This window comes from Diabrotica undecimpunctata, chromosome 6 (genome assembly GCF_040954645.1).
Source record: "Diabrotica undecimpunctata isolate CICGRU chromosome 6, icDiaUnde3, whole genome shotgun sequence".
Lineage (NCBI taxonomy): Eukaryota > Metazoa > Arthropoda > Insecta > Coleoptera > Chrysomelidae > Diabrotica > Diabrotica undecimpunctata.
This window is the reverse complement of record NC_092808.1, coordinates 74,149,768-74,221,856: the sequence shown is the minus strand read 5'-3', so window position 1 is coordinate 74,221,856 and position 72,089 is coordinate 74,149,768. Positions and strand designations below refer to the sequence as shown.

The window sequence follows — 72,089 nt, the reverse complement described above, 5'->3', positions numbered from 1 at the left end:
TCTCTGGGTGATATCTGGAGTCCGTTGAGTATTCACCGTGTTGATTTCAAAACGTTCAGTATTTGATCTTTCGGCATCTTCCGGCATTTCGTTTTCGTGGTTTGTTAGAAGAATTTCTGGAATATCGTTTTCATCTTGCGGTGTTTCATTGTTTTCATTATTTAAATTCTCTAGTGACAGATTCTCGTTCTCACTTGGCTCTGGAATTGAAACTATGTCCCGTATCTTTTTCCACACATTGTATAAATCCAATGTTGACTCTTGCCCATTCCATGCCTCTTTAGAGTTTTGTGCTTTCATAGCATTCAGTGTTTTAGGACTAATGTTACTTTCTAAAATATTTAAACATATTTTTATATCATTAGCCGAATTTCGATTGTTTTCAGGAAGATTTTCTTCTTTATTAACCCTCTGTCTACAAATTATCTTTGAATAATCCACGTTATTTGGATTAAAAGGAAAGAGGCCACAAACGCGAAATCCATTTTTAATAATAGCTGGAGAAATAGATTCATTCAGAATATTTTGTAGGAGAGTAGCCACGTGATGTCTCATTAACGGCTGGTTTTCGTTTTCTGCCAACCATTTTCTGACATGCGATTTCCATTGACATTTCAATGGGTAAAAAACAGAAAGAGGTTGTAATACATGCGTTGCATTTGGATAAAATGCAACTAAAATGATTTGCTTTTCACGCAAAAAAATACTCAAATGTAATGTCAAATGAGATTTGTGCCCATCCACAAAAAATATAACGGGTCGTTCTATATTATTTTCTGTCAACCATGGCTCAAATATATTCGCCATGTATTCAAAAAATACGTCTCCTGTCATCCACCCATTGGCCGATTTGCCCAGTCCCCAAGATTTCGGAAATTTGGTAACAATATCTGCAGGTACCCTCTTATATGGATATACTACCATAGGAGGGCAAATTTCTCCAGATGCTGATACCGTAAGTAAAACAGTAAGATTTTCTTTTTCTGACGTTTTTGAGACACTATAGATATTTTTATCTCCTTTAGGAGCCAAAACTTTCCCAGTTTTAGGGCACAATGAAATAGTTGTTTCATCAGCAATAAAAATTCGATGTGCATGTTCTAAAATGTCAGAGTAGCCATTATCTTTGAAGTAATTTGAAACTTCTTGAAACCAATTGCGTATATCGATTTCTGTTAATTGGCCACGATAACCGGTAAGTTTCTCTGACGTCTTTAACGATATGTTCGGATGTCTGTTCAGAAAAGACTGAAACCACTTTTTACCAGGAGTACCTTCGGTAAATGGAGTTTTTCTATCTAACTCCTTTATCAACTTGGTAACTGTGTCGACTAAGCATTGTTTCGTTACAGGAAACCCAGCTCTTGCAATATCGACAATCCACTTAACAATGCGATCTTTCTCATCTGCAGTGGGAACTGTTGGAGGGCCCATGTTGCATACCTCCGGACTTATTCCTTTTAGCTTATTGCGCAACGTAATACGAGGTACACCAAATCTCTTACTTGCAGTTGCAACTGGCATACCCATTTTTGCTGCCAATAGAGCTTCTGCCATTTGAGCGGCGGTATATTTTTTATGTCCCTTTCTATCCATCATAAATGACCAGCTGTAAAATAAAAAAACAAAATTATTTCTTGACACCAGTAATGGACATTTTCGTATCCATTATTGGACACTCATTTAATGGCCATGTCCAAGACTGGATACACTCAACATATAGACTTCCTGTTTATAGCAGAACATAGCATTTTTTATTTCTATGTATTTACCAGTGATTTCAAATAAAAACTTATTTGCCCTTAAATGGACATCCTGTCCATTTTAGGAACATACGTTTAATTGTAGATCCAGTATTGGACACCCAAATTAAATATGTTTAATGATAAAAAATAGCTAAAAACAATAAACACACATTAAACTACATACCTTTACTGTTGATTCACTTAAGTAAACTTAATAAATCACCAATTTTGAAGTTTGTATAAGTTAAGAAACTAATTTACTTCCTTATAACCAACGCTAACAATACGACTATCTTGGCGCCAAAATTGTCATGTGGTTAATTATGTTCATTTTAATACAACTAGCGGCATCTAGACGAAGCAGCTGCAAATAGAGCAAATATTACAGATTTCTATTGGAGGTTTTACGTGTTTGTGGGGGTAATTAGAGTAACAGGTTGCTTGATAATATGCATTAATTTGTTGAGTGTCCATCACTGGTGCCGTGTCTAATACTGGTTCCAGTACCCTACCATATCGGCATTCTATTATAAGACTTTTCCTGGTTTGTTTCTAATTATTTATTACAGAATCATTAATAGGAGAATTTTACTATCATCAAAACATGTGGTTATCTTTTTAAAAACGAATCATAAATATGCTATAATTTTTCCGACGGTATTCTCAAGTTTAACTTAATTTCATGTAATGGAATCAACTATCTTACAATAAAGTTGTCCCAGGAACGCAACTCACCAATATTGGCAATATCATTTTAAAGTCGTCTACTTTAAAATGTATAATATATGTCTGAATTGGTAATATAAATAAGTCAGATAAAATTAAATTATTAGAACAATTTTTCACCAAGCAACAAAAACAAAATTTGTTTAATTTGAATGTTTGTATTTTAAGAACGACTTCTGTAGTGAAAATTGAAACGTCAATAAACTTATTTTAAACTTTAATTGTGGCGTATTCCAATTAAAATAGTAATTACTTTAAGTTACCACAAGAAAATAGCTTAAGAACAATATTAAGAAACCGTTATGGCCCCACCGTTATTCAAAATTTTACGAGATTGGAAATTCTTTAAGAAAAACTGATACATTGTTAAAAGTCACTCAAATTTTTACATATGTAGAGACAAAAACTTAATACCAAAGGACTTGAAGTTTCATCCAGCATATTCAAGCATAAGGTTGGAAAAAGTCTGCACAGAGCCAATTTAAGCGTGATCCCAGCAATGTGATATCAATAATGACATATTAGCGATAGTTAATCTATCAAAGTGACATTTAAATGCAACGGAGCGTACAATACTGTCAAAGGGTCTAAATTTTGCTATTACTCATCTATCTATTCCCAAATTAGACACAATTAGCTCAGTGGAGAAAATTTCTCAATAATTACCTACAATATATAAAATTTTATTCGACTTTAAAATAACAACTTTAAAAAATGGCGACAAAGGGGATGTAACTATATTTAAAATTCAATATGAAAACAAAATTAAAGATCTAATAACAAACGGACCTTATACAAAATTAACAAAGGATCCAACAAAGCCTTTGGAAAACAGAAGGTTAAAGATTATTTAACAAATTATCAAAGAAGATTAATTACAAGTCATTACGGTAGGACACCTCATTTTTATGGAGTACCGAAAAATCATAAAAAAATGTTCCACTTAGACCTATTTGTAGTACCATGAAGTCTCCTTGTAGTGAACTGTATTTGCAAATAAAAATGACACATTTATAAAAAATACACAACATTTTTTAAATAAATTATCGAATATTGAATTAAATTCAAATATTTTGCTGTGTTGACATAACTAGTTTATTTTCAAATGTGCCATTAGATAAGACTTAATATAATCGAAACAAAATTAGAGAATGATGATGCTGATGAAACAAATGCAACTAAAACAAGACTAAATATATCAGCTATAATACAGTTATTGACATTATATATTGGTAATACCTTTTCTCAACTTAATGAATTCTATAAACAAAATTTTTGGTCTCGCATTGGGCTCCGATTCTATCCATTATTAGCTGATACATTTATGGAAGATTTAGAAACAGATATTCTTTCTAAACAAAATTTGAAATTCACATTATAGTGGAGATATTCATATGATCTATTCTCAATATGGTCTCTTAGATCAGAGTTGTTAGACACATTCCTGAATGATATAAATAATAAAGAAGAGACAGTAATATTTAATATGGAAAAGGAATATAATGTCACACTACCTTCACTGGATGGTTTAATCATTAAGAACGATACTGGGTATGAGACTCAGGTGTGTAGAAAACCAACACACACTAACAGATAACTAAATTACAAATTAAATCACAACATCAATATTAAAAACAGAATTGTTGTAACTTACAACAGTTAAAAATATTTTTAATGAAATGTACATTGTTTTTCAACTGCTCGTATGTTATCTGCTATGTCTATATCTCCTTTTGACCTGTTAAAAACGCAGATACTTACCCCGCTACGCCTCGAGGAGAACACATTTTTAGTCAGTCACCAAGTAACAGCGGTTGAGTGCGTACCGTATGGGGTTTTACCTTCGTTTACGCAATGACGCTCTAAAAATTGTATTACCAGCCTCCGTAGATAAGGAATTTTATTTAATGCTACTGTACTGTGTGTAATAGAATTTTGTAGTATACCAACATTGTAGTTATTTATCATAATTAGTGAACCAGCCCTGGAAAAACAGTAAAGTCTAAAATAAGTTTAGCTACGAATATAATACCTGTTCGTACTCTAATTGTATATTAGCAAGGTTCATTGGCTAAGCTTTATACATTTATGGTCCTACTCGAGCACGGATATATTATAATGTTTGGTTACATCAGTGAAGAAAAAAGTAAGATAAACGTGGTCTTAAAGTGGAAAATTCCTGTGTAATTAGTGCCGGCTGGTAAATACATAAAGGTTTACACATCGCTAGTTCTCTCTCACTCGCTCTCTCTATAGAAAGTGGTATTGTTCGCTCACTCTTCTGCAAGATATTTGGTGTCTCGGTTAGACGAAGATAACGCTGTCTCACTCATGCAAAAGTTCCGCCCTGTGGTAGTGTCGTAACAGTAGGAGTCGCCTGCGCAAACGGAAATTTGGTTCATGACAATTGGTGAGTTCGTTCTGATTTATTGATAATTATTGACATTTAATTGAGTAATAAAATCACGGTATCAACTACTTGATTATATTTGATGATTTGCTTGAATCATAATCTGTATTTTGATTAAAGTTTGAATTTGTTTAAATAAGTTTACACTTAATTATTCTCTTAGTATGGAGGAGTTGAAAAAATCTCGTAAATCTCTAAAGGCTAGACTTACTAGAATTTCTAGTTGGTTTAGTATAAATAAAGATTGTGAAAGTATTGATTTGTTACTGGAAAAACAAAGTCAATTAGCGTTACATTTCTCTGAATATGAAAAAATACAACAACAAATTGAAGGTCTCGATGACTCTGAATTAGATTCACAGGAGTCAATTGAATGCGAAGAAAAATATACGAATACTCTAGTAAATATTAAAATACAGATAAAAGCTTTAAGTAATAACATTTTAGATTATAGTAAAAATACTCCAATAGAACATATCTCAAAAGGCACAGTTAAATTGCCCGAAATCTCTTGAAGGTAATTTTGAGGATTGGAATTCGTTTTTTCAACTATTCTGTACTTTAGTGATTGATAACTCACAGTTAAATGATTTGCAGAGATTTATTTACCTCAAATCTTTTCTGAGGCGTGAACCATTAGAATTAATCAAAAATATTGAAGTGGTAAATGACAATTTTCAAATTGCTTTGGACACGCTTAAGGAAAGGTATGATAATAAACCTCGAATTGTATCATTACTCATCAAAAGGTTATTAAAGGTTTCATCTCTAGCAAAATGTACCTCACAAACTCTGAGAAACTTTATTACTCAAGCAAAACAAAACATTATGGCTCTAAATAATCTGGAGGTTCCAACTCAATATTGGGATCTCATTGTAATTGAGATATTTTTAGAAAAACTAGACTTTAACACACATAAGGCTTTTGAATACGAGGTAGGTACAAAAAGTTTACCTACGCTAAAACAATTATTTGAGTTTTTAGAAAATAGATGCAATATTTTAGAAAAACTTAATTGTTCTGAAACCCAACAGAAAGGTTTCAAATATTCACAAAAGGTGACACATTTTTCAAGCTCAGATAACAAGGTTAATTCTAATAAATTGAATTGTAGTTTTTGTAATCATTCGATCCACAACATTATTTATCAATGTGAAAAATTTAAAGCCAGTTCTCTTTCAGATAGGAATAATTTCGTTAAGTTAAAACATTTGTGTAAGAATTGTCTTGGAAGTAAACATTTTGTAGCAAACTGTACTTCTCAAAGAACATGTAATATATGCAATAAGAAGCATCACTCTCTCTTGCACAGTGCCAACACTTCTATGGTTGCAAGCATCTCTCGTTCTCAAGTTCCTTCATCTAATTCTTATGCTCAAAACTCTCAACCTTCTCAAGGTACAAGTAGTGATAATCGCATGCCTAGTGGATCACAAAGGAGTGCTCATAGTTTACAGCCTCAAACCTCTTGTATGTCAGATAAAACCCAAACGTTTACTGCCCTCTCTATAAAAAATGAAGTTCTCTTAGCAACAGCTTTAGTCACATTATATACAAAAGAACATCAACCCATAAGAGCCCGTTGTCTACTAGACAACGCTAGTCAGACCTCGTTTATTACACAAGAGCTTGTTAATAAACTTAAACTCTCTCCTTATACTAGAACATTAGAAATTTCAACGCTCTCCCAAAATTGTTCAGTGTCTAATAAAATGGTAGATTTAAAAATCTTCTCTCTTTATGACAGTAAAAAGGGGTTCATGACCTCGTGTGCTGTTCTCAAGAATATAACATGCAGGCTCCCTCAAGTGCCGATTGATAGAACTAAAATCAAGCTTCTGGAGTGGGTACAATTGGCTGATCCATCATACTCAGTTCCCGGAAAAATTGACATGTTGTTAGGTTCAGATGTTTATGGAAAACTCTTATTAAATGATCTTATACAACTTGGAGATGGTCTTCCCACACTACAAAATACACATTTTGGTTATGTTATGTTTGGACAGGTTCCAATTCGCCCTCACTCTAAAAATAATCTAAATTTATGTACTTTGCATAATAAGTCGCAAATCCTCTCAACCTCTAACTCGCAGCACGTTTCTCTCTTTACCCAATCCTTGTCAGATGACTCTCTTGATAATAAACTTCAAAAATTCTAGGAAATTGAAGAGATTCCAGATAAAACCATTTTAACTCCTCAAGAAAATCTAGCAGAGCAAATATTTAAAAATACAACTCAAATTCTTCCGGACGGTAGATTTCAAGTGGACATTTCTTTAATTTTTAAGGATGCACCTACACAATTGGGGGATTTCTTTTATATGGCAAAGAAAAGATTTTTATCCTTAGAAAACAGACTTGTCAAGAACAATGAACTCTACACGCAATACAAAAATTTCATAGGTGAATATATATCTCTTTCTCATGCAAGGGTAGTTCCTCTCTCTCTTTTAAATTCAGACTCAGGTAAAAAATATTTTCTTCCTCATCATTGTGTACTTAAGGAAGATAGTTTAACCACTAAGTTACGAGTAGTTTTTGATGGGTCAATGAAAACTACTAGACAGGTATCATTAAATGATTTAATGTTAAAGGGTTACAGGACACAGCCAGAATTATTTGATATTCTTATTCGTTTTAGGACTTATAAATTTGCCCTTACAGCTGACATTCAAAAAATGTTCAGGCAAATTAAAATTAATCCCGATCAAACTTTTCTACTAAATATTTTATGGCGTGATTCACCGCAAGAAGAATTGCAATGTTTAGAATTGTAAACAGTAACTTATGGAACGAAATCGGCCCCCTTTCTAAGTACCCGTTGCTTAATGGAATTAGCCCATGATCACAAGAATTCATATCCTCTCGCTAGTGATGCTTTGTTAAATTCATGTTATGTAGATGACATTCTCTTTGGCTCCGAAACTCTGGATGGGCTCTTTAAGGCTCATAATGAAATATCTGAACTTCTTAAAAGGGCATGTATCTCACTACACAAATGGTGCTCTAACTCTAAGGAATTTTTAACAAATATCACTAACAAATCTCAAATTGCTAGTTATACAATTTCTCCAGAAAAGATTGCATCCAACAAGGTCTTAGGTTTACGTTGGGATGCCCAAACAGACAGTTTCTCAATTTCTATACCTAAAATTATGGTTAAAACTTCTTTCACAAAACGTGAAGTACTCTCCACAATAGCGCAAATATTTGATCCTCAGGGTCTCATAGCTCCTGTTACTATTATCGCAAAGATAATAATGCAAAAGATTTGGTTGTCAAAGGTAAATTGGGATGATGCTCTTACTTCTGAGTTACTGTCAGAATGGATTGTATTTGTTTCTAATATCCCGTTCCTCAAAAATATTAATATTCCTAGACCACTATTCAGAACTGATCCAGATAAAATTATAAAAATTGAAATTCACGCTTTCTCGGATGCTAGTATAAGAGCCTATGCTACATGTGTATATATACGAGTTATGGATCAATCTAAAAAGGTTAGTTGTACTCTTGTAGCTTCCAAAAGTCGTGTAGCTCCTCTCAAAACCCTAACTCTTCCACGATTGGAACTTATGGGCGCAGTTTTATGCTCCAAGCTCACTCAACGTTTAATTACTACCCTAAACTCAACTAGTATGCACATCAACTCTATTAACTTATGGTCCGATTCAGAAATTGTACTGGCATGGCTTAAATCCCATCCTTCTCGATGGTCACAATTTGTAGCAAACCGTGTAGCACAAATTCAAGAAATATCCTCTGGTTTTCATTGGCGATATGTCAAATCAAAGGAAAATCCAGCAGATATTCTCTCTCGTGGAATCATACCATCCGAACTTGTAAATTTTCATTTATGGTGGCATGGACCACAATGGCTTGGTAAATATGATCTAACTCTAGATAGTTGTGACAAGGGGATGACATGTTCTAATCCACCCGAGGAAAGAAGATTATCTCATATGCAAACTCAACAATACCCTATAGAAAATTTTTGTTGTTCCATGTCAAATAAGTTTTCAAACTTCTCAACCTTTCAAAGAACCCTGGCTTATTGTTTTAGATTCATACACAATGCTACTATCTCTTCTGTCAGAAGGTACGGCCCCCTTTCAGTATCAGAGTTGCATTCCTCTGAGCAAAAAATAATTACATTTTTGCAACTTGTTTACTTTTCTCAAGAAATTTCAGAGCTTAAGTCGGAAAAAACTCTTTCCAACAAATCTCTTCTTTCACTAAATGTTTTTCTTGATGATAAGGAGATGTTAAGAGTTGGTGGTAGACTCAAGCATGCTCACGTTCCCTTTGATCAGAAATATCCACTTCTGTTGCCCTCCAAACATCACATCGTCCAACTTATGTTGAAAAGAGAACATATTAGATTATGTCATTCAGGTGCCCAGACCACCCTTTCCAATTTTCGTCTCAAGTATTGGCCCTTAAATGGATTAAGAACAATAAAGAAAATTATCCACTCTTGTATCACTTGCTTTCGATTTAGGGCTCAACCTGCCTCTCAACTAATGGCAGACTTACCCAAAGAACGCCTAGTTGTCTCACACCCATTTACCAATGTAGGTACAGACTTTGGTGGACCTTTTTTTATAAAGAGTTCAAGACTTCGTAAGGCTCCAGTAACAAAATGTTATATTGCCATATTCGTATGTATGGTTACCCGTGCGGTCCATATAGAACTTGTGTCAGGACTCTCCACAGAGGCATTCATACTCACACTCAAACGTTTCATTAGTAGGCGTGGCAATCCAAAAATAATTTACAGTGATAATGCTTCAAACTTCTTTGGTGCTAAGAACCAACTCAAGGAGTTCTACACATTTTTAAAAAATAAGGAAACGTCTAACTCAATCCAAAAATTTCTTGCTGCTTCTGAAATAAGTTGGAAATTTATCCCCCCTCGCTCTCCTCATCATGGCGGATTATGGGAAGCCGCCATTAAAAGCACAAAATATCATATTTTTAGACTGATAGGAAATTCTCAACTGACATTTGAAGAGTTCAGTACCGTACTCGCTCAAATTGAAGCTGTTCTGAATTCACGTCCTCTATGTTCTTTATCTAACGATCCTTCAGATCTCTCTTGTTTAACTCCAGGACACTTTTTAATCGGTAAGCCTCTCACTTCTTTTCCTGAAAGGGATGTTTCTGATATATCCGAAAATAGATTGTCAATTTGGCAAAGGAGTACAAAAATTCAACAGCTGTTTTGGAAACGCTGGACTGTTGACTATTTAAATAGACTACAGAATAGGCCCAAATGGACCTCAACTAAGGAAAATTTGCAATTGAACAATTTGGTTCTCTTAAAGGATGAGAATAATCCTCCTTTGAAATGGCCCCTGGCAAGAGTGATTGAAGTTTTTCCAGGAAAAAATAAGAGAGTTAGAGTTGTCAAGGTACAAACTAAGGATGGAATCTTTACTCGCTCAATTGCAAAACTATGTCCCTTGCCAGATTATAAACGTTAAATGTTAATTAGTATAAGAATAGTTTTTTTAAGGTAGTGTTTGTTCGCGAGTGCGGTTAGTGTTTGTAGTGTCGTCTTACTTTTCGAACTTATGATGGAACAACTCTCTTTCTTAGTTTATTATTACGTATATATTATTTTATTTCTGTAATTTTTTGTTAAATCCTCTTAATTTTGAAGGGAACCCTTCAACGTGTGGGCAGGATGTTGTAACTTACAACAGTTAAAAATATTTTTAATGAAATGTACATTGTTTTTCAACTGCCCGTATGTTATCTGCTATGTCTATATCTCCTTTTGACCTGTTAAAAACGCAGATACTTAGCCCGCTACGCCTCGAGGAGAACACATTTTTAGTCAGTCACCAAGTAACAGCGGTTGAGTGCGTACCGTATGGGGTTTTACCTTCGTTTACGCAATGACGCTCTAAAAATTGTATTACCAGCCTCCGTAGATAAGACATTTTGTTTAATGCTACTGTACTGTGTGTAATAGAATTTTGTAGTATACCAACGTTGTAGTTATTTATCATAATTAGTGAACCAGCCCTGGAAAAACAGTAAAGTCTAAAATAAGTTTAGCTACGAACATAATACCTGTTCGTACTCTAATTGTATATTAGCAAGGTTCATTGGCTAAGCTTTATACAGGAATCACTAAATTTTTATACCATAGAGACAAAATTACAAAATCCATTCTTAGAGGAGAAACATTTGTTAACATTTGTTTTATCAAAAAATGATTATCCTTTATTCCCTGTTTTTTGCAGCTATATGGTATAATGTCGGCTTAATCGGCATAGTGCGTAACTCCTTTCATACATATTTTACAGGAGACACAAAAAGCGATCTAAAAACGACTTTACCTTTAAATGTATTTACGTTGACCATAGTTATTGTTTTTGTTCATTTGAAAATATCATAAACGTGGAAAGTATTAGATACTTTTCTAATATTTTAACTTAAATCGCAAGAATTGAAAAAAAAATGGAGATACGCAGTTTGCTTTTTTGTATTTTAGCTTAAAAATTGGAGATACTCATTTTTCTTACCATTTAAAATGAAACATTATGCAATAAAAAATTAACATAAAAACATGTTTATTCATGAAAGTATAAGATTTATGAACTTAAAAACTAAAAAGTATGAAAAAGTAGAACATTAAGAAAACTTAAAAACTAAAAAGAATTAACTAATGATGAGGTAAATTATTATAGAAATCGTGATAATCGCTTTCCATGCTCGTCTTAAGTTGTTGGAGGTGTGCATATTTTTCTGCTTTAATTTTTAGTCTTTGTTTGTGTAATGCCGGTATATTATCTGTATTAGTTGCTTGAGTGCTGCTTATGTTCAGTCTTATTGGAAGAGTTTGCCAATCTTTCTCTGAATGTCGAAGTTTAAAAAACACTTCATCGTTGGAATATTTCAATGCTTTCAAGTCAATTACCAATTGTCCAGAGAATTTTCCTGGTCTAATGGATTTAAAATATTTCAATTCATCATATTTTTTGAAGTCGTGCATAAGGTATTTAACTCTGTAAGGAGCTTTTTGACATGCTGCTTTGCAGATAAATACGTAATCTGCGGGAATATTGATTTTGTTGTTTCGAATCTTTCTTTCGATAATGGAATGAACGCTCTCCACTTCCATTTGAGTATGGCCCTTATGTAAATATTCCTGTATTACAGTTACACTCTTTTCCAGTGCAAAATTAAATAGACCATTAATTTGACAAAGTAATGTTTCGGTTTTGATAACCGCAGCCATCACTCCATAGTATAATGTTAATGTTACTATGATTTTCTAATTGATGTTCTTTCACAATTCCCCTAAAAAAATGAATTATTATACTTGTAAATTCGTTGCTTGTCAATCCGTCCTCACTCTCATTCCAAAGGTAACAGTACCCTTGTTTGCGCTTAATGTCAAATAGTGTGAAATTATGGACGATAAGTTTGGTCTTGTAATAAAGCGCAGAAATATTGGATTTTGGAGAGGGCAAAACTGATTGAAGATCCATTGTTAAAACTTCATGTTGAGACTCCTTATCTGCACTCTTTTAATTTCTTGCTTCATTTTTTAGTGTTATGTGTTCATTGTATTCATCTTCTGTTGAATTGCCTGTTTGATAAGCGACAAATTTGTCGCATAGATCCTTTTTCGGTTGATAAAGTGACAGCCGTTGCCTATCGAATTCCTTATGGAATGTGGCAATTTATACAGGTGTATGATTGTGTGTTTTGCAGTAGTCGTTTCTATAAACTTTATATAAATGGGCTTTAGAGTTCCAACTCGGTTCTAAATAGAGTTTACCGGTAGAAACTCTGCAGTAATGCGACTCTAATTTTGGTAGTGTTGTGAAAAAATCATGCAGCAAACGAACAGGAGGGTTAATTTTATCAGTCATTTCAGGCTGATCTACATGAACTTGGTCATCTTTGTCGCTGTCTTCCAGACTATTTTTTGCCCATTTTTTTATAACCCACTCTTTCACCCCTAATGTGTTAAGAAACATTAGCTTACACACCCTTAGTCGGGCCTTGCCCAAATAAGACTTATTTGAGAATGATCTCCTGGAAATTTCCCTATTTCCCCTTTTTCTACTAGTGGTTTCTACTGACACGTGGTTTTTTCGAACATCTTTTTTTCTGCCAAGTATATTTTTTCCAGAATTGTTTAAAGATGCTTTCTCTCTCATTTTGCGCTAGTTGTCTGCATTTCAACAAAGACTGTTGATTTGCACTCAACTTACAGTGACATGCATCTTTTTGGGATCTTGGTTCTTGTAGAATATCATATATCCACTTTCCATTTTCCTTTCTTTTCCTTACATAGGATTCTCCTTTTTCTCTGCTGATTCGGTTTTTGTTTTCATGTCATCTACTTTTATTTATTTCATATTTTGTTGAACGTTTTCGTTTTGGATTTTCATGCTCTGTTATATTGTCCGGTAACTTAGTTACAGAAATAGTGGCATCAGTTTCTGAGTCAGAGCTATGTAAAGTTGGATTGAAATCTGAATCGTTAATATCCGATTCTGCATCGAAGTTTTCTTCAATTGGTGTCTTGTGAACATCAACAGATGCCTTCATATCAGTAGACTGGACTGCTGTATTTAACAGCGTCATGTTGGACGGCATTTCTTCAAATAACTGGTCACCTTCCATATTGAAGTTTATTGAGCATGTCATTCCTTCTAAAAAAGAAAGTACATTGATATTCAAATAGGAACTCTAAAAATATTGCTCCTACCAGTTCTGTTCATATCCAGCATTTGAAATTCTTCCTCAGATGATTTAGGATCAGAATTATTGAATTCAGTAACTATAATTTTGCTCATTTGTACCTCTACAAATTGACTGTTAAAGCCCTCTGGAAAGGAATTACATAGGTAGTCAAATAATAACTTACATAATAATATAATGTCGTTCCTACCGCTTGTGTCCTTGTCCAGCATTTGAATTTCTTGTTCAAAAAATGTAGATTCAAAATTATTAGACTCAGCCACCATAACTTCGCTCATTTTTGCATCTAACAAGTTACTATTGCACTCTTCTAAAAAAGAAAAGACATTGGTAGTCAAACATAAACTTTAAAAATATTGTCCCTAATACCACTTCTGTTCTTGTCCGGCATTTGAATTTCTGGTTCAGATGATTTAGGTTCAGAAGTTAATTTGAAGCATAATATTATAAAACAAAGTTAGTTAATTGTATGCCAGGCTTATCTTGTTACAGAGTTTTGATGATTACTTACTACCCTGGTGTGGGGTATTAACAAACAAATGTACTATTACGAATTAATAGTACTTAAATTAACAGAACTATTCCTTCTAAACTTATTATTCCTATTAAACAAATATTCAAAACTTAAACTAACATAAAAAAATTAAAATTAAAATGGTGGTTTCGTCGCGGTTATATTGATAAAAGCTGAACAAAACAAAATTAGTAAAAAATGTTGACCATCTAACCTTCATCTATCGGCAAGAGAGAGATTCGGACAAGAGGCCGTTTTAAGGTTCCGGTGATCGTACGCATGGTAGCCACTCGAGCTACACCGTCTCTACCCTTATGAAATTCAACAAGACGCGCGAGAGGCCATTTACACGAAGCCAAATTATCCTCCTTTAAAACAACTAAGGCACCGATTTTAGGTACAAAGCCAGAATCTAACCATTTGGACTTTTGTTGCAAGGTGTGCAAATATTCCTTTCGCCATCGAGCCCAAAAATCTCTATGGATGCGTTGTAACAACTGCCATCTGGACAAACGATTGAAGGATACCTCCGAAAAATCAGGCACAGACAAAGAGGTCAGGTTCAAGAGTCAGGAAATGTCCTGGGGTCAACGCATTGAGATCTTCAACATCGTTAGTTAAGGGGGTAAGAGGGCGTGAGTGTAAGACCGATTCAATTAAAGTTAAAACGGTATAAAATTCTTCGTAGGTCAAAATTTGAGCCCCGACTATACGAACAATATGTTCCTTTACAGAACGAATTCCGCGTTCATAAATACCACCAAAATGTGGAGCAGCAGGAGGAGCAAGTGAAAACTTAATATTTTCTTTATCGAGAGCGCTCTCCATGAAGCTACTAAGCTGTCGATAATCACTATGAAAATTAGTGCCATTATCACAAAATACTTGAGATACTCGACCTCTCCGAGCGATAAAACGTTGTAAAGCGGCCAAAAAGGCTTCCGCGGTCAAATCACTAGCTAATTCAAGATGTAAAGCCTTTATAGCGCAACATACAAATAGACACAAATAGGTCTTTTAAGTTCTAACTCCCCTGTAACGAGACATGGTTATCGAAAACGGTCCACCGTAATCTAACCCACAAATCGAAAAGGGTTTAATGGCATCGAGACGAAATTTAGGCAAATTACCCATAGGGGGTTGTAAGTTTTCAGGAGATTGTTTCCAACATCTAATACATTTGGACAATACCGAATTAACGGCTTGTTTAGAAGACATTATCCAAAACCTTTGACTAACCAAAAACTGAGTACTCTTAAATCCAGCATGTAAATACTTCTCATGATAATGACGAACTAGAAGAGTAGTAAGGCGAGATTTTTTTGGTAACAAAAACGGGTGTTTTGCTTCATACGATAACGAAGACTGAGATAGACGACCATCTACTCTTAAACACTCAGTACTATCATCTAAAAATACTCCCAACTTACGAAATGGTTTTGGAAAAGAATTTGATTAAATATGTTCTTCAAAATACTTCTCCTGTGTAAATCTGACAAGAATAATCAACGAGTCTTCTAATTCTACGCAAGTCAAGGGTCCTGACCGTTTCGACCTTTTATAACGAGAGTTGTGCGCGAATCGCAACATAAAAGCCAAAATTCTTTGGATCGAGGTAAAAGACGATTTATTTTTCAGCAAACAAGACAAAAAATGTTCCTCACGAGTGGAAACAAATACTAAAGCTTTCTTTATCTCTTCCAAAGAGGATTTTTCCTGCAATGAGAGAGGAACCTCTGGAAAAATTATTGGAATAATATACAAAAACGAAGGACCTGTTAACCAGTCTAATTTTGATAGGCTGCATTATTTCGAGATTTGATCTAATGCCAAGAATAATTTTGACTATGGGACTGGATATACGAAATGCGATTTGCCACGAAAGTTTTGAATCTCGAGGGGGAACTTTTAATCCAGTGCAATACGATTTGCGAATCTAACCAAGCATACACATTTTGAAATATTATATGCTTCCACGACTCTAACACAAACGACATAAGTTTTACCAAATGAACAGCAGCTAACAATTCTAATCGAGGTATAGTAATCTGTTTTATAGGAGCTACTTTCAATTTGGCACACAGTAAATTAACTTGAACTAGGTTACGAGTATCAATACTACGAATATAAACGACACAAGCATATCCCTTTTTACTAGCATCGGCAAATCCATGAAGCTCTAAGATGGGACATGAGGAAATATTCAAAAAAACGAGGAATTTTGAACTGTGAAATAAGAGATAGTTCGCTCTTATATTGCTCCCATACACGAATTATTTCCGAAGGAGGGCGATCATCCCATTTAAGACCGGTTGCCCAAAGTTGTTGGATTAAATGTTTAATAAAAAAGGTAATAGGTGTTAAGTAACCACAGGGATCATAAATTCGAGCTAATTCGGACAAAAACGATCTTTTGGTACAAGGGACGTCTTGCAATTTGACTGAAAATTGAAAGTCGTCGGACTGTGCTATCCACTTGTAACAAAAATGAGGAATGTGGGGCAAAAATGTGCAGTGTAGAAATAGGGTAAACTCTAAAATGTACCTTTATACACCAACGAACTAATATTTGGAATAACAGAAGATGGAAGAGATTAGATAGAAATAAATTATGTAAAGGAAATAAATAAAGGGTATATATGAATTTTAAAATATAATAAAATTAATGCTGGCTAGCGACTATGCAGGAGAATGACCACTCGACACTCAAAGAGGGATTCGGCCAATTTGCATGCCCTACAGAGACCGTAAGATATAAGAACGAATGACAAGAAAACCACCAAGAAATAAACAAATGAAAGATAAAGTTGCTCTACTGAATGTTTGGGCGCCAGGAAGTTAAATGTTTTCTTCCGAGATATCTTGTATTGCTGAAATATGCAAGATAGGTACTAATTGAAATATTGAATTGTTTTAACCCAACTTTAATAAATACCAATTTTATGTACAGACTATTTTAAACACTTATATATGACCCATCACCTCTTATATACAATTAACTTATCTATATTTACAGTAAAATCCCAGAATGTAATGATAAACAATTTCCCCCCCCCCTAACGTACCTATTAATGTTAAATTTTGACAGAGGTTATACTCAATAATTATGTATAAATAATATAAAATAAAATATAAGATAATATAAATATAAAATACTACTCACTAATATAATAGTTTAGTTTTCGTTTAATAAATGTTTAAGTTTGAAATGAAATGAACCTCTCCGGATAAGTGTGCACACGATAACCTGATGAAGAGAGATTCAAGGGAGAGTCAAAATCTCATCCCTTGGTAGACAATAAATAATTTAATTAAATTGTACTATTGTTTTAGGAAAATTGAATGTAATTATTATTAATGATGTAAAAGTTAAAACCTTGAAGAGGACGTAATGTTATTAAAGATATTTAAATAAGAAACAAAAAGATAAAACTAAGTTCTTCCGGCCAGTTTCCGTAGGTTTCCCTGGAAGGTCCTCTGGTGAAGAACTAGCTGCAGGTGGGTAAATTTACTCCAAACCTGGGTTCCATATAAAAAAAAGGAGGTACTTTAAACCAAGTCCATTAAATTCTTCTTAAAAAAAAAACCATAAACTTAAAATTCTTCTTCCCCTTGTCTTAATAAATTTTCCATACAAAAAAAAATAATTATTCTTCCCTGACTTGCACTGGAATCCGTAAGTAGGCTAAAAAAACAGTTGTGTTACTCCAAGTCCTTTGTTCATACAAGAAAGTAAAGAAAAACCAAGAAGGTCAACAGGTTGCTTTAAATTAAAATAAAAACTATATTGTTTTTCTGTAAAAAATAACCTTGGGATGGTATGACAATGTTTTATAGGATATATTAAATAGATAGGTTTTCAGAAAGCATGGTCTATATATATTATAGAATAGAAAAAAAAGGAAATATTAGCCGGTTTAACGGTATGGAATTGAAATAGATAATTGTTGGTTTTCATCTTTGGAAAGAAATAAAGTTTGAGATAATGATAAAATCTAATACTTGTAATATATTTAGGTATTAATGAAATAAGTGAAATAGGACATATATAAGATAGAATAGATAGCTAGATAGCTAAGAATATATATCGAGAGCGGATTAAAATAGATTTGAATTTCACTAACAATGGCGGATGATATGACATGTTTTTACACATAATTTATTTATAACTTTAAACTTACCGGCTGAGGTGGTCCAAAATTAAAGTACTTTCATAAAAAAACTAAATAACAAATGGCTTCTTCCAACACAACAGCTTTTCCACAAAAAAAATAAAAAATAAACTTAAACCCAATTCATGAAAATGGCACCTACAGCCGCCTTGAACAAACGATGTTCACTCGACGAGATCCCAGCAACAAGTGTCGATCTGGTGCTACGCTGTCACAAACGATGTACTTTCAGAGTCTTAGACAGAGGGCGGGATTTAATGCCAACTTTCGAAAATTATATTTTACTGGAGTTTTAAATATTTGGTTTAAGAATATTTCAAAAATGAATTTAATTTATAATTAAATTAAAGGATTCCAGTGACAAAAAGGTAAATGGTTCTTTAAGTAACGGACTCGTTACACACTTCAAACCAAGGATTTTTAATAAAGGACCATTTGCTTCTGGATCAAAATTAATGGAATGAGGATTAATATGGGATTCGGGAAATTGCGACAACAATTTGGGTTCATTCGAATACCATTTCGGAGTCGAAGCACCAAAAACAAAATCATCAATATACGAAGCATGGCAAATAAGCGAGACGGCTTTAGAAAAACGAGAGCCTTCGTCTAATGCTAATTGGTGGAGAGTTCTTAAAGCGAGATACGGCGAAGATACTATTCCAAAAGTAACGGTTAATAAACGATATTCCTGAATATCCTCAAGGCTAGAAAATCTCCATAACACACGTTGATAATCCGTGTGCTCAGGAGCGACTAAAATATTACGATACATCTGACGAATGTCCGCACACAGCGCAAAACTATTAAGTCTAAAATTAAACAAAAGCGACACTATGTTCTGTTGCAGCTTAGGACCGACCAGTAAATAGTCGTTCAAAGATTTGCCACGACTAGGACTTTTCTGAGACGCATTATACACAACTCGAATTTTATTTGAAACACTATCTGGTTTCACAACGCAATGATGTGGAATATAATACTTTCCCATTTTCTTTTCGGCATTAGGGACTAACTGCATATGACCTAAATCAAGATACTCCGGCATATGAAAAGAAAATTCTTTTTTCAAACTTGGTTGACAAAATAAGCGCCGTTCTAATGATAGCAGTCTATTTAAAGCAATATCATAGCTATCTTGCAAACAAGACGGCGATTCACGAAAAGGTAAAGACACAACATATTTACCTGAGACGTCCCGATTAGGCGTTTTCCGATAAATGTTCTCGCACAGAGCATTTTCTGGTTCTGAAACTGGCTTTTCCGGTATGTTTTCCAGTTCCCAAAATTTCGATAACGAAGAATCTAGTGGGTCTTCAATATTTGAAAGACAAACAAGCGAAGTCGACGAAAGGTTAGGTGTGCTTGTAGGTCCTAACAAAATATAACCAAAAACGGTATTTAGGGCATCTGGTTGTCCCACTTTACCTTCAATTTTACCTTCTAACAACACCTTCGAAAATATGCTACAACCAATTAACAAATCAATAGATTGACTACAGTTAAATTCGGGATCGGCTAATTTTAAGTTTTTAATATAATTCCACGTCGATATGTCAATTTTGGTGCTCGGCAAATCCGACCAAACCCGATCTGTAATAATAGCCTCCAAGTGAAACACCGGTGACTCCTGATGACGAGGTTGGATAGAAAAACTTATTTGACCTTGATTCAGTTTCGTTTGCATCGAATTGAGTCCGTTAACTTCAAATGAACAAGGAGTTTTGCCCTTGAGATGTCTTCTAGATTCAGGTTCAATGAGTTCATTCATTAGTCGCAAAGCTGCCAGTAGATTAGGCTATTACCACGTAGATTAGGCCAGCCTAATCTACTGGCAGCTTTGCGACTAATGAAAGAACTCATTGAACCTGAATCTAGAAGACATCTCAAGGGCTGTTTACACCCCTTACTATTAATCGCGTGAACTAAAACGGTACCGAGCAAGACTTCCTTTTTTGTTTCGTTTTTCTTCCCTAAAAAACTAGCAGCACAATGTGATATTTCAGGCGAATTTTGTTCGACTCCCGATGCCCCTGAATTATTAGTATTTTCTATAGACGACTGACTATTGGAACGATTTCTATCAAAGTGCAACAAACTATTATGAAGGTGACTATTACATTTACTACATTTAAAGGCCTTTGGACACGACTTGACAGAATGATTAGCCTGATAAGACACCTAAAACACGAGGAAGATTCTTTACAAAATTGGTATCTTTCTTTTGGAGATTTTTTCAAAAACAACGAGCAATGGTTAAGAAAATGACTTTGTTTACATAAAGCACAACATATTGACGACGAATTTGTAACAAAGGATGAACTACTATTATGCCTTGACTCATTGGAATGTTTATAATTACACTTTGGCTCCGTATAAGTAGGGGCCCGCGACGATTTCTTAGATTCACTTACGCTACTATTCAAATTATCGTAAGCAATGTACTGAGTTTCAATAAACTCTACCAATTTTTGAAATGACGGGATTTTATTCGATTTATTTTCTAACTCAAATAACTTTACTGAATCCGCGTCTAATTTCGACAAAAGTAAATTAAACATAATAAAATCCCAATGTTCTGTCGGAAGACCTAATGTTTTTAATGCGGCTAAATTTTCTAAAAACGTGTCTACTAATTTAGCCAGATTTTTCGAATTAACGATAAAAAACGATAAAAAATACGACATTAGACGATACCAACCATTCAAATTTATATTATAACAAAATATTTTTTTTTTCAACAAATGAGTTTAAATCCGGCTAGGTAGGCCAATGTGGGGTATTAACAAACAAATGTACTATTACGAATTAATAGTACTTAAATTAACAGAACTATTCCTTCGGTAACTCTGGCGAGAAAAAATGAACTTTTAACTCATAGGTGCCAATAATTATTAAAATTTAAATGATTGCAATAAACAATCAAAGACAATTTATAGGTTTAGGTAAAACTAGGTAAAACTTACCGCTGGGTCTAATTACCAGGGTTTGCACTACGAAACAACGAACAAAACCAATTCAATATGCGTGCATGGGTTCACTTGCCGGGTTACGTCTTTTCTTTTCAACGACTGGTGCTCTTCCATTTGCGAGATGTATTTCCGAGCCTCAGCGGTACTATTAGGATCGGATGAATACAGGGGAGGAAAAATGTTATGATTAATTCATACAACCATATTTGAATTTAAACACCTGGTTTAAAAATATGACCTCGGCTTCGTCAATAATTCTTGATAGATCTGAGTTATCATTATTCTTTAAAGTTGGGTTCAAGACCAGATCGTCGCTAGCTGATATTTTATGAATGCTTTTTTTAACTGTGTTCCGTATTATTGCTTTTACGAACATCCAACGCTTCGAATATCCTATCAATTCGTCTTGCCATGGTCTAGAATGAATAAACTCTACAAAAAGTTTGGAATATGTAAGCTATATTTTACACGAATAAAAAAGCTTCGTCTCAGACCTGTCAGGCTAAAGTAACGGTCAGACTAAAGTATATGTTTTTTCCAAGAAAAATGCGATAAAACAATAATGCACGCCGCTGAATCGAAAGTGTTTTTCTTAAAAACGAAATGCATTTAAGGTCGTAATGTTTGCGTTTTCTATAGAATATTTTATGAAGAAAAGTACTTATCTCCTACACGAGAACACATTACTATAGAATATATCGATTGCTTAAGTGCAAAACGTCGTATCCCCAATAACCACAATTGTTCAGGGCAAACAAAAAATTTTCTAGTTGTATGAAAACTTTATATGCAATTGATTTTAATGATTTTATGTTTCAGTTTAATCATTTTCTAACATTTTTCGTAATCATGTATAATTTTGACTTTTGTTTTCAAAAACGTAGTGGGTTACGACATTTGGTACTCAAATTGATTGTGGTATACGACCTTATAAATAATACTTTCTAAGCACTTATCAACTTATCATTATTCTAAAATATACGAAAACAGAGATTATAATCCTACCTGTTACAAATTAACATTATTTTCATATTAAAACAAATAAAAATTATTTATCTTTCTTTTGGGTGCAGAAAGGAAGGTCGTCGTAAAACTTCTTTACCTCCAATGGTAAAACTTGTGTCAGTTCTTGCAGATGATCATATTTTTGCTTAGTTATGGAAATCCTACGTTTATATAATTGTTGTTTGATGAAGGGTCCAATTGAACAATTATTTGGACTTTGCGGAAGTGGTGTATAATTTTCTTGTTCGTAGTCCGTTTTATAACAGATAATGCCATCTGGGCCACACCGCAGACATTTCAGATCACTAGCAGTAGGATCACCGGTTTTTCGGCCAGGTCTAATAGGGGGATATCTGAAAGTATCTCTAATATCAAAGTTGATAAAGAACTCGTGGGTTAGATAGTGAACTAAAAAAGGGGAAGGATTTTTTCTAGATTCTCTTATGAAAATGGGGTATTGACTTGGAAGATGAATTTCTCGTCCTTTTAACTTCCTTTCTATCAAACCGTGAGCGGAATCAACTTCCATTTGGATGTGACCTTTTTCCAAAAATTTTTGGAAAATGGTCACACCATGTTCCACTGCAAAATTAAGAAGTGCGTTTGCCAGTACAACATTCCGATTTTGGTAGCCACATCCGTCTAAATAAATTATCACCGGTTTTTTCTCGACAAGGCAAAATTCCTCTAAGTGCTTTATTATACAGGTAGTGAATGTCGTTGATACAAGTTCGCCTTCTGGTTCGTTCCAGCAGTAATTTACACAATTATGATCATTTGAATTATAAATAGAAAAATTGTGCACTTGCAATTTGCTTCTGAAATAAAGTTTTCTGGCATACAACATTGGACACAGATTCCTTATCCTTTCCCCTCTCACTTCTGGCAAGTTCTTTTCTTTTTATGTAATGCCTGTACTCTTCTTCAGATATTTGCTCTACTTTGTAAGAACAACAAATATCGCACTGATCCTTTTTTGGTTGATGAATAGAAATATTCATTCCAGTCAATGTTGCCATGAAGGCACAGATAGACAGTGGTAACCTTAGTTGTTCCTCACAGTGTCTTTTATATAAATCGTAGACCTCCGTTTTATTTTTGAACGATTCCTGCAAGTATAATTTTTTAGTATTTGCTCTGCAGTAATGTGATAGTAATTTTGGGATTGAGTTTATAAATTCTATCATCAAGTCTTTTCGTTCGTTGTTCTTTTGCTGTTCATTGGTTTGCTTTTTTTTATTTCTTTACATTTTGGCATCCCATGGATAGTTTCATTCATCACCCAATCTCTAACTGATCTTTCTTTCATTCCTAGAGTACTTAGAAATATTTTCTTGCAGGCTTTTTTCTTGCATCTTGCAAAATGCATTTTCTGAGTGGCTGTGGCTTACGATGATGTGTGACAATGTGCAAGTAGGGCGGATGATTCAAATGGCGCTAAAATCGAATTTTTCATCAGTGGTATTTAGCTTCTAATTTCTTACCTATGTTTGGTTTAAGAACTTTTAATTTTGCCCCTTAATAATTTATTTGGTTTAAAGGATCTATCTTAAGTTTCAGTTGTCAACTCCACCCTTTAAGCCACTAGTAAAAAGACGGGGAGTCACAGAGGTATGTCCGCCTATCTGAAGCCTATCAGGCAGCGAAGTGGGTCGGAGTTTCTTTGATCAAAACAGGTATAAGAATGGACGCTAGTCCATTTGTAACAAAAAGTGTGGTAGTGTGGTATTTTGAACGAGCGCCAATGTAACAAGAAATGGAAACCATAAAGTTACTGGAATGAAGCAATGTAATAAAAAAGGTGTAAATATAACATAATAGCAATATAAAATGTATCAAAATTGAAGGTTGGCCAGAAGAGTATAATGGAGGATGACCACTTGAAACTCAAGGAAGGATTCGATCAGTTAAATGATACTTAAGGGGGAAAAGAGATAAAAATGTATAAGTGGATGAGAATATGAAAAATGGAGTTGGGAAGTTGCTCTAACAAATGTATGGGCGCCAGGAAAGTATCAACCAAAGGCTTACAAAAGTGGGGATGAGAGGATTTGTTAAGACTTCTTTTTTAAATTGAATGGATGTTAAATTGGGCGCCAGGCAGATTTGTCCCAGGGCCCACGCCTAAAATAAACTTCCTCCAAACCTACCAAATTGTTGCAGTGCTAAATAAATGGTAACGGGAACAAGGGAAATAAAACGACACCTCACTTAAATAAATATGTGTTCAATCACAAATTCATCCCTAAATTTGTAATCTCACATTTTTCTTAAATTCTTAATATTTTATAGTTTCGCCGTGTATAATTGAAACATTGTAAAAACATATTTTGTAATATTTTAATAATTAGTTCATTTACCTACAACGTAATAAATTGCCGAATAATATATTTTCCAATTGAACTTCCTAAGTATTGCAATTACGGCCTAGATGAAATTGTATTGTAAGCTCATAGTTCAAAGTTTTTTATTATGATAGAAGCAATAACCTCTGTTTTAAGGTATACATTATTTGTGAGATTATAAATTGGGGATTTAAGCTCATTTGAGGGTAGTCTGTTGTAGATAGTTACCTAACTAACATCTATAGTGTAATTATCAGTAGCTGTGAATAAAACCAACAATTTTACTCCACAACTTAAACGTTTTATTGTATTAATTATCGTCTATCGAGAAGAAGCGGACAAAGGGTCATTATAAAACGATTCGATTCTTACAATGATCTAATTCGAAGTGTGGAAAAAAGAAAAAATTAATAAAATGACCATAAAGCACCGAAATTGGGGGTAGGAGCCTTGTAATAAATAATCTTTACTTATGGTATCGTATGGTACATTTATTTAAAACACACTAGATACTCATGATTCGGTTTATTAGTTATCAAGAACAATATTAGATAGTACTCAGTTGACGTTGACAATATTAACCTCGACCATTCTCTTGATTCTTCATTCTTAACAATAATGATAATGCCAATAATCCCGTGATTTCCAGCTATTTAACATACGTGAGTTTGTTATTATAATATGTTTGTTATTTGTTAATTGATACACGTTATTTAATAAGCTTTCGACTACATTGCAAATTTCACTAGGTCAGAGTATGTCCTCGTTACAACGATATTTTCAATGTCGTAAACAAACAATATATTTTCGCAAATGTGTGTCACGTTATTAAAAAAGATTACTTGAATCTGATGCTTGATTAAATCCCGTTACATCCCTATCCCTCAGAAGAAAAATTTTCTGAGTGCTGTTCGTTTTCAATCAATTACATGAACTGTTTTTACTCTTCCCTACCGAAAGAAGAAAATGTTTCGTGTCATCATCAACTGATTACTGTACATATATACATTATTTACATTTACTATTTACCTATACATATTTATACAAATTTTGGTACATATTTCCTTATATTTAGTAATTTTTTTTTTTATTTTTTAAATTAGTAGCCTAACCTAGCCTAACGTCAGCATATTATAAGGTTATCCTGATTGTTCCCTTGTAATATGCTATCTCCTTCATTATGCCTTATATTAGCTTAATATTTTACCTACGTTTTTTTATCTTACGTTAAATCATTTAGATTGTATTACATATTAACCCCTATTATGTTATTATGTGCACATAATATTTACATATTAAATCAAAATTACAGTAATAAAATCTTATATTAATTCTTGGTACCAAGTAGTAGTTCTGTTTTCACTTTGGGTATACACGATTAATCACTTCGACATCTCACAATAAGATTTTACCGTTTTATCCATTTATTTATTTATCCCTATTTCTTTTGTTTAACTACTATACAGTCTAACATTTTCTTTTGTTATACACATTTTAAATATATATTGTACGAACTTAAAAGTATATTTACACGTTATATTTATTTAAATATATTTTTATATATTATTCGCATTTAAAAGTACATTTATATATTACGAGTATATTCATTGACTCTAATTGCAGCAATGCCAAGTATTGTTTCCTTAATTATTCTAGCTCTAAACTCTGTGCCTTGGTCTGCTATTATTTTCGGTGTACTCCATACCTCAAAATAAATTTTTCTACCAATGATTTGGCTACTGTTTCAGCTTATTTTATTCTGTATTACGTATCCTTCTACGTAGTTGCTTAATTCGCATTGTAAGTCAATATATGTCTGTTCCCATTTTCATCCATGTACCTGTTCATGAGTTCCTTGTTTATAATTGATGCTTATGCCTTTGGCAGTCGTCGCATCTCTTTACATTTCACATATTTCTCAACATTTCTTCGTAATTCGATCCAGAAATAGTATTTCTCTATATTTCTGTACTATATATCCTATTTATTCTTCCATATCCTTCCTGTAACATGTGGAAGTCGTTAATTATAACTCTTCTTGACATGGTTATCTTGTACTATATTATGTAGTGCTTGTATTATGTTTATCTTGTACTATACAAATTTTTATACCTTTTCCTTAAAAAAAATTATTTTTTTTTTTAATTTTTGTCATCTCTTTTTATTCTCATTGTTCATTATATTATCATTTTCTTTATAATCTTCTGCACTCATATTTGTGAGCCAAAATCTCAACAAGTCCCCTAATGCTATTCCTGAAGCATAAATCCTTAAAATAAATTTGTTTTTCATCGATAAATCGAGGAATTCCATAACCGGGGCTTATTAGATATATCTTGGGCTTATTAAATGCTTCTTGACATTCAGTAGTCAATTAAACTTTACTTTCTTCCTAGATCGTTGGATCTTCCACGAATCTGTTACGTGGTGCGGCTATTTCCGCAAAATTGCTTTTTTTGCATTCTGAGGTGTAAGATACCATTTATTCGAAATCTTTCTGTATACGTACATTCCAACTCTATCACATATCATCTAGACTATTAACCTAATGTCATTATGTAATGTTTATATTAGGTGCGAATACTGTGTTTGCTGTTGTGATAAAATATTAGATATAGGTACGGTTTTTTTTTATTTGGTTTCTCGTCTCTTTTACTTTGTACATATGGGTCTTTTCCCAAATAAAAAACATCTGCATATTTTGCACTTTTTTCTGTGGGCCTTTTTTCTTCAAATATTAATGGTTTTTACTGTGCTTAATAGTTGTTCGACTCTTTTTTACTCTTTGCTTTGTTTTTTCCTACTTTTGTATCTTCGGAATAAAACTTCTAATTTATGTTTCTGGATTATTTACATTTATGATTCCTATAGGTAATATACCCTTAATCGGTTTATTTATTGATCCTTCTGTAAATTCCTTCGCAACTTCTTGTTTCTATATTACTGTAACTATTTCTTCTGTTTTTCAGTTCGATCTCGAAATTAATTTTGTCAAATATGTAATAATATTGACATATACTTTTCAAAATAATCTGTTCATCATTTTTTGCCTTTGTGCGTACTTAATTTACTCAACATATTTTCTTCTCTTGCGTATAAATACAATAATCGTAGAGAATCGTCTTTCATTGTGACAAACTTCTTTTTCAACAATTTTTCCATTTTCTTCATTAAAAAAAAATCATAATTCAAAATTCGTTCCGCAATTTTAATCCATTCTGTAGTTACTGTATTGTCGTGCTGGAACCGCAGGACTCTTAGCGGGTTGGAATTCAAGTACCACCCTAGCTTATCCTCTTAGCAGCCTCCTGCTCGACGTAGGTTTTAACCATTAAAGTCGAACCCTATGCAGTTTGCCTACATTCCTGTTAAAAAAATCTACTTCTGGCACTGTATTAGTATTCGCATGCGGTGCGAAATATGCTCTCGCTGTGCCTCTATTTCTGTGGCATCTTACCTGTGTCCATTGATTATTCCTTCTTCTTCGTTGTGACTGCCAATCTCCTCTGTTTCTATAAATTCTGTTACGATATATTCTCGTATCATGTCTTTCATATTCACTTATATTTCCATAATTTTTGTTCCTATATTCTTTTCTTCCTGCGAATTTATTTTTATAATATCCATATATTGCATTCTTACCTTCTTTTCTCATATCAGAATCGTATTTGTTCCTGTAATTTAACACTCTTCCTTGTATGCTATATTCTGTCTCCTCAATCAATAAAAATTTGGACATTACCTCTTGTGGGGTTGTAAAGTTGCCTGCCTCTAATATTAGTTTGGATTTGTCTGTGCTGGCATTACGTTTCATTGTAGCCACTACTGCCTCTGTTGTGTATTTCTCAGCCAAATCTCCTGACATTCCCTCTGCTATGTATGCCACTTTTAGTTGTTCGGCTAGTTCCTCAACCTCAGATGCATATACCTCTGCATCTTTATGTTCTTGTCTTTTCTTCGCCAATTTAGCTATTATTGTCTTCGGATTGTCGCCTCTCAGTTCTTTCTTTAGTGTCTCCACTATTTTTGGGATTGTATCCTCTGTAGTTATAAGGTTTCTGGCCTTATTGGTTAATCTTGTCTTTATTAATGTTATCGCTGTTTCCTCGTGTCCTATCGCTATTTTCTCAAGGAGTTCTAATGCATCTAAAAATGACTGCAGTTTACCTGCACTTCCATCAAACTCGCTGGGTAACACCTTGCTTGCGATATTTAAAAATTAGTTGATTGTAAGAGTCATACTTATTTCTTGCTTAGTGTCGCTATGTCCTTCCTTCTTTCTAGGTTGTTATTTCTTTGTCACAGGTAAATAAACTGGCTTAAAATCTTTTACATTTTGAGTATATTCTTCATCCGAAATTTCCATATTGTTATTATCGTTTAAAACTTTTCTATCTCCAGTGAGTCCTTGTATTTGCAATGATTCGGTCGTTTTAATGAAGGTATTTAAATCTTCTTGTCTAATTTGTACTTCTCCATGGTATATAAATTGTAACAAGTCTCTTAGTGCTTCGTAAGTAACGTTTGTCAAAATTACTATAGGATGTTGACAGAGATTTGCCTTAAATTTTCCTTAAAATATGGGCTACATACTGAAAGAACCATTTTATGTGCCTTTATTCCGGAACTATTTTATACAAGGGGCACCAATGCTTAGCATACGCTGATGATGTGGTTCTCATTGCAAGAAATGGAAAATAAATATCAAATATAACAAAAAGACTGATTCGGGAAAGCTCTAAAATGAGACTGAAAGTTAATATTAATAAATCGAAGTACATGGAGATCTCGAGCAAAAAAGGAATCCTTTCCCCTCCCCAATCCAAAAAAGGAACAGGGGATCCTTTAAATTGGAGGTGGAGAATGGATCAGTTGTAGAATTCGAGAAGGTGAATGAATATATGTACTTAGGTACTCTTATTGATCAGACATGTAAGAAAGAAACTGAAATCAACCTGAGACTGACCAAGAGCAACAGGTGTGCTGGAGCCATAAGCAAAATAATTAAGGCCAAAGATATATCTCGTAATACAAAAATAAGAGTATACAAAATTATAATTAGACCCACAATGCTATACGCTGCCGAGACATGGACTATGAACAAAACCGTACAGAACACATTGGAAGCATGGGAAAGAAAGATACTTCGCAGAATATTTGGTGGAAAAGTAGTAGAGGGAGAATGGAGAAGACGAACTAATGCAGAAGTGTATCATTTGTATGCTAACCCTACAATAACAAAAGTGGTGAAAAAACGTAGACTAGAATGGCTCGGCCATCTAGAAAGAATGCAAGGTAATAGACTAGTCAAGAATATTGCTTGGAGAGTACCTGAGAGCAAAAAAAAGAGAGAAAGACCAAGAAAGAAATGGAGAGATGTAGTGATGGAAGATGTCAGAGAGATGGGAATCAGAGATTGGAAGCTGTTAGCTAAGAATAGAAAACGATGGAAATTATCCATCCAGCAATGGGCCTAAAAGGCCTGTTAACGCTGTAAATAGATACATACATTTTCCTTGCGCTGCAAGAGTTACATCTACAAAATCTTGACTCTCCCATAATGAATTTATTCCTGAACTCATATTTTCGTGAAAATTGTTCCAACATAATGAAAATTTTTCTGACGCCATGGTCAATTGTTTTTAAAAGTTCTTTTAAATTCTTTTCCTTCCTTATAAATGTAACGATAATTCTAAATATGATAATTTATTGTAGCTAAATAGTAAAATAAAAAGCCATATCCGATTTCTTCGTCTATATTAATTGAAGAATTTGTCATTTAAGCAAATTCACGTCGTAATTTAATATTTTTCGACTTATGTCACAGTGTATTTTCATGGTCAAATATAAATATTTTTAAAACTATACCTTCAGCAAACACGAAAGCCTTAGATCGCCAGAGAACCTGGATAGCAGTCCTTAAGTCTACTGTTCCAGCAGTTTGGAAGTCAAAAATCTAGCAGCATCCAGAGATCCAGCTCATCAGTTCCAGTTGCAGCTCTAAGAAGGAAGCAGGAACATACAATTGAACGTCGGGATAAAACTGTGAGTTTTTGAATATTTATTATCATTTAGAGCAGTGCATTTTTTTTATAAATTAAAAAGATTATTAAAGAAACTTAAGCTTCAAATTTAATAATACTTAATTGAAATATTTTTATTCTGCATACCTTTTTACTTAAAATACTAATATTTTGTCTACTGCTAATTCAAATCTAATATCTTGATTATTTTGATATTAATTTTATTAGATAATTTTGATTCTTATAATTTGAAATTCTTAAAACATTTGATTTCAATTATATCGTGACAAATCGGTATTTTTATACACATTTGGAGTTCATTCCATTCCATATAATCATTTTTTTTATATTTATAGAATTTATTTCTCTGGTTACAAATAATAATATTACATTTGTCAACAAGGTTAAGTTCATCGCGTTGTTGTGTATTTTAATCTTGCTGAGACTTTAAAAGTTGAATTTAGGTCAAACTTATATACTTAAGTAATCGAAATGCAGAGATTATATACAGAACAAGAAAAAATAGGTCAAGAAATAACCAAGTTTTTAAATGATTTACCAAAATTAAGGAAAGAAAAAAGAACGAGGGAATGCTTAAATATTAAAGATGATAAATATTTTACATCTCACTTTTACGAACAAGTACAAAAAAGATATGACGAAACGACAAAGACTTTAGAGGAATTTATTAGAAATTCATACAAGTCTTCGACAAAAATTAGAGAAGTAGAAATAAGGATAGGAAAACTTCATCATTTATTGGAAGACGACGAAAATAAGGAAGATATACAAGAAGAGGTACAAAAAATAGATGCTTTAATAATAGAAATAACTGTGGGCAATGAACAGGATGCATTAGAAGAAGGTGAAATAGAAAGATTTTATATAATGGAAAGAAGGGTACGGTCGATCATAAAAGAAAATAAGAGATTGGAGGCGAAAGGATGCAAGAAAGAAAAAATAATATTACCCCAAGTGAAGTTACCCTTTTTTGAGGGAAGGTATGTGAATCATGGGTAACATTCTATGATATTTTTAAACGCTTGATACATAAGAATAACCAACTATCAAATGTGAAAAAAATGCAGTATCTGAAGACAAGCCTCCGAGGAGAAGCAAGTAGAATAATACAACAAACATATTATTCCTCTTATAGATATGCAAAATGTGGTGGACAGCACCATTCATTACTACACATGTCAGAAGGTCAGTATGATAATAAAAGGAATTCTGAAAACAGAAGGCCACATAATAGACCAAATTTTAGTGGGTCAGAAGGTTAGTATGATAACAGAAGCAATTCTGAAAACAGAAGGTCACAAAATAGACTCAGTTATGAGTCACACAGACTTGCAACGGCATTAGTACGAGTACAAGACTCAAAAGGAAGCTCACAATTGATGAGAGCATTGATTGACCAAGGCTCGCAGTCATCATTAATTACGGAGCAGGCCGCTACAAGTCCCGGAATAAAAAGAAAGGCTGTCCACGCTCAGATATCTGGAATTGGCAATGAAGACCAAAGGGCGTCGAAATGGAGCGTGACATTAAACTTAAAGGCGCATTTTAAAAATGAATTTTAAATGAAGACCGAAGCACTTATACTACGAAAAATAACAAAAAATCTACCGGAGGAGATACAGATGAAAGAAAGGAACCACAGGAACTTAGTCCTGGCAGATCCAAATTTTAATAAAACAGGTTCAATAGATATTCTACTAGGAGCCAAAGAATCTAGTTTAATATTACTGGACGGAGTAGATCGAACAAAGGATGGTTTGCTCACCCAAAATATAAAATTGGGTTGGATTATGTCAGGGATAGCACAGCAAAAGAATATACCTAATATACTCTACTCAGCATGATATCTAGATGCCAGATGGATGAAGAAATAAAAAAATACTGGGAGTAAGAAGAAGTAGATCAAAGCAATGCTCTGTCAGTAGAAGAAAAATAGTGAGAAGAATATTATAAAAGAACCGTAAAAAGGGATAACGAAGGAAGATTTGAAGTTAAAATACCCTTTAATTCTACTACAACCTATTAGGGAACTCAAAACAGCAAGCATATGCGAGACTGTTACAATTAGAGAAGAAATTTCAAAGAGACAGAACCCTAGAAAAAGAGTACAGGAAATTTATGAAGGAATATGAGTACTTAGGTCACATGAAATTGAATAAAACCGAAACCATAAATAAGCAAGAGTATTTATTACCTTCTTCATCATGCAGTAATAAAAGAGGATAGTATCACAACAAAATGCAGGGCCGTGTTTGACACTTCCAGTAAAAGTTCAACAGGAATCAGTCTCAATGATATAATGCACTTTGGACCTCGTTTGCAACAAGATCTTACAAATATATTAATACATTAAAGGTCGTACAAAATAGTATATACGGCAGATCTGGAAAAAATGTTTAGGCAAATAAAGATAGCTGAACAAGATCAAGTTTACCAGAAGATATTATGGAAACAGTCTGTAAAAGAACCAATAAGGGAGTATCAGTTATCAATAGTAACATACGGTACGAAGGCAGCGCCATACCTTGAATTAAGAACGATACAGGAATTATGTAATGACGAGAAATTAAAATATCCCCTAGCTGCGGAAATTGTTAAACACAACATGTACGTAGACGACGTGCTAGCTGGATCAGAAACGTTGGCTGAAGCTTATCAAGCTCAAACAGAGTTAACAGAAATGTTCAAGAAAGGAGGTTTTGTATGAAGAAAATGGCTTAGTAATAGTCAAGATTGAATAGAAACGATACCGGAGAAACTAAAAGTGTCGATCTCCAAACGTTAGACAAAGAAGATATACATAAAATGCTAGAGATCCACTGATCACCAATTGAAAATGTAATTACGTTTAAAATAAATATAACCGAACATAATAGGGATAGATGGCGCTGAACGAGTAAAAGTGTGTCTTTAAGTCTAGCTCCGAGAAATCCCTCCGTAAAAAAAGTTATTTACGGTAAATTGCATTCATTTTAATAGTTTTTCACTACTAATTAATGTAGTGTTACGTATAGTTATTACAAGTTTAAAGAAAATGCCATCAACAAGAAATACTCCTGAAACAATCAATAAAAATGTTGTAGCACGTGTTGAGAAACTTGAAGAAGCTTTACAACAAGGTATGAAGGATCTAAGATCTCAAGTAACCAGTAATATCTCAGGTACCCAAATAGATTTTATAAATAATTTTGAGAAAAATTTGTTAGAATTAATTAATTCCGTCAAAGAAGAATTAAATAAAGTGCAAAAACTTTCAAAACCAAAATAGCATTGAATATCTAAAACAAGACAAACGGCTTAAATGCCTTATTATCAATGGTGTCGATGAGAAAGAGAAAGAAGACCTACCTGATGTTATTACAAATATAATCAACAATAAACTTAATATACCTATGGTGTCAACCAATTTAGTTGATTGCTATCGACTAGGTAAAAAACGAAATTATGATAAGAGGCCAAGACCGGTAGCCGTTGTGTTTGTAAACAGATGATTGAGAACAAAAGTGTTTAATCAGAAGAAAAATCTTAAAGGTTGCAGTGTCGTGATTAGTGAAATGCTTTCTCCTGATTTTCAGGACTTATTAAAAAAAGTGAGGACATCTGTGGGTACCAAAAACTGTTGGACATATCAAGGTAAAATATATGTATCGCAAAATGGGTCAAAGAAGCTTATATTATCAAAAAACGACCTTGCTTTATTATAATTTAAATTTATTTTCATATATTTTGGTTTGCAATTAGAGTTAATATTATTATTAGTTATAATGGTATATCTCGGGGATAGATTTTGGCATATAGGTACTTACTTTATTTTCATTTTTCTTTGAACATTTTATTTTTGTTTCTTTTTTAATTATTGCTTTAATTATCTGAACTTAGGCAAATTAAATTTATTTACTGTTAGATTATTTTCTTTACGCTTCAATTAAAATTTAACTGTAGGTACATCTTGAGTTATTTGGTAAAAAAATCCTTAGTTTATACCGTGTTTTGAATTTAAGAGTAATATCTATTTATTTTTTTTTACACTGTTAATACATCACCATGTGAATTATAATCATCTACAAATTTTGCTTAAATTATTTACATAATCGTTTGTACCAATTTAGTAAGATTAAACAGATATGGTTAAAACTCTCTCTTCGTTATGAAACACTAGCTATTGGTGTTTTATATAATCCTTATGGAGCATTTTATAAAACTTTCTTTGGAGTTTTGGAAACAACTTTATCATCAGTACTGCCAAGTGTAGATCATTTACTCTGTTTGGGCGATTTTAATGTTGATCTGTTAAATACTAATAATTATTCCACACAGTTCATTACAGATGTATTAGATGGTCTTGGACTAAAGCAGATGGTAAAGCAAGCAACTAGAATCACCCAGTTCATATCGACTCTGCTTGATTATATAATCACATCTACTGAGGATAAAATCTTGTTTATTGAAGTAAAACATATCCCAGAAATAAGCGATCATGAATTGGTTGTTTTGAAATTTGGTTGTGATGTCAAATCTAATACAAATAAATTTATTACTACTCGGAATTTCAAAAATTTAAATTACAGTCAATTTAAATCTGATCTGGAATCTATACCATGTAGAATATTATATGAATTGCCAGATATAGATAGTAAAGTCGATTTTCTTTCTAATAATATCATTACTTTACTTGACATACATGTTCCATATCAGACTTTTAGAATCTCAAAGAAATATGCTCCATGGTTAACTAATACCACCAGGCAATTAATGTTAGATAGGGATGTTATAGGGATGTGATAGGGAAGTTAACTAAAAATATAAATCAATGGAATGACTACAAAGTATTGCGTAACTTAGTAACAGCCATGACTATAAGGGAGAAAAAATCATATTTTAAAAACATACATGATCAATCTTCTAAAGATATGTGGAATAATTTAAAATATTTGGTAAATAATTGCAAAACCAAAAATAACTTTGAAATTAAAAACATATGGAATGCAAATGAGATAAATAAACATTTTATTGAAGTTATACCAAACATGAAAGCAGACATTGATACACAAATATTTTATGAAAATAACTTTAAGTATTCCCTCAGTTCTTCTCTTACCGTTAAAACAGTATCTGAAATTAATATTTTACATATTATTAATAATATTAAAAGTAAAGCTATTGGTGATGATGGTATTAACATATTAACGCTTCAACTGTTGTTGAAATGACTTGAATTAGTTACACTGTTTTATTGAACTTAATTACAACTGAAATTAACATTTTTACTTACTTACATTTACTTACATTACTTGTTGTAGTTGACTTCTCGCAGTTGGCTGGAACACCATGTTGCCATGTTGCTTTAAGTTTTCTCCATATTCCCCGCCTTGAACGGTTGGTTCAATAATACTGGTAGCGGACAGATCTTAGTGACAGCTCTTTTTAAAGTTCCCTTCGACGTCCTTACTGTAACGACTCGTACTACGCCGTCTGGACCTGGGTGAACTTCACTGATTCGTCCTAAAATCCATTGACATGGAGGAATGTTCTCATTTCTGATGGTGACCAATGTACCACATTCTAAATTGGGTACCTTTTGTTTGCCTTTATGTCTGCTTTGAAGGCTAGAAAGGTAGAAAGTAGACCATTGCTTCCAAAAACTTTGCTGCAATTGTTGAAGCAGCTGAAATCTTGTTAACTGGTTCAGCTTTACCGTTTTACTAAAAGCTGGATCAGGAACAGCAGTATGCGATGTTCCAATCAAGAAGTGAGATGGGGTTAAGGGTGAAAAGTTATTACGGTCTGAGGACATAGGGTAAAGGGGACGGGAATTTACCGCAGCCTCAATTTGTGTCAGTATCGTTACAAATTCTTCATACGTTAATAAAACATTTTTAATTGTCCTTAGGAAGTGATGTTTTACACTCTTAATGTTAGATTCCCACAATCCTCCAAATGACGGAGAATTCGACGGAATAAAATGCCATTGAATAATTTTATTTGTGAAAAAGTTTGAAAATGTATCATAAGAGGTAGACAAAAACTACACCTACAAAATTAGTCCCATTATCCGAATATATGTGAGATGGTTTACCCCTGCGAGCAACAAATCTTCGAAATGTTGCGATAAATGCTTCGGACGTACGAGCAGTGACTAATTCTAAACGAACTGCCTTTGTACTGAAACAGATGAACAAACAGATATATGCTTTATACGTTTTACAACCACGACCTTTGCGATCTTTAAGGACAAAAGGTCCTGCATAATCAACACCAGTGTGATCAAATGGAAATGAAATAGTTACTCTGGATTTGGGTAAATCGGCCATAAATGGAGTAATTTGAGTTGGTTTAAATTTATGACATGTTATGCAATTTCTTACAACAGATTTGACTACATTCATGCCTCCTGTTGGCCAATATTTTTGCCTTATAGCATACAAAAATAATTGGGGACCTGCATGAAATAAATTTAAATGTTCATCTTCAATAAGCAACTGAGTAAGCTGATGCTTACCATTTAATAAAAAACGATGTTTGTGGTTATAATCTAACCCAGAGTGGGTTAATCGACCACCTAATCGTAACAAATTATTACCATCAATAAATGGCGACAAAGCTAATAGTTTGTGATTTTGTTTGACTTCTTTATTAGCTTTGATTAATTGTATTACTTCCTGAAAACATTCATTTTGAGCTAATTTAATTAAACTTAATCGACCTTTTTCTAATTCATCTCTTGATAAAAAAGGGATGTACTGGTTTTTGTGAGAGACATGATTGCTGGATATTGCATCTGGTAATTTTCTATTTTTGCTAGAATTAAGTAAGTTCCTTAAGTATCTTAAACAATAACTGTGTACTCGCAACAGTTTACGAAAAGTAGAAAATTTATTAAAAATAATAAAGTGATCTGTTCTTGAAATTAAGGAGATTGGTTTTTGTTTGATTTCTGGAATAATAATAGAATCTGACTGTTTAAATGGTGGAGGAATAAAAGAGCAATCCAGTAAAATACAGGACCATTCCACCAAAGACGTTGATTAAGTAACTCATGGGGATAAGAGCCTCTTGAAGCAATATCAGCTGGGTTATCCTTTGATGCAACATAATGCCATGAATGACTTTGTGAGAGACGTTGAATTTCACTAACTCTATTACCTACAAACACTTGAAGATTACTTGGATCTGAGTGTGAACAATGTAGCACAATTTGTGAATCACACCAATAAATTGGAAGTATAGAAACCCTTATTGCTTATATAACTGACTTCATTAACTTTGCCAATAATACAGCTCCACATAATTCTAATCGTGGAATTGTAAGTAGTTTTATAGGAGACACCTTTGTTTTAGAACATAGTAAACGAACTGTAATTTTCCCAGAGTTGTCGAAGCACCTGATATACACAACTGCGCTATAAGCATTAAACGATGCATCGCTAAATCCGTGTATCTCGTATCGTTGATGCGATTCGGTTAAAATAAATCTGTTCAATTGAAATTGATTTACCAAATGTAATTTGGACTTAAATCGATTCCAGTCCTCTACTAATCCTGTGGGAATTAGATCATCCCAATTCAGTTTTTGTTTCCATAACTTTTGTAATAATATTTTGACCAAAATGATACATGGACTAATAAGTCCTAGTGGATCATAAACCTTTGCAATATCTGACAAGATCTGTCTTTTTGTATTCATTGTTTTTTGTTGTTCTGGAAGATTGTAACATAGAATATCGAGTTTAGGAAGCCATTGTATTCCTAGTGTCTTTACAGGATTTGAATTTCCCAAGTTTAAGACGCTAAGTTCATCGACATTATTTTTCAAATGTTCTATGGCAGGATCATTGGAAACTTATTTTCGTAAATCAAAACCACTTGACCGCAGTATATTAGAAATGTTTCTGCAGGTTTGTTTCGCAAGGTCACAATCATCAAAACCTGTAATCAAAGCATCGACATAAAAATCCTTATGAATTAATTTGGATTCTAATGGAAAATTATCTTGACAATCATAAGAAATTTGTCTTAAACATGTCTTAAACATGTAAATGTCTATCGTCTGGATGGATATCAATACACGGATACATCTTTTCGATGTCTGAAATAACTACATATTTATGAAAACGAAACCTTAACAATATTGCAAAAATATCATTTTGAATAGCTGGTCCTGCATACTGAATAGAATTAAGAGATTTCCCAGTTGTTGTATTAGCAGAACCATTGAAAACAACCTTAAACGTGTGCTAAGGCTTTCATTACGAAGCACCCCGTGATGTGTTTCCATAACTTTTGTAATAATATTTTGACCAAAATGATACATGGACTAATATGTCCTCCGGAGGCGTGTCAGCCGGGGGCTGACAGCCGTGCCGGACGCATCAAGGAATTTGGATATCGGTCAAAATACTTGGGAATTCCAAGTTTGGCCAAATCCAAATTTCTAATTGATTCGATGCAGGGAAATTCCACTTTCGCTACGTAAAATAAAGGATTTGTTTTACATAAGCAGGTGGATTTTCTCTCATCGATCAGTCGAGCTTGCCTCTTTTACTGTAGACCTAGTCGGTGCTATTATTGTTCCAACTAAGTTATTGTTTTATTTCTGATTTTCTGTATACCTTTTTATTTTAGCATTATTGTATATTCAGACCTTTTTAGGTTAGGATATTACATTGATCTATATTTGTTCATGTACTGATTGTTTATTTTTCTTGTATTTTGTGTCTAAGTTGTTCTTCCGTAAGTTAAGAACACTTAGAAATATTTATCTTGCTTTACCTATTTTATATTTTTATTTGTACTTTGTCTAAGTAGTTCTTTCCGGTAAGTCAAAGAACTCTTAGAAATATTTTCATAATCATTGTTGCATTATTATTTCCGATATTTTATCTAAGATATTTTCTTTCTTGAGTTAAGAAAATACTTAATACATTTGTTTCTTTCATTTTCTATTTTATGCCAAGTTGTTTCTTCCGTAAGTCAAGAAACACTTAGCAATATTTTCACATCTTTTCTATATTTGATTTATCTTATTTTCTATTATAAGTCGTTTCTTCCGTGAGTCAAGAAACACTTATAAATATTTGTGCATTTATTTTACTATATCTGATTCTCTTGTTTATTTTCTGTTCTAAGTTGTTTCTTCCGTAAGTCAAGAAACACTTAGACATATTTCTATAATCTGTTTCATTTTTGCATTTCTCGTTTAATATTTTGATTATTTTATTTTTCCACTCTAAGTCGTTCCTTCCGTAAGTCAAGAAACACTTAGAAATATTTCCATATTTTACTCACACATTTACATATTTCATTTATCTATATTTCTGTCCTAAGTTGTTTCTTCCGTAAGTCAAGAAACACTTAGAAACATTTTTTTTCTTTGCGTTATAGTTTTATACCATTTAATTTAATTGTTTACTAAGTTATTCTTTCCGTAAGTCAAGGAATACTAAGATCATTTTTACCTATCTGTTTTCCATTTTTGCTCTGTTACTTTGTAACTGTTCCTTGGAACCGTTACCTATAACAGATATTTGTCACTGGAACTGTTATTTATAACAGCGGTAGTATTTAACCTTTCTACCAGCGACAAACCAAAGATGGTCAATACCCGATCCAATTCCGGGGATAGGAAGAAGCCCGAAGAGCCGGCGATGGGTCCTACAGGCCCAAATGCCCCCTCTCGGCAACAAATAAGTCCTAGTGGATCATAAACCTTTGCAATCTCTGACAAGATCTGTCTTTTTGTATTTATTGTTTTTTGTTGTTCTGGAAGATTGTAACATAGAATATCGAGTTAAGGAAGCCATTGTATTCCTAGTGTCTTTACAGGATTTGAATTTCTCAAGTTTAAGACGCTAAGTTCATCGACATTATTTTTCAAATGTTCTATAATGGCAGGATCATTGGAAACTTATTTTCGTAAATTAAAACCACTTGACCGCAGTATATTAGAAATGTTTCTGCAGGTTTGTTTCGCAAGGTCACAATCATCAAAACCTGTAATCAAATCATCGACATAAAAATCCTCATGAATTAATTTGGATTCTAATGGAAAATTATCTTGACAATCATAAGAAATTTGTCTTAAACATCTCATTGCGAGGTATGGAGCACTCGTGGTACCGTATGTCACGGTATTTAAGGTCATAATTGAAATAGGATGATGTACGTCTTCTCTCCAAAATATTTTTTGTAAATGTCTATCGTCTGGATGGACATCAATACACGGATACATCTTTTCGATGTCTGAAATAACTACATATTTATAAAAACGAAACCTTAACAATATTGCAAAAATATCATTTTGAATAGCTGGTCCTGCGTACTGAATAGAATTAAGAGATTTCCCAGTTGTTGTATTAGCAGAACCATTGAAAACAACATTAAACGTGTACTAAGGCTTTCATTACGAAGCACCCCGTGTTGAGGTAGAAAATATGAACAGATGTTGTCATCGAAATATTGTAGCAGTCACAACTGCTAACATATAATTAATTAATATAATTTATTATTGAAATCCTAAAACCCCTCAGAATCCCGTTTATGAAACGTTCATGGGCAATAGACGGTACGACGATGCGCAAACTACAGGTACAGCGCTCGCTAAAGTCAGTTTTGGCCAACAACTCAAGCAGAGAGGTGTATCTCTCCAAGCCTTAACCGGCATTTTTTTTTTTGTCTTTAAATCGGGTAGAAAATCTGGGATTGGATTTAATATTTTCCCCGAACATCAAGGGAGAAATTAGAACAGATGATTAAGAATCTTGATTGAAAAACCGACTTCCAAATCTATAGAAATGAATATTTAAGACCCGGCTTCCAAATCTACTGAAATAATTATTTAAAACCCAGGTGAGCAATTAAATCATTTAGTTTTATAGGCCTATCATTTTATTGATATTTTCATTGTCTTTTGAAATATTAAAAGTGTAAAATCCGAGTTTTCTCATATGTATCATGTGGCCTTGAGCCTAGATCGTTAATTTATCGGACACCTAATTAGTTTTTCTGTTTTTTTTGTATACCTACTCGGGATAAAAAGTTTCATGCCTGATTTACTAGATATTCTTTAAATGCGCAGACGCAATAAATAGACAGGATGACAGTCAGCTGATAAAATAAAATGTTTGTTTGTTGTGGTAATTCGATGTAAGAGTATGTGTTGACAGTCATCTTTGGGTGCCTTGATGTTTCTCTAAATGTTATTTTTTGTAGATTTCACCCGATTAGGATAACGTTTAATACTAGAATTAGTTTAACCAAACACCTAATTCAACCCATTGGAAACCAGGAACCGATTGTCTCCAGAACCACAGCGTTCCTCTTCATTCGTTTTTTTTTTTTGAGCCTCAAGGATCGTCAGAGTCTTAAGGGGACTTATCCAGGACCGCTGTAGTGTTGTGACAGACAGTAACAACTAGTTTCTCAGGGTTAAGGTTTTTCTTGTAATTTACAACTTTGTATATGCATATACCAAGGTTAGTACTTATTACAGTTTTTGTAACATCTATAAAAGTTAGGTAAATAGCTATTAATTAATTAAATTAGATTCATTGTTAGGGAAGGGGTTCATGATTTTTGTATAGCGGTTTTTAAAAGGGAAGGGAAGAAATTTATGTATCAGGGTTTTTAAAAATTATATATATATCTTTCCGAGTCTGTTGGCCATACTCATCACACTTGATCACTTTAGATATCTCCCAGCATCTGTGTGTAAGCATAACACTTACACATAGATCTGGTGTTTTAGCTGCTTCGACACATATTAGTTGTATATTTGTTAGGTAAGGTAGTTTCTTTTGTATAACCGTCACGGTTTTTTTTTAGTATTTATATTCCCTACCTTACCTATCTAGGATTTAACTTTTGTAACTAACCTTAGTGTTAAGATCTCGCTTCTCCCATGGACTTAGATTATAGATTTACTAATACACCTTTACGTTTGGCCCAGTAGTGGGGATATTTAATTTTGTCGTGGCTTTTTGGTCCTCGCATACCGTAGCCCCACTACTGTAATTAGATTTTCTCTATATATATATAGGTGAGTTTTGTTAGTTGTTAATATTATAAATATATTTGTTACAAATAGTTTTGCTTTTATTTCAGTTCCTGCTTACAGTTATAATCAAGGTCAATAAGGTCAATAGTGTCTTTTCGGTTTTAAACATTATTACAGGGTATTAAATCAATAGTACTTTATTCCTTGTTGTTCATAACTTCATTTATTTTTTTGTTAATTTCCTTCAGAAATTAGCTGGCGCCCATTTTAGTATTTTCCTAGGCATCTCCGTATATTCTCTTATCTTACCCCTTGTATAGTTCCAGATTTTCCGGTGCATTATTATATTGTATTCTTTTGGTTAAAAGATCTCTTTTCCCCTTATCTCAAAGCCAAATTCTAGTGTAGTGAGGCTAGCCCGAATTCGTGCTTGAGGTTTTGTGTCTCTGTGTTCTTTTGAGCTAAGCCATTCTTTTTATTATAACTTCTTTGCTAGTTCTTCTCTAATTGATCATCTCCTTCTCCATATACCACCCCTAAATTTTATTTAGGTTTCAATTGTCGCTTTTGCGTTTGCAATTTGGTTAGGTTTCAATTGGCGCTTTTGCGTTTGCAACTTGAGTTGTTTCAATTGGCTAGACCCAAACGTGGGGCCTCTTTTTTTTTACACGTACTTTTGGCTTTATATCTTTGGTTTTTTTTTCTCCCACTTTAATTTCTGGTTGTGTACCTTTGGTGTTGTATTTTAATTTTCAGCTGTTTTCTTTAACTCTTGGTTTCTTAACTGCAACATTGGTTTTGTATTTCAATATTTAGTTTATCTACATTATCTATTAAATATACCCGTAGTACCCTTGTTTTGCTATATTGTGGGTAGACTGAATAAATTGCTTTTTTTGATTAACTAAATATCCATATTGGATTAATAATAAATAACATAAGTATATATTAAAAAGGAAAATTATTTAAATATTTTAAATTTAACTATCTTAACACTATAAAAGTCCGGAGTAACACCAAAGTAATTCACCACTGTCTGGAAGTAACATTTTTTTGAAATTTCTAGGTTTCTCAGGGATTGTAGCCGTACCTTGCATCTGAGTTCACGACTGGATAAACAAGCAAACATTACTGGTAAAATAATTCAATTATAATAATAACCTGGAAACATAGAGTAAGTTAGACTTTACCTATTTTATCATAGTTTTCCTCATATATTTTCTGGTATATTTCCAAGTTGTATAAAATGTCTGCTTTCAAGGTAGAGCATCTGTTAGGTCCAGAATTAGAGTACGAGTTGAGAGTCCTGCACTTAAACGATCCATCTTTGACAACAGTGGAAAGGAAAAGGGTAGTGTTGCGTGGTGCATTAAAGCAAGCTGCAGCAAATCGGAGTTATGCTGTTCTGTCTGCTTCCCATCTTAATTTTAAGGACGAGATTGCGGAAATAGAGGTTACTCTTGCAGATCTGGTGGTCAAAATTGGTTCTTTTGTGGGTTCTCCTAGTGATACTGCCTATGCTCGCTATACTTCTCGCTTAGGTCATGTTGCAGCTAGAGTCCATCTGTTAGAAGCTACAACAGAGGAAGAGGAGGAAGTGAAGAGGTCTCTTAATTTCAGGGTTCTGATTCTGGAAGGTGAACTTGATTGTAAAGTGATTCCACAGGCACAGTCAACTCCTCATAATGCTAGTGTTTCAGTAAATCCATTTCCCTTCGTTAAGTCTGCTCCTATTCATAAATGGGGTGTCCATTTTTCAGGTCAAGATAATGAAAATGTTGTTAGTTTCTTAGAGAAGGTAGAATGTCTGCGTATAGCGCGTGGTAACAGCGAGGAAGAGTGTTACTCTTCTGCTGCCGATTTATTTAAGGATTCAGCCTTCACTTGGTATCTCAATAACCGAGGTAGTTTTGCTTCATGGCAAGAGTTAGTTGCCAAACTTAGGTCAGATTTTCTTCCATATAACTATGAGGACAATCTTCTTGATGAAATTAAGTCTCGAAAACAAGCTCCGCAGGAGAAGGTAACTATATTTGTAAATGAGATTGTTAGTTTGTGTAAACGGTTGGAGACTCCTTTGTCTGAGTCACATATCATAAGGATCATTAGAAAAAATTTGTTGCCATCGTATCATTCTAGTCTGGCACTTACAGATATTTCTTCAATTGCTGACTTAACGGAAAAGTGTAAGAAGTTAGAGGAAGTTTTGTCATGGTCTTCTGACAACGTGTCTAGAGTCCCTATTCATCAGAATTTCAGAAATAATGACTCATCTTATTCTGATAGACCCAATTATTCACGGTCTAGTAATAGTAGAAATTTCAGAAATAATGACTCATCCTATTCTGGTAGGCCTAACTATTCTCGGTCTGGTAATGTCTCTTCTTTTAATTCGAAGCTTACCTGTTGGAATTGTTGTCAGTCAGGACATGGGTATTACGAATGTTCTGAGCCTAGAATTCGGTTCTGTTATGGTTGTGGACGTCAAGGTGTCCGTAAATTTGAGTGTGAATCCTGTTCGGGAAACGACAGAAGGGGTGGGTTGGCCCTGGCTCCTACTCCTCGTCAAAATACAGGGAATACAAACACTGTCCAAACTCCTCAAAACCAAGGAACCAGTTTCTCGAGTCTGGATGCCCAAGCTTCCACAAGCCAAACATCTCACGCTCTACCGAAAGACAAAAGACCACAGAACGGCAAATACCAACCGAAGAGAGGACAACGTTAATTGAGCATGAACACCGTGATTCTTCTGTAGTTTCTTCAAGTAATCTCTTGTCGTCGTTTGTTGATTTAGATATAAACTCATTGTTAGTTCGAAAAAACAAGGATAATCGTCCATATCTTGAGATATCTATCTTAGGACATTCTTGTTTAGCTTTACTGGACACAGGGTCCAATATCTCTATTTTAGGTTCTCTAGGTCTGGAATTTCTCCAGAATTCAAATGTAAATATAGGAATAGATCAAAGTTTGCAAGTGACTACAGCTGATGGTCAAATTTAACCAATTTTAGGTCAATTCACTACTGAGATTTCTGTTAGTTTTTGTAAAAGAATGATTACATTCTTTGTTATTCCTTCAGTTAAGAATTCAGTCATCCTAGGTATGGATTTTCTGAAAACTTTTAATAGTGAATTAAATTTTACTGAATTTTCCTTATCTGTGTCTTCTTTCAATATCTCTTGTGTCAATGCTGTTAAAGATATGAGTCGACTTAATGCTCAGGAATTAGAGCAGTTAAATAGTGTCATCACATCATTCTCTTCTATCTCATCGAAAAATCAGTTAGGTCGAACTCATCTCATCGAACATCACATTGATGTTGGTTCGTCTAAGCCCTTCAGGCAATATCAATATCCCTAGCCTCAAGCCTGGCATGAAAGTTTAGTAAAGGAGGTAGATGAAATGCTTAAGTTAGGTATTATTGAGCCCAGTACTTCTTCTTTTTGTAGCCCTCTGTGGCTGACAAAAAAGAAAGATGGGACTTTTCGTGTCTGTTTTGACGGACGTAAACTTAACGGTATAACTATAAACAGAGATGCTTATCCTATACCTCGTATAGATATCATCCTAAGTAAATTACAGAATGCAAAATTTATTTCATCTATCGACTTAAAGAAGGCGTTTTTACAGATTCCTCTCAGCGAGGAGAGTAAAAAGCTTACTGCCTTTGCAGTAAATGGCAAAGGATTGTATCAGTTCACTACAATGCCTTTTGGTCTTGTGTCTGCTCCTCAGACTATGTGTCGATTAATGGATTTGGTAATAGGTCCTGCTTTAGACCCATTTTGTCAATACTATCTTGATGACATTCTTGTCATTACTCCTGATTTCGAAACTCATATCTCTGTATTGCAGCAGTTGTTTCAGCGTTTAAAAGACGCAAATTTGACTATTAATTTGGATAAAAGCAGCTTTTGTCGTGACTCTATTAAGTTTTTAGGATATGTTGTAGATTCTCAGGGTCTTCGTACTGATCCTGATAAGATGTCAGCGATTCGGGATTTTCCTGTGCCTAAAAATACCACTCAGGTCCGTCGATTGTTAGGAATGGTTGGTTATTATAAGAAGTTTGTTAAGTCTTATTCGACCTTGTTGTCTCCTATCACAGATTTACTTCAAAATCGGAAAAAGGGACAAAATATTGTGTGGACTCCTGAGGCTAATGAAGCTTTCATTAAAATCAAGGAGGCTCTCACAAATTCTCCTGTTATGGTAGCCCCAGATTTTACTAAGCCTTTTTATCTGATGACAGATTGTTCTAACACTGCATCTGGAGGTGTACTCTATCAAATGGTAGATGGAGAAGAACACCCTATAGCTTATACAAGCAAGAAATTAAATAAAGCCCAGAAAAATTATACTACAACTGAAAAAGAGTTGCTAGCTATAATTACTGGTATTGAACATTTCAGATATTTTCTTGAGGGTCGTTCTTTCACGGTCATAACTGACCATAGTAGTTTGGTGTGGTTACAGAATATGAAGAACCCATCTCCTCGTTTGGCTAGGTGGATTTTAAAATTGGCACAATATGATTATAAGATTATTCATCGTAAAGCTGCAGGTGTAGTAGTCGCTGATGCACTCTCTAGAACGTTCGATATTAATTTGTTAGATTTATCTTCCTTGCAACCAGATGACTGGTATCGAAAAATGTTGTATGATGTACAGAATGTACCAGGTAAATTTCCTGATTTTAAAGTTAAACATGGTGTTTTGTATAAACATGTCTTAAGTTCCATGGATGCCCTTACTGGAATGTCGGATTGGAAGATAGTCGTTCCAACTCCTAATAGAGCAGAGGTTTTGGCCACTTTTCATGACCATCCTACTGCAGCTCATTTTGGTTTTTACAAAACTTTCCGTCGTATATCGGAACTCTATTACTGGCCGAAGATGCGTCAAACTGTACGTAGCTATATCGCTAAATGCAAAATCTGTGCTACATGCAAACCGACAAATCTTCCCCAACCAGGTTTAATGGGTAGTTATCGACGGATTGATTTTCCATTTCAACTTATATCTTTAGATCTCATTGGTCCTTATCCTAGGTCTTATAAAGGTTCTCAGTATGCCTTGGTAGTTGTTGATTATTTTACAAAATTTCCTTTGGTTCATACTATGTCTAAGGCAACTACTTCATCCATTATCAAGTATCTTGAGAATGAGGTTTTCTTAATTTATGGTGTTCCACAGATCGTGTCTTGCGATAATGGACCACAGTTCACAGCTAAGGCTTTTCGCGACCTCATGTCTAAATATAATGTCCAAAAGATCTGGTACAATGCGAACTATCATCCACAAGTCAATCATACCGAAAGAGTTAATAAATCAATCGTGACTGCTTTAAGGTCATATTCCTTTCCTGATCAAAGAGCTTGGGATACTCATATCCACTCTATAGTACAGGCTATCAGGACTTCTTCTCACGAAATAACCAAATGTCCTCCATCTTATTTGATGTTTGGTCGTCATGTTCCTCTTTCTGGTGATTATTTTGGTACAATTTCAGAAAATGCCAATAACTTTCCCACTATATCAGATAAATCACACCGTTTAGAAGATATCCAGCATCTTCCTGATATTTATGTGGATGTTCGCAAACGTTTGAAAGCATCTTATGCTAGAAATAAATGCCATTATGACTTGAGAAAGCGAGAGTTATCCTTCAGAATTGGAGATTCTGTGTTGAAAAGAAACTTTGTCAAATCTGATAAAGTGAACTTTCAATCGGCCAAGTTATGTCAGAAGTACATACCTTGCACAGTTATTAAGGTCATTTCTCCTTTAATTTATGAGTTGAAGGAAACTTCAACTGGCAGGAAACTAGGAAGGTTTCATGTCAAAGACTTACTGGAGGACAAGACAGTAGGTCCACATCACTTGTCAGATAATTTGGATTCTTCATCTTCAGATGAAGATTAACTGGTCCCTTATCAATGCTGTACCAGTTTGGTTGTTTAAGATCGGTTTATCTATTTTTGTTTACCTGGCAAAACAATAAGAGTTGTGCTATTTTGCCTTCTATTTTTTTTATCTTATCTTAATGTTGGTTATTATCTTAGTTTATGGACTTGTTAATTTTGTTGTTTGTTTTCTCTAAAAAGTCCAACTGCATATCATAGGAGTACAGGATGGATATATGGGAATTTCCCCCATCTTGAGTTCTGAGTTGAATAGATATCTACAGGGATAATGCGGAAAACATTCTAAATATTTTCTTTAATAGTGTTGTATGGTTTTGTGGACCATGGCCATAAAGCTTATGCATTCATATTCACTTACTGTGTCGGTGTTTTAGCATGGGTTCAGGATTGATCACCCTGGATGTGTGCCCTCACTTGGCTCAGAAATATATCTATACATATTAGTTGTTTCTTGAATGTCTCTTAGGTTGAAATTAGAATGTGTCATTTAGAATTGGATCGTTCTGATATTCAGCAATAAGTAAGTCTGTTTAACTTGGTTTGTTATCTCCTATGTTGTTATCTTCTCAAGAATTTGAGTTTAACATATCTTAGTATCTTGAGTTTGTACCTGTCTACCTACCATTGTACGGATTGGTAGATGTGAGTTTATCTTTACCTTGAGTGTACCTCTATCTTTACCTTAATTGAGTTTATCTCGTACCTTTACCTTAATTGGTTTATCTCATACCTTTACCTTAAGTTAGTTATCGTTACCTTTACCTTGATAAGTTTATTTCTTATCTATATCTTATGAATATATATCTTATCTTGATTATGGAGTCCTAAAAATCTGTCCTTTACTGTTCTTGTCGTGAGTAAAGAATTGGACCACGTCAATAGTACAGTTTGGGTATTACAGTTAGGATCTCTTTTACCTTTCCTTCTACCAAGTGTATAGCTGGTAGAAGTGAGTTTTGTGCATATCCTCTACCATGAGTAGATCTGGACTTGCAATTATCTTTTACCTTTTGTGCATATTCTTTACTACGAGTTGGGATTGCAGTTAACTTACTTTTTTTTTTAGCATACCCTATACCATGAGTATAGTGGGCTTGCTAGTATCTAGGCTTGCTAGTGCCTTTACCGATTGTGTGTTTTTCCTACCGCTGCTAAAGCAAGTAGATGTATTGAATTATCTTTTACCTTGAATTTTCGAATATATTGCTGATATCCAGAACCATATCATATAGATGTTTAGGTTTGTAGTAATATAGTTTCAACTAGTCCTAATAAATTAAGCCCTCATTGAACTCTTGGGTGATTAATAGAATCTGTTCGCTCTAGTGTCAACGTTGGGTAAAATTGATAGGACTTTGTTTGAGTTTGTGTTGTGAATGGTTCTTGGTCCTATCTTTTAGAGGTTGTTAACACACCTCAGTAGTGTAGTTTATTAATAGTTTTACTAATACTTGGAAATATAGAATTTAAGTATTGTCGAAGGTTAATTTACTCTATATAAGGTTGAATTGAATTATATTGAATATATTGGTATTGAGATTGATATTGCTATAAGGTTATTGAATTATATTTAGAAAGTACCTAAGTGATTGGGTTATATGTTTTTTTTTACTTTTCTTAATACTTTGTCTAAATAAATTAAATTATTTTAATTTTTTTTGGTAAATTACGCATTATTAAATAGATCACATGCTGTCTGTCTACTGTACGTCTGTCAGTGTCATTACTTTTATCCCATCTAATGAGTAAACAGTGTGGCTGATAAGCTCAAAATCCTTGTGGTTGACACCACAACGTTTCGGCTTCATCATATTCATCGTCTGGTTTGTCTTTAAGGCTAGATTGTCCTAGAAAATAAAAAAAAAAAGGAAACTTCTGGTAAGTGGAAAGCTTTCCTTTTTTTTCTGGAGTTGAGGGAGGATGTAGCAGTCACAACTGCTAACATATAATTAATTAATATAATTTATTATTGAAATCCTAAAACCCCTCAGAATCCCGTTTATGAAACGTTCATGGGCAATAGACGGTACGACGATGCGCAAACTACAGGTACAGCGCTCGCTAAAGTCAGTTTTGGCCAACAACTCAAGCAGAGAGGTGTATCTCTCCAAGCCTTAACCGGCATTTTTTTTTTTGTCTTTAAATCGGGTAGAAAATCTGGGATTGGATTTAATATTTTCCCCGAACATCAAGGGAGAAATTAGAACAGATGATTAAGAATCTTGATTGAAAAACCGACTTCCAAATCTATAGAAATGAATATTTAAGACCCGGCTTCCAAATCTACTGAAATAATTATTTAAAACCCAGGTGAGCAATTAAATCATTTAGTTTTATAGGCCTATCATTTTATTGATATTTTCATTGTCTTTTGAAATATTAAAAGTGTAAAATCCGAGTTTTCTCATATGTATCATGTGGCCTTGAGCCTAGATCGTTAATTTATCGGACACCTAATTAGTTTTTCTGTTTTTTTTGTATACCTACTCGGGATAAAAAGTTTCATGCCTGATTTACTAGATATTCTTTAAATGCGCAGACGCAATAAATAGACAGGATGACAGTCAGCTGATAAAATAAAATGTTTGTTTGTTGTGGTAATTCGATGTAAGAGTATGTGTTGACAGTCATCTTTGGGTGCCTTGATGTTTCTCTAAATGTTATTTTTTGTAGATTTCACCCGATTAGGATAACGTTTAATACTAGAATTAGTTTAACCAAACACCTAATTCAACCCATTGGAAACCAGGAACCGATTGTCTCCAGAACCACAGCGTTCCTCTTCATTCGTTTTTTTTGTTTGAGCCTCAAGGATCGTCAGAGTCTTAAGGGGACTTATCCAGGACCGCTGTAGTGTTGTGACAGACAGTAACAACTAGTTTCTCAGGGTTAAGGTTTTTCTTGTAATTTACAACTTTGTATATGCATATACCAAGGTTAGTACTTATTACAGTTTTTGTAACATCTATAAAAGTTAGGTAAATAGCTATTAATTAATTAAATTAGATTCATTGTTAGGGAAGGGGTTCATGATTTTTGTATAGCGGTTTTTAAAAGGGAAGGGAAGAAATTTATGTATCAGGGTTTTTAAAAATTATATATATATCTTTCCGAGTCTGTTGGCCATACTCATCACACTTGATCACTTTAGATATCTCCCAGCATCTGTGTGTAAGCATAACACTTACACATAGATCTGGTGTTTTAGCTGCTTCGACACATATTAGTTGTATATTTGTTAGGTAAGGTAGTTTCTTTTGTATAACCGTCACGGTTTTTTTTTAGTATTTATATTCCCTACCTTACCTATCTAGGATTTAACTTTCGTAACTAACCTTAGTGTTAAGATCTCGCTTCTCCCATGGACTTAGATTATAGATTTACTAATACACCTTTACGTTTGGCCCAGTAGTGGGGATATTTAATTTTGTCGTGGCTTTTTGGTCCTCGTATACCGTAGCCCCACTACTGTAATTAGATTTTCTCTATATATATATAGGTGAGTTTTGTTAGTTGTTAATATTATAAATATATTTGTTACAAATAGTTTTGCTTTTATTTCAGTTCCTGCTTACAGTTATAATCAAGGTCAATAAGGTCAATAGTGTCTTTTCGGTTTTAAACATTATTACAGGGTATTAAATCAATAGTACTTTATTCCTTGTTGTTCATAACTTCATTTATTTTTTTGTTAATTTCCTTCAGAAATTAGCTGGCGCCCATTTTAGTATTTTCCTAGGCATCTCCGTATATTCTCTTATCTTACCCCTTGTATAGTTCCAGATTTTCCGGTGCATTATTATATTGTATTCTTTTGGTTAAAAGATCTCTTTTCCCCTTATCTCAAAGCCAAATTCTAGTGTAGTGAGGCTAGCCCGAATTCGTGCTTGAGGTTTTGTGTCTCTGTGTTCTTTTGAGCTAAGCCATTCTTTTTATTATAACTTCTTTGCTAGTTCTTCTCTAATTGATCATCTCCTTCTCCATATACCACCCCTAAATTTTATTTAGGTTTCAATTGTCGCTTTTGCGTTTGCAATTTGGTTAGGTTTCAATTGGCGCTTTTGCGTTTGCAACTTGAGTTGTTTCAATATGTGTCAATTGACATATGGTTAAGTGCCTGGTATTTTTGCATAAATGAAACATAAAGTTTCTTTAATTTAATATCTTTTTCAAATTGTCTTTCAAGATTTAGAAATCTCCTCACAGCTAAGTCCTTTGAATCTCCTAACTGTTCTCTACTTTCTTTTAATGGAATCTTGACAATGAATTTACCAGTTGAATCTTTAGAATATGTATTCTTGAAATGTTCTTCACATATGTTGTCTTCTTGAGCAATTACCTTTGTATTTGAAACTTCTTCTATTGACCAAAATTTTTCAAGATAATTCTGTACTTGATCACTCTGTACAAAAAAACATTGGACCTTATCAACATTTTGTGACCACAACCCGGCAACTACATAACCAAAACATGTGTTTTGTAAGACAGGGAGATTTTTTCCAAGAGAAATTTTTCCATTTCGAAGTATATCCCAGAATAAATCGGAACCAATAAGCATATCAACTGATTGTTGTTACGTTGTCTCTGTGGGCTTTTAATAATATTGACGACCAGTTTCTTTTTAATCTCTTTTATTAAAGACCAACTAAACTTAATACATGATTATATCTAACGAACCATCTTTTGCCGCTCCTGTCCGCTGTCCATCTCCTTCACCTGTCACTCATGTTAAGGTAGGTTTACAAATATTAAGGTAGGTTCACATAACATAACATGCCCCTTTTTTTACAAAAAAAAACTAAACTATCCCAACAACCTAAATCTACCTGCAACACTACACTGCCGAATTACTCTTCTGAAAATGAAAACTTTTTTGGTCTATTTACAATTCGACCACTCCTGGTACAAAATTGATTACTTACATTTAGTCTATGTGACCTATTTAAGCTAACATTTAAATTGTCATAACTTTGATTTGAAATTGATGTATCGTTGTTCATATTTGGAGCCTCATACAAATTGGAACTAGCTGCTGTACTATTTTCATGCTTAACTATCACCTCACTATTTTGTCTACTAATTGTACTGGCCGGCTTTAATATGTGTTGTCTGTTCCTACGATAATGTACACCTTCAGGTGTTCTGACGACATATGATCTTGGAAAAGGTAACCACGGTGATGGTAACCACGGATAAAACCCACAGTAGCTGGTAACCACGGTGATGATGGAACCTTTTTATAAAATACATTTTCTCCAACAAACAGATCCGGTAAGTTTCTAGCTGACCTATCATGATATTCTTTTACTTTCCTTTCTTTTTCCTTAATAAATTTGTTATATTCGTCCCTATCAATTGTTTTTGGTATGAGTAGTTTTTCACTAACAGGTAATTTCATTCTTAAATTACGCGACATTAATAACAGCTGGAGAATAACCACATTCTAACGTTGTATTTCTGTATTGCAACATTCCATGATATGGATCAGAGCCTGACTCTATACACTTATTAAAAATATTCTTTACAGTTTGAACTGTCCTCTCTACCAAACCATTACTTTTTGGATAATAAGAACTAGAACTTTGATAAGTAATGTCCCAATCTACTAAAAATGACTGAAACTCTTTTAATGAGAATGGGGGACCATTATCAGACATTAAGATCGATGGTATTCCATGTCTCGCAAATATAGACTTCATTGTACTAATTACCTCTTTTGCTGAAGTATTATTTAAAGGCGCTATTTCAAAGTATTTAGAATAATAATCTACTAATTATATATATATATATATATATATATATATATATATATATATATATATATGTGACTTTACTATAATAAAAAAAATCAACACCAATTTTCTGCCAAGGTAAAGTTGGTATTTCATGTGGTAATAGTTGTTCTGGACTATTTGATCTATGATATTTAATACATACTGGACACTGTTCAACTTTATTCTTTATATCTACTGTCATGCCTGGCCAAAAAAACTACTGTACGTGCTTGTCGAATACATTTTTCATATCCTAAATGACCTTCATGAATTATTTCTAATATAACTTGACGCAATGACTCAGGAATTATTATTTGATTTCCTCTAAAGACTAATCCATCCACAACATGTATTTCATGATTGAAATTGTAATACGGTTTAACCTCCGTTTCCAATTTATTTTTCGAACTTGGCCAACCTTCATTATAATATCTTATTATTGACTGTAAAACTCTATCAGTTTTGGTTGCTGCCTGTATTTCCATTAATTTCTTTAAAGACACAGCTAAATTGTTAACTAATAAACTTCCATGTATACGTAACTCTTCATCTCCACTATCAGTATTATCTGGACCTTCTACTGGTGCCCACTTAATGTATCTGCGATGAAAAGAAATTTTCCTGGAGTATAGCTAACTTCTAAATCATAAAGCTGGAAGTTTAGCATCATCCTTTGCAAACGTGCTGGAACCTCAGATAATGGTTTTTTAAAAAGACTGACTAATGGTTTATGATCTGTTTCAACTTGAACTTTTCTACCATAAATGTATTGTTTAAATCTAGTACATCCGAACTGGATTGTATATAACTCTTTCTCTATTTGTGCATAATTTGACTGAGCCTGTGACAAAGATTTAGATGCATATGCTATAGGTTTTTTGTTTTGTGAAATCACTGCACCAACTGCAAATTGTGAACTATCAACTGATAATGTTAAAGGTAAATTGTAGTCAAAATATGCTAGTACTGGCGTTTGACTAATCATTTCTTTAAGCGACTCAAATTCTCTTCCATGCTCTTCTGTCCAATGAAAACTAATATTTTTTTTTTCAATAACAACCTTAAATTTTTTGTACGCTCTGCTAAATTATCTATGTACTCACCTAAATAATTAATCATTCCCAAAAATCTTCTAATATCAGCTACACTGTTAGGAATAGACATTTGACAAATTGCACTTACTTTACAAGAATCTGGACATATGCCTTCTGCACTAAAAATATGACCCAAATATTTTATATCTGATAATAGAGATTTGCATTTGTCCATATTGAATTTTAAATTGAATTGTTTTGCCCTTTCTAGTACTAGTTCTAGTATTTTATTGTGACCTTCCAAAGTTTCACTATAAATTAAAATATCATCTATATATAAACAAACTCCTTCTATGTCTCCTACTACATATTTCATTCATTACTTTATGAAAAATCTCAGGAGCGCAGCTTATACCGTAAGGTAATCTTGTAAATCTAAACCTTCCAAAGGGTGTATTAAATGTGCATAGCTTAGAACTCTCTAAATCTAATGGTATCATCCAAAACCCTGACTGTGCATCTAGTGTTGAAAAATATTTTGCTTTTGCTAATTTTGACCTAATCTCATTAAATGTTGGTATAGGATAATGACATCTTTTTATAGCTTTGTTTAAATTACGGGGATCCAGACAAACTCTCAAACTTTTATTACTTTTTTCGACTAAGACTATTGAATTTACCGATTCACTTGCTTCATTGACTTTTTCTATTACTCCCGTAGACAACATTCTGTTTAATTCTTCTTTTAATTTATCATGTAAAGAAAAAGGTATTCTTCTTGGCGGTTCTATTATAGGTTTAAGATTTTTATCAATTTCTAAGTGACATACATTAGGTAGACAACCTAGACCAGTAAAAACTTGTTTATTTTTCTCTATTATAGACTCATGACTTACTAGACCAACTCTTTTAATTAATTTTAATTTATGATAAGTATCTAGACCCAAAATTGTTTGACACTCCAAATTCACAATAATGAACTCAATTCTTTCTAAACTATTCTCAATATCACATAACAAATTTACTTTTCCTACTATAGGTATGACATCATTTGAAAAAGACTTTAAATTTATACATGTAGGTACCAGTTCTAACTTTTCTACATACTACATTTATTTTATTGATTCTGACTACAATTGACCAATTCTGATTAATACTATTCTGACTAATAGTTTTAATAACAAAACATGGATCATTTCCATTATTAAATGATTGTACTGTACTTTCTCTTAAATTTATTTTATTTACTCTTTAGTTTGACAACATTTTGCATAATGACCTTGTTTTTTACAATAATGACAAATAGCTACTAATGCTGGACATTTATTTCTATGGTTTTCACCACATCTTTGACAAACTTTTCTTACCACTTGATTATTTTCACTATTCTTACTCTGATTTGCATATCCATTATATCTTGATTTAAAATTCTGACTCGTTACCTGACTTTGACTGTTTGTGTTCGTACCATCTATGTTGTACCTTTGACTATCATCATTTCTCCAACTTGGACCTGGGACTTCATTTCTATACCTTGAATGATTTGAATTTTGACTCTTGTAACTACTATTTTGGTAAAAATTCGGACCTGGACCATCTTTATTCTTCTCTACTTTGTATACCACTGCTTCTGAATTTTTATTTAACTGTTGTGCTTGTATTTGAGTTGTAATTATATTTTGAGCAGTTTGTAATACCTTTTCTGTCTTCAGATCTACTTCTTGCAATAGTTTTTGCTTAATTGAATGGTATTTAGGATTTAAACCAATAATGAACATGTCACACACCAAACTTTCTTTTAAAATTCCTAATTCACATGTTAAACTCAAATTCTTTAGACTAGTCATGAAATCTTCAATGGTTTCACCATCTTTCTGTACTCTAGTAAGAAAATAATGTCTTTCTACTGTTAAATTTTTCTTCGGGTTACAGTATTTTTCAAATTTCCCTACAACTTCTTGAAATGTTACAGTATCCATGTTAACCTCAAATGACATGTAAATATTTCTTGCATCTGTACCAATATAATGCAATAATAAAGCTACTTTTCTCGCATCGTTTTCTTCCTCTAAACCTGTGGTCCTCAAAAATATTTTGAAATTAATGCTCCACTATCCCCAGTTGTGTGCCAAATTTCCTTGCATTGACAATGGTTGGATTTCATTTCCTATTACGTTACTTTTTATTTTTACAACGACAGGTTGATTCTGCTCTATAGAATCTTGTTCCGACATGGTTGAACTTTATCTTTTGACCGTTTTTAATTAAATTTCTTTTAAAACCAACCAGACCACCACGTGCTGTAAGACCATGTTTCGACTTTTGTATGACTATTTTAATACTCGTTGCTATAATCTGACCTGAATTTTTACTTCTGACACCATGTTACGTTGTCTCTGTGGGCTTTTAACAATATTGACGACCAGTTTCTTTTTAATATCTTTTATTAAAGACCAACTAAACTTAATACATGATTATATCTAACGAGCCATCTTTTGCCGCTCCTGTCCGCTGTCCATCTCCTTCACCTGTCACTCATGTTAAGGTAGGTTTACAAATATTAAGGTAGGTTCACATAACATAACAATTGTGATCTGTGAAAAGAAGGATCTGCCAAAGAAATGTTTTTAGGAATATTTAATTTAGAACCTTCAATGTTATAAATAGGTAAATTTTCTGTAATTTTAGGTCGAACAAAACATGTTAAATTGAAGATATCTGAATCATAAGTATATCCAATAGCAACATTGCATTTATAACGTAGGGTGGAAGTGACACGAGTGATCCCTACAATTGAAAGATTTGCATCTATTTGCTTTAGTTTAAGTTTTTTGCATAATTTTTCTGCCTAAAGAAGTTCTTAAGTAATGGAATTTTTGAATGTCATTCAATGAAGAGTTTTGGTGAACTAGTAACTCAAATGTTTCTTTGAATTCTATCCATTTGCAAAACTCTCCATTAAAGGAAGGAATTGTGACTAGAGGAAGCTTACCAAATTCTACTTTATTTTCAAATAACTCACTGTGAGTTGTATTATTTGTTTCAGAACTACTCATTCCATTTAATTTGGATACCAAACAAACTTGCTATGTAAGTTGCATGGTCGTTTGTAAAGTTTATTCGTTCAGCATATTCATTTTCTAAGTGTTCATCATCACATTATTGTTCAATGTCGGTTTCTAAATCATTAAACTCATCATATAATGAACCTAATTTTGCAGATCTTTGTTGTAAATCAAAAATGATTGTCTGTTCTATATGTTCACCATCATCATATAGTTTGTTAATTTTGTTAAAAAATGAAATAAAACATGTCAATTGTTGTTTAATCGAACCTCGTTTACGTCCTAGTTTTTTAAGATCAGCCATTATGTAAAATAAATGAGAATAAAATCTACTGTGAGATTTCTAACATCAAATGCATAAATGAAAACATAAATTTCACACTCACAAAGTAATAAAAACTTGTTTTTACGTTAAAATGAACGTACATATATTACAAAGCTTTTAGTAACCACTTGAAATTATTAAATAAAAAGCTTTAATAAAACACTGAAAAGAAACAAGTTTTTAAATTACCTATTAATCCGTAATGAAAATAATAATTAATTTTTTGAAATGTGTATAGATATTTTAAAATCGGATATGTTAAACTAATCGGCAACGCTGCACAAATATACTTTATGAACTGAGATTTTACCACAGCATAGGAAACTGGTTTAACAACAAATTTCGGCTACCGGTATGGTATAAGCAAGGTGAAGATACCCGTTTTGTAAATTTATGAGGTTAGGAAGTTAAATAATGAAAATAGGATTCACTTGTTTTTGCATCAATATTATCGCAATCTTCTATCCATGGGGCTCGGACGGACCAAAAATATATGTTGAAACGACTTGAATTAGTTACACTGTTTTATTGAACTTAATTACAACTGAAATTAACATTTTAATACATGAAATAATAATGGACTGTAATGTCTTTAATGCGGGACGTCTGACGGCCGCTAGCAGAGAGAGATCTTGTTGTAGTTGACTTCTCGCAGTTGGCTGGAACACCATGTTGCCATGTTGCTTTAAGTTTTCTCCAACTGTGTATTCCCTTTCTTCTACCGTATATCACACATATCATTAACTTTTGCTTAACAAATTCAGTTTTTCCCACTAAATGGAAACGGGCACATGTTATTCCGTTACCGAAGACTAAAAATGCAGAAAGCATAAATGAATTAAGACCAGTAAGTGTACTGCCTACATTATCTAAAATTTTGGAAAAGGTGATTGATATTCAGTTACAAACGCATTTAAAAAATAACAACATAATCCCTATGATGCAGTCCGGTTTTAGGTCCAGATATAGCTGTCTTTCTGCTTTATTAAATATTACAGATGATATTTTTAGAGCCTATGACCAAAACAAAATATCAATTCTAATTCTTCTAGACTACTCAAAAGCTTTTGATACAATTAACCGTACTTTGTTATTCTCTATTTTAAAATATATTGGTCTAGAAGCGAGAGCAGTTGATCTAATAAAATCCTATCTTTCTAATAGATGTCAAGCAGTAAAACTTAATCAAAATATTTCTTCATTTCTAGATCTTAATACTGGTGTGCCTCAAAGGTATATTGGATATTAGGTCCAATTTTATTCTCTATATACATCTAATTTCCCCTCTGTGTTTTTGTCCTGTTCACAACATTATTATGCAGACGATACCCAACTCTATATGTCATTTTATCCAAATGAGTGTGATCGAGCGGTAAATGCAATAAATCATGACCTTCTTCAGCTGCAGATTTTTTCTCAAAATCATTTTAAAATTTAATACATCAAAAACTCAGGGTATCATTTTTGGGAGGAATCTCCATAGGAAAATATTTTTAGAGAATTATGCCAATCGAATTATCTTAGGAAATGACAATTTAATTTTTAGCAAAAAGATTAAAAGCCTAGGGGTTTGGTGACGAAGATTTAAGGTTTACATATCATGTAAGTATTTGTTTACAACGAGCTTACGCCGTTTTAAAATTACTGTATCAAAGCCGCAATTTATTAAGTAGGACCACAAAGTCATTATTATGTAATGCTCTGGTATTATCAAAATTAAATTATTGTGACGTGCTTTACAATGCGTGTCTCACTGAATTTGATTCATGGAGGATACAGAAATTGCAAAATTCTTGTTTGCGTTTGATTTTTGGCATCAGGAAATTTCAAAGGATAAGTCATGTTTTCACTGTAGTCAAGTGGCTAAATATGAAAAATCGTCGGAAACTCCATGCTTTATGTTTTTACCATAAAATCATTCAAGAGAGAGTTCCACCATACCTGTACAATCGAATAACTTATAGGACGGACGTTCATAATCTTAATCTTAGACACAAGAATATCCTCACTTTACCTAAACATACAACATCCTTTTTTAAACGTTCATTTTCATATTCAATCGTTTGCAATACTAACAGTTTGTCCTACAATATTAAAAATCTGTCTAGAGTCAAGTTCAAGAGATTAATTTATGAGGAGTTGTTAGCTGAACAGTAATTTAAAAATTTAAGAATTAAAAAAAAATAAATAGTTTAATATAATTTATAAATTTAATATGTACTTAATATTTTTATGTTTTATTGTAAATACAATTTTATTATTTAGATATAGTCTATCTATCTATTTTCAGGGGGTTAGGTGGAAGAGCAGTTGTGTGCCGCTGTTGCACAGTGGTACACAAACTGAATCTCGCCCTACTGATATTATATTTCATTGTAAAGAAAATTTAATCTGTTATTAATAAAGACATTTATTATTATTATTATTATTATTATAAAAAAATAACAAAGAGTGTTACGTCCCTCCCATATATTCTCAGTTTTATTAATAATTTTATTATTTTATTTTTTTATATTTAATTCTTTACTTAACGTGTGTGTATGTCTTGTCATCGTAAATTAATACGGACCTGTACAGTTCCCCTCCTAGTCTTAAGGGAGCAAGCTACGGGACGAGACGCATATTTCAGTCTTAGTTTAGAGATAGTCCTGTATAAATCGGCGCGTTAAACACTCCAGTATTTGTGTAACTATAATAGTACCCTGACCACGTGACATTGTGAGAAGATTTTGTTCCCGAATCGCCCAGTGCACTGAGGAAGAAGAAGAAGTATCCATCAACATCACAGGTACCGTAATTTGATTGCATACACACATATTATTTATATTAATTGATAAATTTACCTATAACTTATTTTCATATTAAAATTAAACCAGCACCTAAAATAAACAATTATGAATGAGTGTCTCTTATAGAACTTAACTACATTCATTGGTCCTTCTATCCGCATTAAAATTAGTTTAAAGTAATTTATTCAATTAGAAACGTGTGGAGTGTTTTTTTTTGTTTGCTCGATTATACATACTCATATATAATAAATATTTATTCTTACTGATACTTATTGAGCTTCATAACTTTAAAAGTATTACATATATTACATATACGAGTACATATTGACTTTATTGAGATCATTCTTTAAAGGTTCTTTGTGTTACATAAATTTCTCTTTATACAATAATGTCTTCCAGAAATTCAAATAAAATTGTTCGTTTGCGTGCATTGAGAAACGTTGACATTTGTAAGATTAAACAAATGGAAAAGCTGGTAGATGAAGTGTTGGTTGATGCTTCATTAATTCCAGGGTTTCTCTTTGCTGCAAAAGATTATGAAGCTATCAATACTAGCTTCAATAATCAGCATACTGAATTAATTAATTTAATTGCTGTCGAGGAAGACGCAAATTTGGATACGGAAGAAATAATTAGGTTTGAATTTGCCAATAGTATTAATAAAATAGCTTCTCTTTATTTTAAACATAATTCTTTATTAAACAATACTTCTAGTGGAACTCAAAATGTGTCCGCTGATCCACAAATCAAATCAAAACGTAACGTAAATCTTCCTAAACTAAATTTAAGTATATTTGCGGGCGAGATTACAGATTTCCCCACTTTTATAGACTTATATAATGCTCTTGTACATAATAATTCTGATCTTTCTAATATAGAGAAGTTTAGTTATCTTCTGCAATCACTTAAGGGAGTACCTTACAATTTAATTAAAAGCATTAAGCTGCAAGATTCTAATTATATAATTGCTTACAACACCTTAATTGATCGCTATGAAGGTAAACGAGACTTATCTCGAGCATTATGGAAAAATATTCAAAATGCCAGTGTGGTTAAAACTGATGATCCTGTTTCACTTAGAAAATTATTAGATATTTTCAATGAAAACTTAGCCTCTTTAGAAAAATTACTTTTTTCTCCCGCTCAATGGTACTTTATTCTAATGAATTTACTGATGGACAAATTGGATGTAGAAACAGTTAGAGCTTTCGAATTACACTTTGCTTCAAAAAATGTACCTTCCTATGAGGAAGTTTATAAGTTCGAATTGCAGCGTTGCACTTCATTGGAGTCATATAAAAGACAAGTCAGCAAAAATGTTAAATCTATTAATTCCGATACTTCTAATAACGTAAGGTATTCATCTCGTCAAACTTCTACATTTTTGACCAGTTCTGTCAAAAATAAGTGTCTATTTTGTGGTTCGGATCATGCTTTATTTAAATGCAATCAATTTCTTGCTGAATCACCTCAAAAACGTTTTGACTTTGCTAAACAGAATAAATGTTGTATAAACTGCTTGTCTAAAACTCATGTTACGATCAAATGCCTTTCATCCAAAAGATGTACACATTGTAATAAAAAACATCATACTGCTCTTCATTTTGATAATCTCAATGCGAATGATCATTCTTCTTCTTCTCACAACGAGGTTGCTAGTTCATCTAACGATCCTATGCCTTCTGTATCCGCCTTATCAAATACTTTGACAAATAATGTCTTGCTAGCTACAGCTACAATCCATGTTCTCGATCGTTTTGGTAAAGCCTTGGAAGTTAGAGTCTTATTAGACAGTGCGTCTCAAGCTAACTTCATTAGTAAAGAATGTGCAGACAAATTAAGTCTCCCTAAATTCAATGCGGCTTTATCGATACAAGGTCTTGATAGAATGTGCACCCCAGCCAAATCGGGCGTAAAATTGAATATTTCTTCGTCTTATGACATAAACTTTCATTGCGAGATAGATGCAATAATTCTTCCTCAAATCTGTCAAAATATGCCAACTGTTCCAATTTCTTTAGACAACTTGCCTTATCTTCAACATTTAAGGTTGGCTGATAAAATGGCAAATATTCCAGGTAAAGTTGATGTTCTATTAGGAGCAAATATCTTTCCTTACATCTTAACAGGAGGAATTATTAAAACCCGTAATGATCAGCTTTCAGCTCTTGAAACAAGTTTCGGTTATGTTTTGATGGGAAATATTCCACCTACAAATATAACAAATATTCATTCCTTTTTCACGTCATTTTCTGCTAATGATTCTGAGCAATTAGATGCGACATTAAAACAATTCTGGGCCATTGAGGAAGTACCAGAAGTTAAATCTTATTCTCCGGAAGACTCATTCTGTGAGAAGCTGTATACTCATACCACTTATAGAAATTCCGAGGGCAGATTTGTAGTAAAGCTGCCTTTCAAAAACGAAATACCTTCTTTTGGTGACACGAAACGTTTAGCCTTACAAAGATTTAGTTCTTTAGAGCGCAGATTTGCCAAAAATGAATCACTTAAGATTCAATATTCAAGCTTTATCAAAAGTTTCATAGATAATCATTATTTAAATCCTATTCAGCCAAGTACGGCAATAAATAATGCTTATTATCTACCACACCATTGTATTTACAAGGAGTCCAGTACTACTCCATTGCGCGTTGTGTTTGATGCTTCCGCACACGCCCCTAACTTTCCGTCTTTAAACGATACGTTATATTCAGGTCCAAAATTACAAAATGATCTTGTAAATTTATTGCTTAAATTCAGGTTTCATAAATATGTCTTTACTGCAGATATTAAATCCATGTTTACTCAGATTCTTATCGCTCCTGAGCAACAAAGATTTCAAAGAATACTTTGGCGCTTTTCGGAACAGGAATCTATTGCTGAATACGAACTTACTCGGGTTACTTTCGGTGTGTCTAGCTCACCATATCTTGCAATTCGTACTCTACAGCAGCTAGCACTCGACGAACCGGACTTACCTGTAGCCTCATCTATACTCCTAAAAGATACTTACGTAGACGATGTGGTGACAGGAAAGGATTCTTTAGAAAATAGTGTTCTTGCTATAAAAGAATTAATATCTTTATTGAAACGTGGTGGATTTGAGTTACGAAAATGGGCAAGTAATGCCCCTCAGTTATTCTCTCTCGCTAATATTCCTTTGGATCATATTCTGCAACAGTCTTTTTCATTTGACTTAGATCAGTCTTCGTTGAAGGTATTAGGACTTGGATGGAATCCATCATCTGATGATTTCTTTTACAAAATTTTACCTCTTCAAGCTTCCTGCACAAAGCGAAATCTCTTATCCCAAATAGCTCGCATATTCGATCCTTACGGTATTCTTAATCCTGTCACTTTGATAGTGAAGACTATTATTCAACGTCTTTGGCTACTTAATTTAGATTGGGATGCAACTCCACCTTTGGAAATTACTTCAAGGTGGGAACAATTTAAAATTGAACTGCCTATACTATCTAAGTTTACTATACCTCGTCATATTTCTTTAAATGCAATTATTTCCTGTGAGCTTCATGGCTTTTGCGACGCTTCTTTACGTGGATCTTCTGCTGTTACATACCTTCGTGTGTGTTATGATACAGGAGTCATCAAAACTTATTTTCTTTTAGCCCGAACAAAGGTATCTCCTACCAGGGTACAAACTATTCCTCGTCTCGAGCTCAATGCAGCAGTAATTCTTAGTAAATTATTATCTTATATACTGCAGACTCTCACTATACAGTTTAGTAGAATTTACGCATGGTCAGATTCGACTGTTGTTCTTCATTGGATTAATTCACAGCCATATAAATGGAAAACCTTCGTCAGTAACAGAATTTCTTATATTCAAGACAGGATAGCTTCAAACCACTGGCGATATATTCCTTCTTCATTAAATAGTGCAGATCACGGGTCCCGTGGACTTTTCCCCGAGGATTTCTTAAATACTCCTGCTTGGTGGGTGGGTCCGGAATTTCTTCGCACTACTGAAGATAACTGGTTATTCTCCTTGACCGATTCTATCGAACATAACTTAGAATTGAAACAGAAAAGTTGTCTTTTGTCTTTTCCATCTGATGAATTTGTCGATAATCTCTGTAATCGATTTTCTTCCTTTTCAAAATTAAAACGTATCTTTTCCTATGTTCTTAGATTTGTTGGTAACCTAAAATCAGTCAATCAACGAACAGTTGGAAGGCTTTCTATTCAGGAATAAAGTAACGCCACTAATCAACTAATTAGATTAGTGCAACAAAGATATTTGAAGGAGGAAATAGAACAGGTTAAGGGTAATTCTATAAAATTCAAATATTTGAAAAAATTAAATCCCTTTTTTGATTCACATGATCTCTTAAGAGTGGGCGGAAGACTTAGCCAGTCAGAATTAGCGTATGATAAACGCTTTCCTCTTCTTTTACCTTCTAAAGGTAATTTTATCAAATTACTTATTTCGGAAATTCATATTGTACATCTACATGCAGGCATTCAAGGTACGCACTTCGCCTTGTCACAAAACTTTTGGATAATTTCATCCAAACGTGTTATTCGTAGTGTTCTTTCAAAATGTCTTTCCTGTTGGAGACTAAAACCTCAAAATTATCAGCCACCTATGGGAGCTCTTCCCGACCTACGGATATCCAAGGCCAAACCATTTTCTTGCGTTGGCGTCGACTTTGGCGGTCCTTTTCTGATACGAGCCAATAAGCTTAAAAATGCTAAACGAACGAAAGCCTATATTTGCCTATTTGTATGCTTTGCCACTAAGGCGTTGCATTTAGAATTGGTATCCGAACTTAGTACCGAGGCATTTTTAGCCTCATTCAGACGTTTTATAGCACGTCGAGGACGTTGCTCTGTTGTCTATTCTGATTGCGGAACAAATTTTGTAGGAGCAAAATCCTATTTAGAAGACATTAAGTCACATTTTGATAAAAACGACGTCATTACATGGCATTTAAATCCCCCGGCAGCTTCTCATTTTGGTGGATTGTTTGAAGCGGGTATAAAAAGCGTAAAAACACATGTGTCTAGAGTCATAGGCGAACAGGTTTTAACCTATGAAGAATTCAATACATTACTCATACAAATAGAGGCTGTCTTAAATAGTCGTCCCTTATGTCCTGTCAGTAATGATCCAAATGATTTTTCAGTGTTAACACCTGGTCATTTTCTTACACTAGAGCCTTTAAAGATAATTCCCGATCGGGATTACAGCGATGTTAATTTAAATAGACTAAGTCGTTGGCAATTGCTGCAACGATTACATGCAGACTTTTGGCAAAGATGGAGCAGAGAATATTTACATACTCTTCATCAACGCTCGAAGTGGCATAAAAATGAGGGTAATCCTAATATAGGTACACTCGTACTAATACGTAATGAGACCAAGCCTCCCTTACAATGGCAAATGGGTCGAATTAAAACTTTGGTCAAGATGATATTGCTCGCGTAGCTATCGTACAAACCGCGAAAGGTGAACTTAGACGACCTTTGGTTAAGCTATACCCTTTGCCTTATATTAACTAAAAATGCAAATATGCATTTTGGTGGGTGGGAATGTTACGTCCCTCCACATATATTCTCAGTTTTATTAATAATTTTATTATTTTATTTTTTTATATTTAATTCTTTACTTAACGTGTGTGTATGTCTTGTCATCGTAAATTAATACGGACCTGTACAGTTCCCCTCCTAGTCTTAAGGGAGCAAGCTACGGGACGAGACGCATATTTCAGTCTTAGTTTAGAGATAGTCCTGTATAAATCGGCACGTTAAACACTCCAGTATTTGTGTAACTATAATAGTACCCTGACCACGTGACATTGTGAGAAGATTTTGTTCCCGAATCGCCCAGTGCACTGAGGAAGAAGAAGAAGTATCCATCAACATCACAGGTACCGTAATTTGATTGCATACACACATAGTATTTATATTAATTGATAAATTTACCTATAACTTATTTTCATATTAAAATTAAACCAGCACCTAAAATAAACAATTATGAATGAGTGTCTCTTATAGAACTTAACTTCATTCAAAGAGGCTAATGTTATCGAAAATAGCTAAAATATATGACCCATTAGTGTGGATTGCGCCAGTGATAATGCAATCAAAAATATTCATACAAAATTTGTAAACAAAAAGGATAAGTTGGGACAAAGAATTGAATGATTCTGATCAAAAACGATAAATTGACTATTAGTCACAGCTAAAACACCTCGAAGAGATAGTAATAGCAACGTGGAATAATCTTACCAATTCAGGGAAAATAGAATTGCACGGATTTGCTTATGCGTCTACGAAAGGATATCGAGCAGTAATGTATACTAGAACATTATTTCCTGAGGTAAAAACAAGCCTTAGAGTAGCCAAAACAAAGTTTGCACTAGTTAAAGGTTTAACAACAATGCCGAGGTTAGAATTGTGTGCAGCATTGCTACTTAGCAGACTCATGAAAAGAACAATTCAAGCGCTAATACGCAGTGATGTGGAAATATATTTATGCATGGTCTGATTCCACAATTACTCTGGCGTAGATACGAGGACAACCAAATAGATGGAAAACGTTTGTAGCGAACAGAGTAAAACAAACAAATATTAGGTTTCCAATACCAGAGAGATTGGATGCCGACGAAGAGAAAAATAGAATAGAAATAATAGCTAACACAACCTTCAAGGTTAGTGAATAAAATGCAACGAGTACTATCTCACTGCATTAAATTTGCAGATAAATTCAAAAAAAGAGAGGTAGAAAATGACCAACTCACCTCTCAAGAATTAGAAAATACCTTGCCAAGAGTAATAAAGAATACTTAAGAATTATATGATGCAGAAGAGATAAAAACGCTAAAGAGTGGAAAACCACTTAACGGGAGGAGTAAACTATTAAACTTACTACCCTATGTGGATAACCATGGCATATTACGGATTACAGGAAGACTTCAGAACTCAGTTAACACATGATGAAAAGCATCCCTTAATAATACCTCACAACATGGAGGCCTACAACAAACTCTGCACTACATAAAGAAAAGATTTTGGATCACGCACAGAAAAAAGAGTAGTGCGATAAGAAATAAACACTTGTGTCAAATGTAAAACATACAAGGCCAAAGCGGCTCAACAATTAATGGGAAGTTTACCAAGAGCGAGGGTAAACCAAGCTCATCCATTTGCAAATACTGGTGTAGACTACTACACCAATCAAAATAAGAGCAACCCAAGGAAGAGGGTACAAGACAGTGTTTGTATGGCTAGCCACAAAAGCTGTACATCTCAAAGTAGTAAGCTATATGAAAACGGATGCATTTGTAGCTGCATTCAAGAGATTTACTTCAAGAAGGAGACAGTGCAGTCATATACACAGTGACAATGAAACAAACTTTGTAGGCTCAGCAAACCTGTTTTTTCAAGATAGTGAGAAAGTGAAGGCATCATTAACAGCCAGCTTAACAACATTAGAAACACATTGGTACTTCACATCAGCGTATGGGCTACATTTTGGAGGTTTATGGGAAAGTGCTGTTAAAATTGTGAAATATCACTTGAAGAGAGTAATTGGGGATAGTTCGTTAAAATACGAAGAGCTAAGCACAGTGCTAGCTCAAATGGAGGCATGCATGAATTCCCGACCTTTATGCGCTGATACGGAAGATACGGAGAACAGAATATTAATAACTCCAGGACACTTTCTAATCGGGAGAGAACTAATTTCGCCAAATAGGGAGGAAGAGTTGAGCACTACACGAATGTGCCACAAAGGTGGAGGCAGTTGGAAAAAGTAAAAAGAGATTTTTGGAACAATTGGAGACATGACTACTTTTCAAATCTACAACAGCAATATAAGTGGCAAAAACCCGTTACAAACCTAGAAAAAGAAGAACTGGTGATAATAAAGGAGGATGACACCTCGTCGGGGAAATGGCCACTAGCGAAGATAATCGAAACACATCCCGGAGCTGAAGGTTTGACAATAGTCGCAACAGTTCAAAAAGCGAACGGAAAAATAACTACTCGTCCTATACACAAGTTAATACCAATAGTGCAAGAGCCCACCTCACGAAAGACAAATAAAGCACGTAGTATGTGGAGAAAATTTATGTTTTTGCATGCTATTTTTTGGATTTTTAAAGCCATCAAATTCAGATTTGTACAAAATTTATACACCATTCCCGGATTATATTTAGAGCATCTAAGCGATGTATACATAGATCGAAGGATATTTAGAATAAAAACTCATCTAGAAAAGAAAAAACTTCTAGATGGTGAACGAACGATAGATTCAATGGTAAAAACGCTGGAAGATATGTGTAAGATAAGCAATATAATAAATTGTGATTCAATATCGAGCCAGCTAAAAGAGGAACAAAAACGAGCAAAAATGATAAGTCGAGCATTAGATCTGGAAGTTAAAAGAAAACCAAAGAGGATTCTTCTAGGAACAGTCCTCACATCAGTATTTGGGGGTAAATGATAAAGTATACAGGGGTATAGATTCCTTAGACGAAAATTAGAAGGATCTAATGTAAAATTCGAAACATCAGACGAAGCTGATATTACAAACAATAGCCTCGATTAACTCTACAGAAGAAAGAATAAACGGACATTAAAATAGTTTCCGAGAAGCACTGATAAACGGAACTAAGGAAATGTCAAAGGGCCTAAGTGATGTCTCATATAGAGCTGACACATTAGAGAAAGAGTACATATGACTTAAAGTGGAAACGACTTATAACCGTGCAATGAAATATGCAAAAGAATATTCGAACACATACGAAAAAATATTAAATCTTCATTACAATCATGGACACTTTATAGATATTATAAAACCCGGAGGACAAATAGAGTCAATCATTTTGCATGTTACAAGGTTTCTTCCACAAGGAGTAAATATGAGAAGGCAGCCAATAATAGATACAGTCGTACAAAATGAAGAAGGAGAAATCGTCATTATTGGCTATTTCCTAAATAATTGACAACACTAGATACAACCTACTGAGAGTCACAGCTCTTCCGTTGTAGGTGAGAGGTGGTGTTGTACGCTCGTTGTTGGTCCCAAGGAATCTACTTGTAGTAAATTACAATAACTTACATTATTTTGAAGTGACATATGAAGATAAAGAAAGGTGTATAGAACTAAACAAAGGAGAGTTGGCATGATCACCAATGGAAATCATTAATATGTATTACTCAGCCAAACTGTATCCTAAATAAATTATATGATAGAACTACCAACACCACTTGCAATATAATAGAATACACGATAATGAAGTCAGTTGGTTGAAAATGAGCACACCGAACCTCTGGCTAGTCATTCCACCATACGCTATAAATTTAGCTATAATGTGCGATGGGTCTCGATCTGAATATATAATCAATCAAAAGAGTTTTATAAAACTGTCACCAAAATGCGTTGCTCAGACTCGAAACGTAACATTACTCACATCCAGTACTAGATTGGAAACAGCAATTTGAAGTTATTTAAAGACCTCTGTCAGTCCCATTAAAGAGCTTATGCAGAGGTCAATCATAAAGCAGAACAACATTCCCAGACATAATATAGATATTCAGGGAGATGAGTTGCCAAATATTGTACTTGAGGCAGAACAGTTTGACCAAGATGTATCCGAACACACGTGGAAAATCATTGCTAACCATCAGTGGATTCCCCATTTAACCACGGGACTAGTCACTATATCGATTGTTAGGTTGATTGTCATTATATGGAAGGTAGTCAGATATATTCGAAACTCCAAGAGAGCCAGACAACAAAGGCATCAAGGTTATTGCATCCAACCTCATCCAGCTCCTCGAACACATGCGGTATCACAACCAAATTTAAGTAAGCCTTTAAAGAAATCCCCTCCTAGATCAATTTCACTTAATGAGCTTAGATTTGAATTAGATAGTCTAGCTGAATCATAAATTCTAAATATTCAATTTATATGTAGCACTATTCGGGTGAGATAATAATTCAAGAACCGAGTGAATTAGTGTAGTGAATTAATATTATTTTATATTTTGTATGTATTTAGATATTTTCTATTGGTCGTCTGCTTCTTTTATATAGGGGACAATATGTTCAGTCACAAATTAAACCCCTTAATTTGTAATCTCACATTATTCTTCACTTCTTAATATTTTATAGTTTCACCGTGTATAATTTATTGGAACATTGTGAAAACATATCGTGTAATATTTTAATAATTAGTTCATTTACCTACAACGTAATAAATTGCCAAATAATATATTTTCCAATTGAAATTCCTAAGTGTTGCAATTACGGCCTAGATTAAATTGTATTGTAATCTCATAGTTGATAGTTTTTTATTATGATACAAGCAATAACCTCTGTGCTGAGGTCTACATTATTTGTGAGATTATAAATTGGGAAATTAAGATCATTTGAGGGCAGTCTGTTGTAGATAGTTACCTAACTAACATCTATAGTGTAATTATCAGTAGCTGTCAATAAAACCAACAATTTTACTTCACAACTTTAACGTTTTAT

At 33.5% G+C, this 72,089-nt stretch overlaps 4 protein-coding genes across 4 annotated transcripts; all 4 read left to right on the top strand.

Moving 5' to 3' along the window:
• The first annotated feature begins 5,045 nt into the window (after nucleotides 1-5,045).
• LOC140444438 (uncharacterized) lies at nucleotides 5,046-7,041 on the top strand. Its single transcript, XM_072536193.1, has 2 exons — nucleotides 5,046-5,282; nucleotides 5,353-7,041. The coding sequence occupies exons 1-2, from the start codon at nucleotides 5,046-5,048 to the stop codon at nucleotides 7,039-7,041; spliced, it is 1,926 nt and encodes a 641-aa protein (XP_072392294.1).
• A 669-nt stretch (nucleotides 7,042-7,710) lies between these two features.
• On the top strand, nucleotides 7,711-10,368 carry LOC140444437 (uncharacterized). The gene has a single exon (XM_072536192.1). It carries the CDS (start codon nucleotides 7,711-7,713, stop codon nucleotides 10,366-10,368), a length of 2,658 nt encoding a protein of 885 aa, XP_072392293.1.
• Nucleotides 10,369-33,056: 22,688 nt separating this feature from the next.
• LOC140444436 (uncharacterized) lies at nucleotides 33,057-33,371 on the top strand. The gene has a single exon (XM_072536190.1). The coding sequence runs from the start codon at nucleotides 33,057-33,059 to the stop codon at nucleotides 33,369-33,371; it is 315 nt and encodes a 104-aa protein (XP_072392291.1).
• A 7,764-nt stretch (nucleotides 33,372-41,135) lies between these two features.
• Nucleotides 41,136-46,445, top strand: LOC140443503 (uncharacterized). The gene is made up of 2 exons (XM_072534814.1): nucleotides 41,136-41,509; nucleotides 41,873-46,445. Exon 2 carries the CDS (start codon nucleotides 43,903-43,905, stop codon nucleotides 45,382-45,384), a length of 1,482 nt encoding a protein of 493 aa, XP_072390915.1. The 5' UTR covers nucleotides 41,136-41,509; nucleotides 41,873-43,902; the 3' UTR covers nucleotides 45,385-46,445.
• Nucleotides 46,446-72,089: the final 25,644 nt, after the last annotated feature.

Coding starts and splice junctions, on each gene's coding strand:
- LOC140443503 (XM_072534814.1), top strand. CDS start 43,903: ATGTCTGCTTTCAAGGTAGAGCATCTGTTAGGTCCAGAATTAGAGTAC.
- LOC140444438 (XM_072536193.1), top strand. CDS start 5,046: ATGGAGGAGTTGAAAAAATCTCGTAAATCTCTAAAGGCTAGACTTACT. Junction 5,283..5,352: donor AAAAATATACGAATACTCTA/GTAAATATTAAA, acceptor ATACTCCAATAG/AACATATCTCAAAAGGCACA.
- LOC140444437 (XM_072536192.1), top strand. CDS start 7,711: ATGGAATTAGCCCATGATCACAAGAATTCATATCCTCTCGCTAGTGAT.
- LOC140444436 (XM_072536190.1), top strand. CDS start 33,057: ATGTTTAGGCAAATAAAGATAGCTGAACAAGATCAAGTTTACCAGAAG.